This window comes from Vicugna pacos, chromosome 10 (genome assembly GCF_048564905.1).
Source record: "Vicugna pacos chromosome 10, VicPac4, whole genome shotgun sequence".
Classification (NCBI taxonomy): domain Eukaryota; kingdom Metazoa; phylum Chordata; class Mammalia; order Artiodactyla; family Camelidae; genus Vicugna; species Vicugna pacos.
This window is the reverse complement of record NC_132996.1, coordinates 14,196,218-14,257,165: the sequence shown is the minus strand read 5'-3', so window position 1 is coordinate 14,257,165 and position 60,948 is coordinate 14,196,218. Positions and strand designations below refer to the sequence as shown.

General features: G+C 35.9%; 1 protein-coding gene across 1 annotated transcript; it reads right to left on the bottom strand.

The window, feature by feature from the left end:
* Nucleotides 1-5,654: 5,654 nt before the first annotated feature.
* CHORDC1 (cysteine and histidine rich domain containing 1) lies at nucleotides 5,655-28,615 on the bottom strand. The gene is made up of 11 exons (XM_031675368.2): nucleotides 28,245-28,615; nucleotides 24,672-24,721; nucleotides 21,929-21,985; nucleotides 20,500-20,657; nucleotides 18,430-18,533; nucleotides 17,695-17,753; nucleotides 13,942-14,012; nucleotides 12,895-13,000; nucleotides 10,809-10,928; nucleotides 10,314-10,376; nucleotides 5,655-10,019 (listed from the first exon to the last, which is right to left on the bottom strand). Exons 1-11 carry the CDS (start codon nucleotides 28,306-28,308, stop codon nucleotides 9,873-9,875), a joined length of 999 nt encoding a protein of 332 aa, XP_031531228.1. The 5' UTR covers nucleotides 28,309-28,615; the 3' UTR covers nucleotides 5,655-9,872.
* Nucleotides 28,616-60,948: the final 32,333 nt, after the last annotated feature.

Sequence of the window (60,948 nt, the reverse complement as noted above, 5' to 3'; positions counted from 1 at the left end):
ATGCTAATTATTACTGCAATGGCAATCATATTACAATATATAAATTATCAAATTAACATGTTACATGTCAAGTATATTAAAAAAAAAAAACACCAGTCTACAAGAGGGATGAAGACTGATTTGTATCTTGAGTCCTTTCACCCAACACAGGACCTCCTTAAGTCTCATTAAGTATCATACTTACACAAATGCGGAGGGAACGTAACAATAAACTCCCATTTATCCAGCACCCAGCTCAAAGAATCATCCCTCAAAAAAAGACAGAAACAAAACAAAACTTTCTTCCTCTAAGCATGTCCCATTCCTTGATCCATATCATGAATGAAAGATTATTTTTCATAAGGCTACTTGTAAAATAGCAAAGAAATGTTTTGCTTGTCACAATGTATATTGCCTGTTTTATTACTGACTTTTCAAATCAAATTTAAATAAGCCATCCATTTCTAATATAATGCAATAATTAACTCATTAAAAAATCTAAACAGGTTGCTTACTTTGTCTAATATAAAACGAAACCAATAAAAAGTATGTGAAATATATGTATGTACTTTAATTTAGAAATTCTAAAGATTTACTCTAAAGAAAATTTGAAAGAATGCCAATGTATGTGACAAGGGTGCTTACTGAAACATTTTTATCACAGAAAACAACTAAATATTCAACAGTGGGGAACTGCTTAACTTAGAATAATAAATAATCATAAAACTGATATAAATATTTTTTATTTTTATAGTAAGTGGTCTGAATTATTGTTGAGTTAGAAAAAAATGTTGATAAAACAATGTACAAATAACACCACAAAATGTCAGCAGTGCTATGTTGGGGTGGTGAACTTACACTCTTTGTATTTTTCTGTACTGATTCAATTTCTTATATTGGAATATATTCCTTTTGTAATGAAAACTACAGTAAGGTGGTTTTCATTTTGATGAGAAACAGTATAGAAAATTCTGAGATGCAATAAGTTCAAAACCAGAAACCTCTTGTTTTTTTGTACTTTACTAGTCTTTCTATTCTGAGGATGTAACACTCATTTACAGATGCATACATGGGCTATTTTAGCATTCTTCTTATTTAGCTCAGAATTTCAAAACTATCAATTGATCTGCAAACTTTCAAGTTTATACACGGAGATGAGATAGAAGAAAATAATCAGTTCGCCAGTCCTAACTGCTGAGGTGTAGAAATGAGTCTGGCAAAACACTTAATGTTAGAAATAATGACAATACTGTAATAGATTTTAGCCTCTGTCTTGTCATTGCTCTTTACCTTTAGTGAGTCATTTGCTCTGTTTCCTTTCTTTTCAGTGACTCCGGTATCCATCCAGTTCTTCCAGTCTCAAGTGCAATTTATTCTAAATTCAGACCAATAATATCCTTCACTTAAATGATGCAAAAATTTCCTTAGAAACCACCCAACTTCCTTTCCCCTATTGCATCACAACTATAGTAACTTCAGCTCATGCGATCATGCTACACTCTATTTAGGGACTCTTCAGTAGGGACTTCCACACTCCCAGGAATGATGTAGTAGAGATTGGCAGGCAATCATTTCAGTTGCCAAGTAGGAAAAAAATAAAAGGATTAAACGCAGAGTATTTTTGGAGATACCAAAAAGTTGCAGAAGCAGTAAAGACTGAATGTACTGAAAGTCCTGCCTGGATACTGAGAGCAACAACTGTTTACTTCCCTGGGGTCATCTGCCAACTCTAGGCCTTGGCAAGGCATGTTTCTGGGGGAAGACCGGCAGAGCTGCTGCTGGCTGGCTGAACTACCATGATGTACTGGAATCTAGACAGGCCTAAAACTGAGGCTGAGACGTCTGCTTAGGACCACTGTAAGACCGAAAGCTTGGGGGCTAAGCAAACTAACAAGAGTTAAGGTCCTTATCAGGCCACTGCCATCTCTCAGTCCAGGCCTTCTCATATCCTTGTCTTTCTTGGTCGAACCTCTCCTCTATTTGTCTGGTTAACTCCCACCCATTTTCCTTCAGGACTCCGGTATCTAACCCTCCAAAACTCCATCTAAAGTCTACCAAACATGCTCTCACAGCAATTCTTTACAGGTTTATCTGTAGTATAGTTTTAATGATCTCGTCTTCCTTGGAAGCAGAGGCCCGTGTGTTTGGTCAGTTATCCCCAGCACACAGGAAGTAATTAAAAAATGTTTTCATGAATGAAATCAAATAATTAAGCAAAGGGATGGCTACCATACTGAAGAGGCTCACAAACCTCTATACCTTATCAAAAACATGAGTACAATCTGAAAATTTCATACCTACCAACTCAGAACAATCCTTTCGGGAGAAAAAAAACACTAAGAAACCTAAAGCTCAACTAGCCTCAAGATTACCTGGTGAAGCATAATAATATGTAAAAAGATCACCATGGTAGGCCACAGATCTCTGGAAGAAGGGTCCTATAACATAATTTAATAATTTTATGTGTGGTTCTTGATTCATTAAAACACTCTAAAGCCCAGGTTTAAAAAAAGCACCTTTCCCTGTAATTTAATGGCGAATCTTCCCTCACTTTTCAGAATGAAAACTACTGTTACACAACTACTTTTCACCTGCCTGAAAAATGAGACTAGAATTCCATCTAATTAAATACCTCTCATTTCTGACTTTCACTATCCCCCAGTTCTGAGGCTGACCACAAAAGGCCGAAAAGTGGGCGGTGGCCCAATTCCTGGGAACCGCTGCCCCCTCCCCCAGTTGGAATAATCCTCCCACTTGTTAGCGTATGAAATTACTGAGTCCATGTAAACGAAACCCCCCCACAGCCCAGGGCCACTCTCTCTTTCCCAGACCACCCCACGCCCTGGGACCACTCGCCCTCCTGCGATGGACCACGTTCTGCCTGTGTAATGTCTATCCCTGAACAAATCTACTTCCACTTTACTATGGCTTGCTCTTGAAGTCTTTCCTGTACGAAGCCAAGGACCCTCACTGGGTGGGGCCCGTCCCAGGACTTGCCCAAAACCTGACCCATGACCATCCTCTCAGCCCTACTTTCCTGCAACAGTTGCAGGTGGTGTAGGTGAGCACACTCAGCGTGTGAGTCAGAACGGTCCCTGTCAGTCCTAACCTCAATGCTCGCGCACTCCTACTGCATGAGGCAAAGAACAGGGATTGTCACCGTTTTGGAATTGAAGATGCCCTCAGAAGTTCGGAACACCATCAACTTTGCATCCTCAAAGTTAGTCAAGTGGTGTATTTACATTACTGCCTATTCACTTCTGATTTCCGAATCCTGAGAGCCAGGTAAGGCCTCACCATAAGCATCAAAACTTACCAACAGCTTGGTCTACTTCACCTGGATATTAAAGATTCCTCGGACTTACAGTCCTTTGTGAAAAATTACTTCCTCCAACACCCTTTTCTTTAATATATTCCCTATCTTGCTTAGGTGCGCCTTCTGTCTCAAAGCGTAGACCTGACCCTTGAAATCTCACCCTCTAATCCCTAATGCCTTTCAGTTCAAAGCACATTTACCTCCCTCTCTTCCGACTGCTTGTTATATTCTATGCTCTTATCCTAACTGGTCTTGCTTTTACATCATGTCTAATCGCAACTTTCATTAAACTGACCTTTCTAAAAATAAATGCAAGCCTTATTACAAATATATGGAACAATCTTAACGAAACAAGTGAGGGGGAAAAGGTGTTAACTAACTCTAAGTCTGTAGTCTAGAAATGAGTAAGACTAAAGGCCACTCCAGGTGACAGACCTATCTGTCAATGGGACATTAGCTTAGTAATTCTGACACTGCTGCACATGCGTACTAAAACTGAGCAAGCCGGTGGACAGCAGATTTTTTTGTGTGTGTAACTGTTAAGAGTGGGAAGTTACAGATTAGCAAGGAAAGGAGGCTGGAGTGACCTGTGTGGTAATAAATTAGTACTGGAGACGTAAGTATGAACTCATGTTTACCTTACTATATATACAAATAGTTACTTACAGAAATGTTTATAGATGCGTGTATAGACAGGTGAGCACATACACATGTATTTCCTTGCTATCAGCTTGAGCCTACCCAGACACAAAGATACGCTAGCAACATGCACACCCAACATCCAGATACTAGTACCTTTCTCTAATAGAAAGAACCAAGGAGAAATGACTGAAGCTCCTGGAAGTGCCAGAAAGTCAGAAAGTGCTAAAAAACAAACAAAAAACCCCAAAGCAAACCCACAGTGACAGGCCAGGGGTATGACAAAGGAATGCACAGGAGCAAACCAAAAGGCCATAATAACCAAAGCTGGACAAATCTGAGAAGCAAAATAAAGTAACACAGGATTGTATTTCAAAGTACAAAAAAGAGTCTACATCAGTATAAACAAGTAAACAAATAAATAAATCAGGACAAGAGGCAAATCTCCCATGCGCAAAAATTCTCAACAATTTATGTAGATACTCCACCCTTCGGAGGTGGAACGTAACTTCCCACTCCTTTTTAAGTGTGGGCTGCACACAGAAGGAAACAAAGGCTAGAAAGCAGGACAAAAGAGTAACTTTACAGTTAAAAACTGACATAAACACTACCTTAGCCGGGTGACCAAAATGGTAGGCCATGTTAGCTGCACATCCCCTTAATGCCACCAATGAGAATGGCATTGTACCTCTGTGGTTTTCTTTCTCAAAACATGCTAAGTTTAATTCTAGGAAAAACACCAGACAAATCCCAATTGGGAGACATTCTACAAAATACCTGACCGGTCCTTCTCAAAATTCAGGGTTTTGAAGAAAGTCTAAGAAAAACTGTCAAAACCAAGAAGGAACCAAGGACATATGACTAAATGCAATGTGGTATCCTAGAGGGATCCTGGAACAGAAAACAGACATTAGGTAAAAACTAAGGAAATCAGAATAAAGTATGGACTTCAGATAATAACATGTATCAGTGCCGGTTCATTACCTGTAACAAGTGTACCTCACTACTGAATAGTGGAAACGGGGAGGAATATACGGCAACTCTCTATACTATCTTCACAATTTTTCTTCAAGTCCAAAACTGTTCTGAAACAAAGTTAATTAATTCAAAAAAAGTGATAAAAAAGACAACAAAATGCAAGCCTAATTAATTAGACTTACATGCTGCTAGTGTTTTTCAGTTTATTGTACAACCGAATAAAATGGAAATTCTTCTGCAAACTTCTGACCTCCACTCTCAAGAATTTCTGATTTAGTAGGTCCCATAGGTTGGGGACAAAGAATTTGCAACAGATTCAAAGATGCTTGTAGTGTTGGTCTAAAAGTGGTATTTCGATAACCAAGGACCTGGCTTAGAAGCGAAAGCCAAACTTCAAATGATCCTTTGGCTCTCTGTCCCCATGTTTACAATCTTACCTGTCTTTCCTATGCAGGTATCTTATGCTGCAGACTTAAGATTGTTTTAACCATGTCTCATATTAATGGGGGAAAAAAGATAAGTTTGATGCTGTTTCATTACAGTTAATCTAACACAGATATGAATTCTTATCTATGAAGTCACTGTCAGAGTGGCAATGGGCAACTTCTTTTTGACCTGGGGATTCTGCAACTTCTTTGGAAGCTGTTTAAAGAAACCAGAGACCCTAAGAGCTGTCAAATTACAAATAGTGAAGTTTTAAATCCAGCTATTATTATAAGCAAAATCATACAGACAAAAGAACTACACACTTTTACAAATTTATTTTCTAACAAAACATATGAAAGTAAAACTTGTTCCTGATAACTAAACACAGTGTTACTAGTTTTCCATGCTATGTGACAATGTTTTTTGGAACCCATTAATTCAACTGACAGACATAAGCAGCATATAGTTAAGAGCACAGAACACAGGGCCAGAGTGCCTGAGTTTAAAATCTCTACTCTGTACTCAATAGTTTAGATGAGAGGCAAGTTCCTTAACCTGTGCCATTACTCGGTTTCTTCCTTGTAATATAAAAACAGAACCTACCTCAAAGGGTTGTCATGAGGATCATGTCCATATTCATAAAAGTCCCTAGAACAGTGACTGGCCCATAAACAAGTGCCACGTCTTGATATTTACAAGAGCCAACCAACATGCCAAGTGCTGTACTAGAAAATAGGGATGTAACAGTCGACCAAAACACAGTCAAGGTTACACGCCATCTTTAAGAGGACAAAGACGTTAACAAATTAATTATACAAATAAAATATTAATAAATATGGAACTGCAAATTCAAATGAGCATTACGAAGAAAAGGACCACAGTATTTTTTTTTTTTTTAAAGTTAATACACTCACCTAGTCTCACTTTTACAGGAAGGGAAGGTACTGTGAGTTCAGGGAGATTTCCCTCTCCCAGGCTTAATCAGTTATCTTACTTCTATTAGCAGTCTTAAAAAAATAATTTCACAATCCAATCATTTGGATACTGTATTTGCTTAGTCAAAAAGGAATGGCAAATTAAATTATTTTGACACATACTCTTTAAGCAACATAAAAATGTCTTCAATAGACATTAAAGGTGGCCTACTAACTTGGAAAACTAAGTCATTAATTAGTATTTAATAAAAACATGTTCTTCAGAAAAACTGTTTCTGAAGGAATTCTTCACAACTAAGAACTCTATAAATAGTTAAAATTAAAAACTATGCAAAAGAGAAACCTTTGCAAGCTCAGTATTTTAGGAATACCAAATGTATATAGCTCCAGGCATCTACACTTAAATAAAAAAGCAAGCCATGCAACAACTCCAGATGAGTTTCAGCTGTAAAATACTTAGGCAGTAAGTAAGAAGGAAGTCAAGTAAAACACCAGCTTCCTACTCACCCAACAAACAATTAAAAGAAATGAAAGGAAACACCTATTAATAAAACTTAAAAACAAGCTGGACTTAGCTGACATTTTAGAACTGAGGCTATGGAATTATGACATAGGTAAAAGAATCAAATAATTACCAAATATGAATGCCAGATCAAAATAATCTGCAATGAAACAAACCAAAAAAAAAAAATCTGTTAATCTTCTAACAGATAACTTAAAAGTACCTGGCCTCTTAAAAAAAAAAAAGTTGAGTCCACACCTAAACACTCTAAAATTGACACCAGACCTCATACCTCAAAAGGGAGCTTTTCGTAATTTATTTAATATGGACGGATGTATGACATGCGTTTTCAGGCTGGGGAATGACTGGCGTTTTTTAAAAACAAGGGTGGTAGAGCAGTAACCCAGAGACACCTTAGAGTATCTGCAAGAACTCTTTAAGGTTCACTTCACCCGCGGATGGGTGAAGAACTGTCTAAAGAAAACCAAAGTTTTACTTAGTAAGAATTAAAATCTCTGGCATGAAATATAAATTTAAATAAAATAGATCATTACAGTACTTTGCCAGTATATGTTAAGTTACAACAAGAAGTTACATTATTGACCTGTAAACATTTATCTATGATAGGTTGACTTCAAGTTCTATTTTTAATGGTTTATAAATTACTGGCTTTATTATCAAAACACTAGGGTAGGTCTCAAGAACTACTCTTAAATACTGTTCCACTAAAAATAGATGGTCAAAATTAATGTTCTACTTTAGTTAACAGTATTGTACCAAGGCTAATTCCTACCTCTGCAAATGTTCTATGGTTATGTAAGATTTTATCATAAGGTGAAAATTAATACAGGATATAAAAAAGCTCTACTTTTTTGGTTACTCTTTTGTAAATCTAAACTTGTCTCAAAATAAGAGGTTAAAAAAATAAAAGTTCAACTTTTTAGGACTTTTCCTTCTCCTTTACACTAGCAAATGTGCTAGGCAAGAAAAATCGTATTTTGTTTCCCATGTTGCGTTAGCTGTCAGGTTAGTTACCAAGTATACAATAACTCTAGCTTTGACTGCTTTGCTATAGCACTTTGAAAGCTCAGAAAGACAAAGCATTTATAGAGAAACAGCCTAATAAATGTAACAAGCATTTTTTATTTTTTTGATAGATTTGATAAAGTAAGACTTACTCTACTTAATTGTAACTGTGTCCCTGTATGTAGGACTCTAAGATAATTGTCATATAGATTTTTACTTGGGCAACAAATTCAGAGGTTTATAGGAATAAGAAAGCAAATAGGATGGTCACTAGTGTAACCAGACTGAACACTTAAGGGGTGTGTGTGTATAAATAAAGGTCAGTGCTTTGTAACTAACTCTTAGATGAATGACACACTTGCTTTAAATAATAGTTCAAGGGCACATAACATGAAGATCTTGTTTAGGGGAAAACAAGCCACACGAAGGAATCATCAAAAAAGGGTCTGTTCATCATTACCGCAAATCAAATCAAAGTATTAATCTTTCTCCTAAATAAAAAACAAGATTTCATGTCTTCAAATGCACCCAGGTCCCAAACTACGAAAGACAACTTAAAACACCAACCACAACCCCAAGCACTAGAAACTTACATACTCTGTTTGGCTCCAATTTTCACTGCAGAAATTTCTTGCCATGGTATTTTAGTGTTATGAAAGCTGGCTGCCAATTTTTCTGTCTTTGTTACAGAGCTAAACAATTAAATAATTACATGAGCACATCTAACAGTTAACTGCTAAACACAGTAGACTGAGATTAACTAACACTGTACTTCTGCAAACTTGTCTTTGTAAGAAATCCATTAATACCAAGAAAAAAAAAACACTCAAGGAGTTTTAAGAAATAATCATTTTAATCTATATAAACATAATTCATACCCAAATGTATTAAGTTCTTTTGCCAGAGTTCTGGCCTTCATAACACGTCTTAATTTTAGTTTTCTTTGCGAGCTCTGCACTGCCTCAAAAAGTAACCATCCTTTAATGGGTTCAGTGAGCATAAGCCATCAATTCTGTGATACCTACATTTAATCATGTACAATAAATAATCACTGTATCACCTAGAACTGTCAAGCTGTTCATGAAGGTCTAAAAACAAACAAACAAAAACCCCAAAAGACTAAGCTATTTTGTTCATTTAACATGTGATAGCTCTCATAAAGCAAAGCTTAAACATTTGCTTTTCTGATAACCTAATGTATTTCCATAAGCTTTTAAGCCTACAATTTTACAGATATAATTTTCCATTAGGGAGGCCAAATAACATATAAAATTTCTCTTTGTAACTAATAGATGATTCTAAGAGGGTGTAGGCTATAAACTAGATACAATTCAGCCCACTGTACAAAGTCCTTATAATCAAGAAAGAGATGTTTCACATTATTGCTTAGTCTTATAAAATGGTGACTTTTAACCAAATTGTTACCTTTATAGTCTTAATTATAATGTTTACTATACTCTTAAATCATACTGCTTAGTAGTATCAGTACTGCTGTAATTTTTAATCCAATTAAGTTGTAAATGAATTCTAATTTGTTAATCAATGCGCATATTCCCCTTTAACTACTTACTACACTACCTCACGTTAATACCCCCACAAAACGTAGTTGTCCCGAGCGGAAAAGGCAATGCAGAGCTTCATCTCTCCCGTAAAGATTTTCAAGTATTATAGGAACACAAACTCATGAAAATACAAATTCGAAACTCGATGTTCCATCTTTAGTAATTATGGAATAAAAGAGATGTAAAAACACATGTTCCTTTACATTTCTCTGCTTAATGTTACACTACGAAATACTGTAACTGTTACGAGCTATTTTCTAGCTTCTTCAAGTATAAGACACAACTACAGTTCTATTAATGAGGAGAAACGAATAATCAATCCTAGGTAACTCAAAAGGAAGGTGGGAGGCACAAAAAGATAAACTGACTTTGGCTTTTAAGAACCTACTGTAGACCCTGAAATGCCAGATTCAACAACAACAACAAGAAAGCAAGAGCACAGCAGCAAGCCACCACTTCCCCGCGTGTTAACGATTCTGAAGGCGGCAAGAACTTTGTTCCTTCTCAACTCATTCTGTTGTATCTTCTTTCTGTTTTTCCTGCTTTTTGGCTGCAGGCAGTTCCAGGCTCGCCCACTGCATAGGTTCAGCTTTTCTCATGGTGATCTCAATCTTTGTTGCAGTCATAGTCACATAACTTCGCTTCACATCGATCACCTGCAGCATATGGAAGGGAATTACAGTACGCCAGGTGGACTTCCAGCGCGCAGAGGCGAGTATGCCCAAACAACAAACAAGACCTCACGTCTCTGCCTGTGCTCACTGCCTCTGCTAACAGGCAAAACCCAAGCTTCTTAGGCCATTTCTATCCCGAGATTTAAACTTTTTTGTAGGAAATAATGGTAAATTATGTATTTATGTTGCATCAATGCTTACTAAAGTACTGCCTTTTATTGTACAAATGGTATTTTAAATTTAAAAAAAAAATTCTGCTGGATTCTTAATACTTACACCCCATAATTTCACACTGTGATGAAATTCCTTCTCTCCTTCAAATACAATGTGTACATTCAGCTAAAAAAGAGAAAGTTCATTAATTGATTAAAACCGAAGTAAACATTTTATGATATAAAACACTGATAAAAATAAGGAGATACTGATAAAAAATCATTTAAGCCGTTTTAAGGAACTCTCAATACTGAACCACTTTTATTTGAGAAAACCATTAGGAGTAAAGAAAAATTAACTTGGCATTTCATAGTGAGAACTAAGCACCATTATTCTTTGATAAATCGTCTAAGCTACTATACAATCTCCATAATGCTTCAGAAATTACTACATAGAAATTTTCTTTAAAATAGTTTCTGTGAAGTAATTTCAAACTATTTTTTCAAATGGGAAAGATGAAAAGATCTTAAAAACAGCTCAGATAAGATCAATATTATATAATACATTAAGAATAATGTATAAGGATAATTTTTACTCAAAGACATCTGGTATACTTACCAAGGTACTATTTGCTACAACTTGACTAAGTTCTGGAAGTGAATTTTTAGCATATACTGAAATGGTGACTTCACCCCCAGTCTGATGCCAGTCATGTCTACATGGAACAACCTTTTTTCCCTGTAATAAAAAAGAAACTTTACGAATTTACAAAGTACCACATAATTAATTTCTTAAAAAAGAGGAATTCGACCCATCTAAATTGAAGAAAAAATTATCATGCACAACTGAGCTCTCAATGTTTTTAAGCACAAACAACTTCTAAAACTCCCATCAAGAAGTTTAAACAATAAAATAAATCACAATACAAAGAATCTTTACAGTTTTATGATCTGGGAACATTTTTTTTTCCACCAACTTTTTTTTTTTAGGGCCACATATTAATACACCTTGAAAAAAAACAACTTAAGAACTACTATCCAATTCTGACATTCTGCAATCCACTAAGTAGGGTCATAAAAACATTCTCTCAAGACTGAAGTGAGAAATCCATTTGCTTAGCAGGATAAGCTAGACTACATCTTAACCCCATGCAAAGGAACCTTCTATTTATTTTCTACAATTTGAAATATGGGGGGAAAAAACTGACTAGTTATAACTATCTTCTGTTGCTACTGATTACTTTCCTCTTATAATAATATACTAAAAAAGGTGAGAATTTGTGGAAGCAATTTTTTGATTACCATTATAGAAATAATTATTATCTATGAGCGGTATACTGCTATATCGATAACTATTTTAAAGAGGTGAATTGTGATTTATTCTACAACTGAGAGTAATTTAATGCAGGAAACTGTGAGATACTGTTTTAAAAAGCATTATTTGTATTTTCATAGTTATACTAAATTTAAATTACTTCTATCACTTACATTTTTTGCCCTTAGCTACTAGCTTAGACTCTCAATATTTGATAACTACATGCATTAAAAACTTTTTAAAAAAGTTTCATCAAGGGTCATACTCTAAAAACTTTTTGCAAATAAAATAACATTTTATTTTTTCGAAGCAAAACTTTCAAACTTTTGGAGAAAATACAAAGAGATTTTATTTTTACTAACACAACATTCCTAGAAGTTTTGTGGTAGATAAATCATTGTAACTTAATGGATATATTTATACTTTATTTATTTATTACTGTATTATTTAATTATTTTGTTTTGGCAGTGGTGGGGAGAGAGGTAATTAGGTTTACTTATTTTTAGAGGAGATACTGGTGATAGAACCCAGGACCTCATGCATGCAAGGCATGCATTCTACCACTTGAGCTATACCCTCCCCCTGGATATATTTATAATACCCAACCCATGTGTTATTAAAAAGCAGAAACTATAAAATATGCAAATGTAGACTAAATGAATTCCTAAAGTAATTTAAATATAAAGACACAAACTGAAAAAGTTCATTGTCCTGGGGTTATTAGCATCAATACAGCACATACAACTAATTTAACGTAAGATACATTAACAACAGCTAGCAAACACTTACTTAGCGATAAATTGCTTGCCTTCTTAGAACTAACTGAGATTTTGGGGGATTATTTGCATAGTTACAAGGCTTTTAAAAATGCTGTCAGGGAGGTAGGAAGGGATGCTTTCCCTTTTCTTTTGATAAATTTCCTGGTAGCTAGCAGAGGCTTTCAAAACAATTCCAACGAAAGAAGTCTGCAACCCTCCTCTTTGGCCACTAGGTGGAGTATTTGTGCATCTGTAAATAGTTGAATGATATTAAGTAGCCAAAAGAGAATCCGAGGTCTAGATTAATCAAATGAGTTTAAAGAGACTTCTAAAAAACAAAAAGGGGGAAAAGGCTATGGAATTACAGAAAAATACGCTTCAATTTTGGCAGGCTTAGATATTCCACGAAACCCTACATACTTGCATCAACATACACAATGGCGATTTTGATCAAAGAGCAGTGTGCTTTGTGAGCTTGACTCAGATAAATTTAAGTTTTCAGGCCCATGAAATTTTACCATGTGAGGGACAGAAAAACTGTTTTTAAAATCTTAAGACAGAATAATCTCAAATCTCTTCAAAATGACTCATATATATACACTCCAATGCGCTACTTTAAAAAGGCTACTTACAGCATCCTTTTTAGTCCACATGTGTTTTCCTGTTGTACAACCCTCTTGGGCTAAGAATGTATTAAAATCAGACGTTTTTCTTCTACAACAGCTCCAGTATTTCATCCTTTAAATTATAGAAAAGTTTGAGAAATAAAATCTCACCTTAAATTAAGTCCAAAGTATTATAGTGATAAGTGACTTAAGAAAAAATCAGTAAGTGTGCAACTTGAGAATTCTTACAAGTATCTAAGTTACTATACAGTTAAAACTACAAGACTAAAAGCTTTAACACCAGAATGCCATTTATTACAGCAATTTTGGAATTCCTGAGGAAGATGCCTATAACCATCACAAAATCCAAAGGAGGCTTTTCACTGACAGTTCACATTAGTTTCCACATGAAGCTACCATTGTTATGACCAAAGATAGAAAACCTGCATATTTTAATAACCCAGGAAAGAGAAAACATGCAAACAAACTAAAAACTGATGTTTACATAACCTGTGATGGTCAGTAGGTGAAACCCACTATTATTTACTTGAAAAAAATCTAATATTGGAAGACAAAAATTACAGTAAAATTTTGAGTTTGAGTCCTGAAGAATATGGAAACAGAGGACGATTTTAACACAGCACTGTGGTTCTATAAGCTACAGTGTAATATACTGAGAGGCTCTCAACTGGGAGCTGTGGAAAAGTATGACTTTTCTCAAATGACACAATGTTGGTAGCTTAGTGCCCCAGGGCCCCAAATTCTAGATGTCCTACAATGCCCTGGACAGTTCTTCAAATAAAAACCTATTCAGCTCAAACAGAAAGGGTATGACACTGTTAGTAATTTAAAGGAATAAGGAAAAACATGAGGTTTGAATCAAAATGACCACTTAATTGTAATCTTGTTTGTTTTCCCATGTGTAATAAAAGACAACACCCACATTTTGAGGTTAAAGATTATATGACCATGTAAGTAAAATACTTAATATTGCTGCATGACAAGTAATGTTTAAAGGCAAATTAATATTTCTAACTTCTACCATAAAGTTTTAATTAGTCATGAATAAGTTACCCTTCATGGAAAATAGGCACTCCAGCATGATATACACAGACTTCTTCTAGACTCTGTGGACCCTGATACGTCTAAAGAGAAAAAGGAGGAAATAAATTAGTCTCACATCTCAATGTTATCTTTCACACATATGTGTAGTATTGGTGACCTCTATGAACTATGAAAATGCCAATGAGATAATTAACAATTTCCTAGAACATTCACATATTTAGCCCAGGCCATTCCAATAAGGAATGAAAAATGATTCCTTTTTGGACATACTTAAGTTTCAGTTCCCTGTGAAAAAGGCAAACAGAAAAGTAGGCAATAGCATATATTAAGACACTTTCAGGCTTCTGGTTATGAGGACACATCTGAACATACTCAGGTATATTCTATAAACTTACAGAATACTGAAACCAGAGTAGCTCTCTAAACAGATATACAGTTATAGCATGACTTATATGCACAGTAAACTCTGTGTGAACATTATGAATTAATACTGAAAATCTAATATGCAATTCTGAAAGCTCTACAGTGGTCATTTCTTATCCCTACGAAGGGAAAAATGAGCTGCAGACCTATATATATATCCAGGGTTTGTCTGGAAGATCCGGGCCCCATTGCTGCTGTAGATGAAGGCTCTACAGATGAATTCACAAAAAGTTATGTTAATAAAACACAGATGCAGCCAGTAGTATATTTTCTGTCTATTTTGGCATTTATAGCAACCACCTAAAAGTACAGAAAATAAAAACTCTGCATGTTTACTTGTTGTAAGTTCAAACTACTGAGTATGTATATCTCTTAAAGGTATTTCATAAGCACACAAAACTCAGTATGTTAAATTCTGAACTTATCATTATTGCCCCCAAACCTTCTACTCTTCTTCCCATCTTATTTGATGGCACCATATCCACTGTCTAAGCAAAAATTCTCTAAGTCCTCTTCAGTTTCTCTTTACCCTCTACCCATATGTACTTATCACAAAATCCTGTCAATTTGACTTAAAAATGTCAGCTAAACTTCCTCATGATCACTAGCAGATAGGCAATGAAACTATGCTAACTGGTTCTAATTAATTTCTCTGCCTTCAATTTCTGTACTCTACTAGCTAATTAAAATATGTATCACTCTCTTGTTTAAAGTCTTTTAATTACATCTACCTCACATCATATACAGTTATACAATAAGCAGTTCCAGGTAGTTTGCACCTTTAAATGTGCCTCTATTATGAGAAAATATGCATGGTTCTGAAATAAACAGATTTCTTACATAGGACACAGAAATCCCTAGTCATAAAGGAAAAGCTGGACAAATTGAATTTCATTAAAATTAAAGAGCCTCTGTTTATCAAAAGCCATTATTAAGACAGTGAAAAGGTACAGCGTATCTCTGACAAAAGACTTGTAGCTAAAATGTATAAAGAATTCCTAAAATTAAAAAGTCAATAGAAAAACAGATAAAAAAAGATCTTGGACTTTCACAAAAGAGGATATCCAAATGGCTAATAAACATACAAAAAGGTAGTCAACATCATCATCAGGAAAGTGAAAATTAAAACCACAATGGGAACACTTCACCAGAATGGCTACAATATAAATGACTGATATTACGAAGTGTTACCATGGCGCAGAACAGATGGAATCAGCCTCATTCACTGCCGGTGAGAGTGTGTAAATACAATTACTTTGTACAACTGTGTGGGACTACGTGCTAAGCTGAGCTCAGACATACACAGTGAACCACCAACTTCATTTCTAGTCACATGCCTAAAAGAAATATGTGTATGTATCCCAAAAGTCATGCACAAAAATGTTCATAGTAGCATTAATCAAAAAAAAAATTAAAGAACAGTACAAAGGAAAACTGACACATTCAAGCAATGGCATGTTTTAAAGTAGTGAACATAAATTACAGCTACATGCAACCAAGATAACCAACAAACATTTTATTAAGCAAAGGAAAACAAAAACAAGAGTATCTATTCTATTATTTACTCTATTCGCATTAAGTTCAAAAGTAGGCAAAACTAAGCTATGTTGAATGAGAGGAGGCAAAAGGAGGGCTCTGCTTTGTGAAACCCCCTTAAGCTATAAAAATTAATTGACATATAATGTTATATTTCAATGAAAAACTTTAAATTTCTTCAACAGCCTCCAGGACCTAAGGGAAGTCTAACCTTTGAGCACTATAAAAGCCTTTCAGGATCTAACCCCTACTCATCTCTTTTAATCTCAACTTTACATCAAAAAGCTGTGCACCATCACTACTGCATACTTTTGCCTTCTGTATACTACTGCTGTATTACCTTTGCTTGGGATATCCTTCTCCTTTCTGTCCTTTATAGAACTGACACTTACTTCTCAAAATTCACCTGGGACACCTGCTCTCTGATCTTCCTCCACTAACCTACCACTTGCACCATCTCCCTCACCCCAAGAATTAACGACTCTTTTATCTACTGCTTCGACCTCATACAACTGTGAATACCTGCTTAGTCCATCCCTAAATGAGCAAGGTGATCTCAAATTTAACATGAAGGAAACTACAAACTTGTCCCCACCCCCAACTCCATTTTCTCTTTCTCAGTTAACGCTGTACCGATCACCTCCATGCTTCACCTGCAGTTCATAATTAGCAAGTCCTGCTAATACTGCTGAGTATCATTCATTTTACACGTGTCTGTCATGTGCCAGGAACTGTTCTAAGTGTTCAAGATTTAGCAGAGAGCAAAACAAAATTCTTTCCTTGTAAACCTTACATGAGTGAAGAAAGGAAAGGGATAGTTAGATGGGACAGACTGCAAGCAAAATAAATACGCAGAATAAGAAGTGTGTTGTAAGGTGGTTACTGCTGTGGAGCAAAAACCAGAGTGTGGAAACACTGGAGGGAGTGCAATGTTACACAGAGTAGGTAGAAAGAGGCCTCACAGAGATGTCTGACTACATCCCACATTTACCACTTCTCAAAAACATACCCCACTGCATGGACCTCCACAACAGCATCCCAGCTGGTTTTCCTTCCTGATTCCACTCCTGCCCCATTAAAAGTTCCACTTATCAGCCAAAGGTATCTTTCAAAAATCCCTCCCTCAAACAAATAATGGCTTATTACACTTAGAATAAAGCCCAAACCCCTCACTGTGGCTTGTAAAGACTCCACAGTCTTGCCTATTTCTCTTACCCCTACTTTCACACCCTTGGCCAAGCCCACTGACCTTTCTCATAATTCCCTGAGTAGTCAAGCTCCGAAGCCTCTACACATACTCCCCCCACATCTACCGCAAGGTTTACGTAACTGATCTGCGACAGTACTTACATTCCTGATTTAGTGTCATCACTTCATAAAGGACTTCCCTGACAAGCCTATCTAAATAGCTTTACTCTATCGCCTTGTCTGCTTCATTTTCTTCATGTTTACCTGAATTCTTAGCACTTAATTACCTATTTGTTATCCTTCCCTCGCTTCAAATTACAGCTCCACAAGAAGAGAGATTTTTGCTTTATTAAACACTATAATCCCAGCCCCTAAAACAATGTCTGGCACATAGCCAGTGTTCCATAAATGCTGACTAAATTAGAATTACTTATTCCCATGATATGGTGCTCGTCACAGAGTGTCTTATCCATCCACACTCAGAGCCTTGCTCCACAGCACAGTGTCCAACACATAATAGGCACCAAAATGTTTGTTGAATTGAGTCATTAAATTGTACTCTCTTTTCTCAAAATTGAAATTTTACTTTTATGACACAAATTTTACAATATATACCTTAGAACACCCTCCATTTTTACATGCAGTCCCAATTTTAATTTCATCACTGTCTTCTTCTAAAATGAAGAAAAAAAAATCAAATTAGAAACATTAAAACAGAACACTTTACTGCAGGTGACATTCTTAAAAGGTAACTTTTCCATCAAACAAATATTTAAAAAATAATCTAAACACAAAAAACACTGATATTTTAAAACAATTCAGGTAACTAAGTTTTCCAAGTGACCTTCTGGGTATCATATTTAAATGTTAACAGGAAACCAACTACTGTGAACAGGCCTTCCCTATAGCCTCAGAATGATACATAATATGACACATTTCTATTCTACAATGCAATATTACATCCAATAAATAACCTTGTACAAGAAATCATGAAAGAGGACTTTTCTCCCATGATACCAAATATAGATCAGAGAATACTGAATATATTTTATATTCACACACAATGAAACATACACAACTATCAAAGAAATTTAACTCACTGTTAAAAAGTAATGAGTCAGGAAAGAAAAACAATTTTAATTAACATTTGATTTTCATTTTTAATGAGAACATAATGGAATAAATCACATACATATTCTGTGGTATTACTCGCATTTAATAAACAAACAAAAAAATCTTCACTGTAACATGCTACTTTTTCATATTTATATACAGTGAACTAAACTGCTCCTGTCTCTTTTAGATAATTAATTGAATAGAAAAAATTTTAAAATACAAAACAAATCTTACCTTTCTTACTCTCTTCATTCCCTGATGACAGTTTAAGTTTATCAAGTGCTTGTTTTAGGGAGGCAGATATTTTTAATTCCAAATTTGTCATTGGTTCATCTGGGCTGGAGAATTTGGAAATTTTATAACCATTACTGATGTATCAAAATATTTCTCTGTACTAAAAATAAATATACTTAAGGGCCTACTTATGAAAAAAGCTGAATGCCTCGTGAACCAAGTTTTTCTCATTAAAAAGTATTTTACAAGTAACTGCTATAATGTATCTACATTTCTAAGTTTTAGTGGAAAAAAATATTATCATAATTAAGTCTCAAATAATCATGCTATTGTCACATTAAATTATTAATCAGTAGGGTTAATGGGAAGGAAGTAAAGACTAACAATACAAATTTGTCAAGATAAGTAACTCCAAGGAAGGGTCTATGAAGTACCTCTACATTCCAAGCCTAAGTAAAACACTGAGCATGGAATAAACAGGCAATAAATATGTACTAAGTGAATCTACATTCCCACCGGTGGAGAGCGTTCCCTTTATGCGGACACTAGTATATGCATCTAAAAATTCAGAATCAGTTACTTCACAAGGCAATTTTAGTAGGGTTAAAAAAGCAGTAACAATATCCCCTAACATTTCATAATGGTTAAATATTATGTGCACAATTTGTTTAAGGCCATAAGTACTAAGAATATTAATAAATGCATCAATAAAACTGCATACTCATACTATATCCTTAATGAAAACATAACTACTGACATAAGAGACATTAAAAAAGTACATAAAAACTTATATCCTCATAATCCCTACAACACCGACAAATGAATTTAGGATACAATAATTTCTCATTTTCTCTTTAGTGAAATTGGCTCATTATTTTAAAAAATTTGACTCATACTGTCAATTATAGTAGATTCCACTGTAATATTTAACAGTGAGTCATGCCAGAATTGTTATCTTTTTCTGATAATTTTGTTCCACTGGCAAATAAGCCAGCAAAACACTTGATAAAAGCTCTCATGATTATGATAAGGTGGAAACAATAAAGTCATCTTAAGTAGTTTTGTTAAATAAACATCAGAAAGTTTCTTAGGGTTCTAAGCTTGGTCCAGTAATATTCAATATGCTATAAATTTATTTGAGTAAGCTCAATAAAGAAAAAGCGGGAAAAACCATGAGTCTATAGTGTGAATAGAAATATGAATAAAGCCATACTTGAGGCCAAAAACTATCTGGTTTTTATGTCCTGTATTTTGGTTCTAAAACAATTCAATACTCAAATACAACATGAAGAAAACCTTGTCTAACAGTGGTACCCAACATGCATGTGTGGGGTTGTAAAACAGAGTCTAGTAGATCAGAAGGTGAGTATAAAGAATGTCCAGTTCTGCAAAATGAACAAAAGGTATTTTAAAAGTACTTAAACAGATCTGACATCTAAATCAAATACATTAAAAATTTATCAGTAATGAGATTAACAGTTTTCAAGCAACTGAAAGTAAGAGATGAGTGGACTAAGCTTGTTTTAAGTGGCAAAATATGGACAAAAGACAGAATTTGGCATAATACAAGGAAAAATTATATACTGACCTAGTAAAGATAAAATAAGCTGCTTTAAAATAAAGTTGTCCTTCACTAGAATTATCTGAAAGGAAACTAAATATTTTTCTACCAAGAATGTCCTAAAAAATATTCAAGAAACAGTGGCGGAATGGAAAGAAAAACCTCCAAGTTCTTTTTCAGCTCAAACTCATTCCCTGAATAGGACAATTCCTTTCTCGAATTCCACTGCGCCATGGTTGAAAAAGACACAAACCAAGGCACAGGGAAGAGACGTGGCTGCCCAACCCTGAGCATAACTGTGATGGTACAGTGAACAAATCTGCAGTGAAGTTTTTCTGTGTACAGGCTCTCAAGTTGAGGGGGAATAAAAAGGAAAAGTACTATCTAAGAAAAACCAAATGGTTCAAAAGTTAGCTACAAATGGTATCATGCAAAATCGTAAAAGGAAATACCAGGAACAAATGCTTTTATTCAAGTGTGACAAAAATATACAACTGTATAAAGTATACCTTGGCCTTTTTATTGCTTCTACTGGTTTAGGGGCTTGAATGATGTGCTCCTGAAATCTGGGTTTTAATTCAGATAATTCTTTCTTCTCAGAAGTCTTGACCTCAGGTTTGACAGGCTCCGGTGGCTTCTCACTATTATGCCTCCCCTTCGTACAGCCCTGTTAGTGAAAGGTGTTCATTCACTGAGTTATCCTATCATCTATTTCACATGTCATGACAGACAGTTTTTCAGTTCTTTATTAATAAACTCGGTTGTATGTTTTCTCCACTTTTAACACATTGACTTATTTTAAGAAACTAAACATAGAACTCTAAACTTACTAAGAACTCCAAACTTACTATATATGTAAATGAGTTCTTACATATGAATAATGCTTGAAAAAAAAGCCTTTGAATTACACTTCATAAATATCTACTTTACTCATTCTATTAAACACACAGCATAAACTTGTTTACAGGAAACAAATTCTGGAGATCTCACAAAGAGAATTCTAAGAGGACACTAATGAACTCATCTACAAAAGAAACAGACTTGCAGATGTAGTAAACAATCTTATGGTTACTGGGGAAAAGGGGGTGGAAAGGGATAAATTTAGGAGTTTGAGATTTGCAAATGTTAACCACTATAAAAATAGACAAAAAACAAATTTCTTCTGTACAGCAGAGGGAACTATATTCATTATCTTGTAATAACCTTCAATGAAAAAGAGTATGAAAACGAGTGTGTGTGTGTGTGTGTGTGTGTGTATATACTGACTGGGACATTATGTTGTATACCAGAAATTGACACATTGTAACTGACTATACTTCAAATAAAAAAAAAGAGAGAATTCCACAAATTATTTACACAAAAGGGTCTCAATTTGAGCCTCAGTTCTCCTACTACCTAGCTAGAGAATTAAATAAAACAAGAGTATTTCCCACATCTAGCAGTTGGTAAACATTTAATAAATATTAGCTACCTTTTCCGTATTCCACTGAGTCATACATACATTTTAACTTCCCTGAAATCCTAAGATCAATGGCATGTCATTTAATTAACAACTTTAGTTTTCTTTACTAAGGGTATATAAAATAATGGTGCATCTCAATGGTATCTTAGATACGACAAAATTTGCTATTCCAAACTGAAAATGCTTTAAATTGCTGCATATAGCTTCCTTTTTCTTGATGTTCTTTTAAGACTGACTACTAACACCAAAAACAAACCTAAACTGACAAGTGGTTAATTAGTATCTTGGAACTTTAAATTCTAAAACAGATATTTCTTATTTTAAAGGTCATAGAACAGAGGTTTTAAAAGAAAGTTACTATCTGTAAGTTAACACGGACTAGTCGATAGGTGTCCAAAATCAGTCTCCTCAAATTTGGAGCTCCCCATAATATGTACTTTTTAGGAGACAATCTAGAAAAAAATATTAATACTTACGACAATGCTTAAAAAATCAGAAAAATCAGTTGTTCGTCTCTTACAGCAAGACCAACCCTAAGAAACATAAAAGGGAAAAAAAATGAAAACCATCCACATGAAAACCACAACCCCACTAAACACTGTATTGCACTTATCTCCTTGAATCCCGAAGGGACCTGCATGTATGTAACATCATAGTTTTAAAGTGTTGTAAATAACTCGTCTTATCAAGTGATATGATTTTTAGTCTTTGATTAAAACAAAACAAAATTAACTAATGTTAAAAGTGATTTGTGTTATAGTCTATCATGCAAGGAAGCTCTTGAAAATACGGAAACAAACTACTTATGTTTTCAAGAATAGTATTTAATTCTAGAAGAAAAAGATTTTATAATTTCTAAAAGCATTAGATACTTTAAAGGATCTATGGAGTAAGTAAAGTGCTTTACTTAAAAAATTCAGTAAGTTAGAGACAGTAATCATCATAATTTAGTTTCTAAGCAAACTCAGCATAGCTGTTCCTCAACAATAAGTACTCTATTTTCAGAATAACACAGATTAATTAATGTAGCAGTCTAAGCACAGTTAGAGATAAAGGTTAAATGATCTTCTCAGTTGGAAGCACACAAATGCAGACACTGTACTGCAGTGTGTGGTTTCTGAACAAAGTATCAAGTGGTTAACTAAAACATGGCTTTAAGTTGTTGCCCACAATCTCAATGGAGTACAGAGAAGGAAGTAAAAAGGCAGCAGTCTCAAGGCTTGCAATGTCTCAAATTCAGACTAAGAGCCAGCTTTGGATGAGTCTATCTGGGTTTCACTGTTTTACTCAATACATGCATGAAGAATTTGGTAGGGACTTCTTCACAGTATGTAAATTTTTAAAAGAAAATGTTAAATATTCTGTAATTCAAATTTTCCTTTACTTTAAAATTTAATTTTTTTACTCTGAATAAAGATATAGATGGAAAATTACTATAAACTTAAATAGAAAGTTTAATTGGTGTTGAGAATATAGTCACTAGGAAAATTATTCTATATGGAAAAAAGCTTTATTGTCTTACTCCTATATGAAGAATTACATTAGGTATTCTAGGACTATTGGGATACATACATGATACAGACTAGCTGTTCCCAAATGCCATTCTGGTATCTATGGTAGTTCCCAGTAAAATGTGTAAAGCAAGGATAAATTTAAGTATGTGAGTACAGTGTTGCCAACTGTCTTTTCTTAAGAAGGACTGTCCTCTTCCCTCTGCCTCTTCTAGGTGGAATATTCAAGTGGTTTTTCTTCTGTTAATGTAATGCAACTTCTTACTTGGTTAAACAGAAAACTGGCAACAGTAGACGCTACACTGATTTACACATTTTGCCTGAAATCCACCAGGTTGTGAAATTCAGTGGTCTTGGAAAGTCTAGGTCTTGAAGAAATGTTTATAGAAAACATAAACAGTAGAATTGGAGCAGAGAAACGGAATTACTTCAAAGTGAAATCATCAAGACAAATTAAGTAATTAACATTTGGGTGGTAAGAAGAAGAGCAATGGGCTGAATGACTAGAAAGTCAGTGATACCATTACTAGCAGCAGCAATGTTGGAAGGTAGGCTATTTTTAGAGTAAGTTCATTTCAGAACTCATTTGTGGTTGCCAATGACACACGTAAATGGAAATAGGTTGTTGAAGTCACTGACACAGAAGTGACGAACGAATTAAGGACAAGAACGAATGAACTGAATCAGAGAAAACAGGAAGCCAAACACTGAGAAGTTTAGCAAGCCCATCGTTAGCGGATAGGAGGAAAACGTCATAGGAAAAAAAAAGTACAAGAAAAACAAAGAACAAATGGCAGTCCAAGAAAGATAAAATCCCCTCACCCCAGCAAAAACACATATTCTCATAGAACCACAGCTTCTATCCCCATAAAAGTTTGTAAAGAGGCTAAAAAGATGTTAAGGAGGAGTCAGGTCTCAATTTGCCCCTTTGATCATTTGTTCTGTTTTTCACTTAGAACCAGATTAACGTAAACTTGTTATCTATTTGTACACTATTGTTTACACTTGGCTACCTAACAGTTAAACACCAAAAAGGCCCAACTACTCTATGAAAGGTAAAATTAGAAGTCCAAAGGGCATTAATAACATTTAAACACATAGGGTTATGTTCCTTAGAATACCTAAAACCATGGCAGCCACATTTTCTTTTGATATATACAATGGAAAATGTACCACATTATCATAAATTTTAGGAGATCAATAAACCCAACACAAAAGACCCAGTCAAACAACATGTTATTATTTCTCTAATTCTTCAGGATATCAAGAAGTACAGGCAGAAAACAGGGGCATCTCTCTTTTATACAGAATTTTACTCTAGACTTACATGTCTATCTTGAGAGTGGCACTGTCAAGTGTTCATAACAATCTTTCTTAAAATTCAGATCTGCTCTTATCAGACAGCAGTTTCTTGATATATTGAAAGATTAAGATTAAATACAATTGCTTTTATTCCCCCTCAAAATTAAGAAAATGAAGAAATGAGTGGTATAGAAAATGAGAGTTAAGATAGAACTGAATTTTGTAACTGGAGAAGCCTTTAAGATCACTTTGCCTTTAGTGGAGCACTTGCTTAAAGCACCCCAAAATAGTCATTAAGAAAGCAGAAAGTCACCAGCTGAGAAAAAAAAAAAAAAGACAAAAAAAATTTAGTATTATACCTAGGAATTGACTCTACAAATGAGATTGAAATGTATCAAGTGCCTACCTTTAATGCATCATGAAAGACTGGAACACCTGGGTGGTATGTGCAAGCATCTGGTCAAAAAACAAGAAAGAAAAAATATATACCACTTTATAAGAAAAGTCATTATTTCCTTCAGATGTTTTTTTTTTCCATACACAGGCAATACTTAAAAATTCACTAATGCTCAAGTTTGATGCATGACACACACCACTTAACATTGTATTAAAATAGTAAAGGTTAAAATTCTAATTTTGAGTATGATAGTTATACAAAAACAGAAGAGTTCAAGTATGACAAATTATATTCTGTATTCCGCTAATCTTTGCAGTAAAGTTTGTTTAGTACCATCATCTTCCAATTCTGTTTTTACAAAAATACTATCAAACTTCAGTGTTCTTATGTGCATTGATCCTTAAAGGTTGCCCAAGAGATCACCTAAAAAGGTATTTTGGAAGAACAGGTTCAAAAATTTTAAAAACTGAAATAATATCTAATTGCTAATTTAACCTTCTTAAACAGGTGTCAACTCCTGAATATAAATCTCATTAAAAATAAGTTTAAATCCTATGATGTATTTTCAGGCTTGTCACTGATGTTATTCTGTATTTCTCTACCCCGTCCACACTACACCATAAATTTTCCCTTAACCCTCATGAAACTGGGCTTATTACAGTTTGTAATATGGGACATTACATTAAGAAAACAGGTAACAGGCACATATTCCCTAGATAAAACCATGAGCTCAGAAAAAACAGGTCAGCTCCACACCAATGCAATTTTCTTATAAGGTTACTTTGCTCAACCTTTCATATTTGCTTAGCTTTCAACTGTCTACAACCTCTGGTTTGTGGTGTTGCATTAGAATGATTAATTCCTGGGACTTAAGAGAAATCTCCCTATCCTTGCATTAACAGTAAGTATGATTTCATTAGTTAGTAACCAAGTACTAACATACATAACACAGTAACTTAGTAACACAGATACTATGCTAGCCCCCAGATGAGGAAGAAGCTATTAATTCAAGGCAATAGTAGAAATGAGGACTGAAAAAGGAGGTTCAAAGCAGAAATGATTATGCAGAGGAATATGAAGTTGAGAGGGAAATCAAAGTAGAGAACAGAGTATTTTCTAATACCAAATTTACATACAGTCCGAGGCATAAAATGCATAATGTCTGACCCAGGAAGAGGCATAATCACAATGGACAGTTCTGGCAGAACAGCAGCAGGAATGAGTCAGGTCTTATCCATACAACTGGTATAAACAATTTGAAAATCACTGCTTTCAAAAGTAAATAACAAGCAGATGGACATTTTCCTCTCTAGTTTGCCTTTATCATGTTTGCCAGTTTTGCTCAAGGTAGTATTTTATGTCTAAAAAGCTACAACACAATAAGAGCCAAGGGCTTTTTAACACTGGGTCCGACCGGGGCTCAAAGTCTGGCTCTAGGTAGTTGTTTCAGTTTCCCCACACGTGGGGGCTGAATAAAATACTGTTTGCGAAGGTGTGCTTCTTCCAGAATAGCTGTTTAACATATGCAAGTTACCATGTCTCAGTAAAATTCTCAGTTAGCTTTCGTTTCAAACGAAAATGTCCTAACAGCTAGGAAGGGAGTCTAAATTAGTCAATACACAAGGTCAAACCTCTCCCATCTTATAAAACACTGTCCTAACCGACTTCACAGTTTGCTAACAGCTCTTTTTACTCCCTATCCTCATTTTCTTAACTTTCCAGTCAACCAACTTACTTGGAGTATTTATTCTAAGTCTCTAAAATAACACTAATTTTGCTAAAGCAAATAAACTTTCAGCAGTCTTAATGGACCTCCCTGCTGAATTTAGTACCGCTGATGCTCCCATCATTGAGACCGTCTCCTCTGGCTTTCTGGGCTTCCACCATCTCTCTTTTCCCAGGCACAGTACCATTTCCCAGACACCGAACTGACTTAAAAAAAAAAAAAAGAAAAAGAAAAAAAAGGCCGTACGCCCCCCTTTAAAGTTAAGCTGGTACATACATCCTATAAACAAACAAACTGTCCCATTCAACGAAGCCTCAGGCTTTCCCTTTAATATTAAAGTAGACTATGTGCAGACACTGAGGCCATTTACTTTTTTACAATACATTTCCAACATCAAAGGGCTCTGAAACCCCTCATTTCTCGATTTTTTAAATCCATTTAAATCTCAAAGTTTTCTCCCTGAACTTTATATTGTCATAAAAATGTGATTGAACTTATCTTTTTCTCATAATTCTGCCAAAGGTCTTGGCATTTTAAATGATGTCCCCAATTCACCTGTGCACCAGGACAAATATTTCAGACATCTCAGAGGAGAAAAAAAAATTTTAAGTATCAATTTTAATCGCCTACACAATCAGGAGCTATGTCCACCATATTGAACTATGCTTCCCTATTAAACGGGTATAATAACGTGCACTTCACAGGGTTATTGTGAAGATTAAATGGGATAATGTAAAAAAGCAATAGACCAATATGAGTGGCATGCAGAACACACAACAAATACTCGAATTTCACAAAGTGTCGTTATTTCCTACAATAATTAAGGAATCAGCTCACTTCTTTATCCCATTCACCAACCAAAATTCAAATTCATTGGTCATTTTCTATTGTTCACCGAGTCTAGCCACTTTCACTTTACATCCTTAGGTCTACACCTATGTGCTGCAAGAATGCATTCAATCCCTTAATGCTGAAGACCGCATGGTACCAAACTAGGAAGACCGCAGCAAGACCCGACAAATCCGGCTACAAAGTATAACGAATGTACCACCCACCTGGGCGGACGTATCAAAACTTTACACCGTAAAGATACAGAATAATTTTTCTTAACCAAGAACAAATTTAAGTAAGGTTCAAAGAGAGTGGGTCGACTGCACAAAACGACAGCAGGCTTGTATCAGGCAGATAAACTTCTGTATATATTAATACAACAAGGCCGAACTTAAACGCCAGGATAATCCGCCCCCTGTCAACCCTCCTGTTTCTGTCCGCTGCCCTACACACAACACAGAAACGCACACAGCAAATGAACTGCAGAGCGAGCCGGCAGCACCTGGTTAACTTCTTATTCCCCCGACACACACAGCGCCGAGAGCCCAGGAGCACTTCTGATTCCCCCGAGTCAGACAGACGGACACACAGACACCACGACGCGAGCCCAGGAGCACCCGGTTAACTTGACTCCTTCCAGACGCGGGCGGGGGATGGAGCCGAGGATGAAGACGTTCCAGCGTCCAGGCGGACGAGAGCGCGAGCGGACCACCCGGGGAAACACGTGCGCCGGCCCGGAGCCGGCGGGGAAGCGGGCCCGCGGGCTGGGCGGCTGCAGACGGAGGCGTTCGGACGCCGCCGCCCCCAAGCCCGGCGAGCGGCCCCGCGCACACCGCGGGGAGACGGCGGGCGGCCCGGGAGGGGCCCAGGCCGGGGGTGGTGCGGTGACGCCTCGCGGGAGGACCGCGGGAGGACCGCCGGAGGACCGCGGGAGGACCGCGGGAGGACGCCGGCTGCCCTAGGGCCCAAGGGCGTCCCGGGGAAGAGGCGGAGGGGCGGGCGGGCCGGCGGCGCGCTTCTCTTACCGTCGGAATTGGTCTCGGGATCGAAGCGCTGGCCGCAGCCCCGGTTGTAGCACAGCAGGGCCATCGCCTCAGGTTACGGGTCAGGCTCAGGCGCCGGGAACGGCCAGACGCTGCCTTCTCCGCTCCTCCGCCGCAACCACCGGTCTGCCTGCTGGGGCGGCTGCCGGCTTCCGGAAACGGCCAGTTCCGCTTCAGGAACCTTCGCGAATTTTCCGGTCGCGCAGGCGCAGAGGCGATGGGAAGAGGCGGCGGCGGCGGGACGCCGCGCACGAGCGGGGGGCTCCTTCAGGTGGGTCCCCGGCTGGTGGCGGCGGGCGGCGGGCGGCGGGGATGCCACGGGGATGCTAGCGGAAGAGAAATCTCAAAGGCGGGGAAGGAAGGCGTCCGAGGCGCTGGCGCGCGCTCTCCGGTCTCGTCGCTCCTCATTGGCTGTGTGTATCTCGCGCAGCAAATCGGCTGCCCTGCCCTCTCCGGCCCGCAGCCCGTCGTCCTTCTTTTGAGACTATAATTACACACAGGGCATTGTCCATCTGTTTGTTTCTTGGCTGCCTGAGAGTCAGTGTAGAGTCGTACAGTATTTCCGAATCCTCTGCCTAGTAAACGGGGAGAGGAATGGTGGACGCATCTCCCTCTGTCTCCGCTGTCCTGTTCTCAGAAGTATTGAAGAAATGCAGGCGTCGGGAGCGGTTTCAGTAACGGAGTAGCTGAGGTCAAGTCACGTGGAAGATGCAAAGCACTTAAAAATCAGAATATCAAAGAAAAGTGCTGATCAATCACAGTGCTAGAAATGACCGCCCTTGCTGTAAAACGCTGGGGTAATTGTTACTGTTTCTTGTTAGCCTCCATTTAATCAGTTTTCGGTGCTTAATTCTGCAATCCTGGAATCACTAGTAAGATTTTGTCAAGTGCATCGTAAAATGCGTAGTGGTAACACTAACGGGCACTCGCAAACAATCTTAGCTCCAGCTTGTATATTTCCCGAACTTGGTGTATTTGAAATAAAAGCAAATGCTTCTTAATAACAGGTATATCCTGAGCTATCAAAATAGTAATACCAGTATTTCTTAAGTAACAGTATAAAGCTATACAATGTTTCTAGTGAACTCAAGTCTAAATGAGCCTCATTTTTCCATGTTCCCTTCCTCCATACCTAGAAGTGTTACGCTTTTATGCAGTAATCCCAACGTACATATGTACAATGTTGCATTCTCCTTCATTTTACGTAACGAATTTTTCTATTTGGTTTCATAACCACATTATGAATGATGTATTCTTTTGAATAAATACAATATAACTATTCTTCCTTTATTCTCACCAACTTTATTGTACGTAAGCTTCAGTAATCAACCCATTGTATGTTGTTTTTCTTATTTTGGGTTTTTGAGAAGTAGTAGTACTGGAGTGAAGTGTGTGGACTGACAGTGCTGGAGTAAAATTTATGGACTGAAAAAAAATGCATAATGGAAGAGCTGTGAATTGAGTTTTATTCAGGGTCTTACTAAGACCATAGTCCAGGAAACAATTCAAATAGCTCTGAGGAACAGCTCTGACGAGGCAGGAGAAGCAGCCAGTATACATATGATTTTGGCTGGGGAATACATACAGTCAAGCACACATCTCAATAAAAGATTACTTCTAGTTAGGAAGAATAAGTAGCTCAGTTAATGGTTTTAGTGCTTCCCCCTCAACCCCCGCCCCATCCCCATGTATGGAAAGATGCAAGAATTTGCTTTTATTAAAATTCTTCTTGAGATAGCTATCTAAAGGGCGTGTTTTCCCAAAACAGAGTGCCTCATCCTGTCCTTGGTCTTAATTCCTTTCCGGGTGTACTGCTGGCCAGTGACTAGAGTGGCTAATGACTTGATACTTGTAGAACTGGATGGTGGGCAACTTTCTTTGCTTTAGAAAGGCTTAAGCCTTTTAAACTAATTTTAAGATTTTAAAGGTGTGTATTGTCAGCTCTTTCCAAAAGGTGATACCAATTTCCTATTTCATCAGCCATGAATGTGAGGAGGAGAGATGAAGAGGTTTAGAAAGTTTTGGTTGTGGCCAAATCCATTTTCTGAGTGTCCTAGCATCATTGTAACATTAATAGGTTTATTAGTAACCTAACTCATTTAAATGGTTTTAATGTTTATTGTCAGTTTTTTTCAACTATAGCATTTAACAACCCGAAAATAATAACTGCTTATAATAGATAATTTGAAAATACAGAAATGTCTTAAAAACAAATCTACAATACCTCTGCTATTCAGCAATAAGTATTGAAATCACTAAAATAACTGATAAAACTATTTTCAGTGTTTTTTCCCTCCTAGGCAAGTAATGGTATAAATGGTAAAAAAAAAAAAAAAAAAAAGAATTGGAGTCATAGTCTACATGGAAATTTATGTTCCTCTTTTGAGTATTTTAACAAACTATAAAATTAAATTATTCCTAGTAAGAGGAGAAAATACAGAGTACATTCTACCCCACTCCCAATCACACTTCCATCTCCATTCCTACACTCTGGTACTGACATCCAGGAAGTGTTTGAGAAACTTTGTGATGGTAACATGCACAATTTTTATAGCCTTTAAATCTAGCCCCCACCCCCACCCCACCGGCCTCAGCCAACACACACATACTCTTACATTGTATCTTGAGATTCTTCCCATGCTGTGAAAGCAGTAAAAGTGGAGCTTTGGGAGTCAGACCAGGATTCCAATCATAGCTCTGCAATATAGTAGCTAAAAGACTGTAATCATTTCTGGAAATCTCTCTGGGCTTCAGTTTTCTCTTGTGTCAAATGTAAATGATAATAATTCTGTAGAGATCATGTAAATGCTGCTGGTAGTAAAAGCATGGAAATCACTTGTAAAGCCCTCAGGACAGTGCCTTGTGCATGGTAGGTGCTCAGTAAATGAAAACCATTCTTACTTAGAAATGTTCTACAGAAATAGTATGACTGAATGGTACTGAGAAATAAATGTTTGTTGTTTAAGCCATGCGGTCTGTGGTGTTTTTGTTATATTAGCCCAAACAGACTGACATAAACAAAAAGACCTAAATATGTTAACATAATACAATTGTCAATTATGCTTGGTGGGAAATGGATGTGTATTGTCTTACTCTCATTACTTTTCTGCGTTTAAAAATATTCTTCAAAATAAATAATTTTTAGTAAGACATAAAATTGTATCCATCTACAAAAAATGGATTTAACCCATTGTTATTTAAAAATTGTAGCAGTATTTTCTTCAATAGGGAAATGATCACTCTGGAATTTTTCTTTATACTGTTTTATTTTTCTTCAAAGCACATATACCATATAACATGTATTTATATACATTTTTGTGTGTGTTTGTTTCTATGTTTATTATATTCAGACTACAACATCAGCTTCTCGAAGGGTGGACTGTCGGTTCACTTATGTACCTCTAGGCCTAGAACAGAGCTATTCAGTGTCAACATAATAGGAGAAACAAATGTGAAGGCATATATAATTTTAAATTTTCTAATAGCCTCAATAAATTTTTTTTAAAAGGTGAAATCAATTTTAATGGTTTATTTTATTTATCCCAATGTATCAAGGCATTTTCTACGACCCAGTAATTGCTTTCCTTTACACTCATAGTAATGCATACACAAGACATCAAAATCTAGGTATAAGAATGTCCAGAGTAGCACTATTTATGAAAGTCAAAAACTGTAAATAATCAAAGTATTAATTAACTATAAAAAGGTAAGCACAAATTGTGGAATAGCCATTCATTGTAGTAGGACACGAAAATGGGGATGAATGTTACAGATACAATGAAATGGATGAATTTCATAAACACCATGTTGAGGGAAAAAAATCCAAAGGGGAGAAAAATGCAGTGTAATTCTACTGATACAAAGTTTAGGAACAGGTATAAACAAGCTATTATGTTTAAGATGTTTAAGATGATGACTATGAAGAAAAAAATTTAAGAAGTCATAACCACAAATGCCAGGATGATGGTTACTTTTTGGGAGGTGGGAGGGAGTGGTGATCCAGAAAAGGAATGGTTCTGAGGTACTCGTGTATTTCATTTCTTTAGGCAGTGGATGCTCACTTTAAAATGATTCATAAAGCAGTGCATTTATGTTTTATGTAACTTTCTGCTTTACTATTCCCATATCACAAGAATCTGAGGACTAGATATTTAAGTATTTGAAATTTCTAGTGGTAATATAGCTTTTAAATATTGTAGCATACTTTTTTTATACAAAAGATTAATTGCAACGATATGAATACCAATTTTGTTGAAGCACAGCATCATGGCACAGTAAGAAATCTATGAAGCAGAAACAGAATTAGGCTTAGGGATGGTACATGTATAATTTTATTTACTTAGTCTGTGCTGTGATGGTGTCTAATTAAAGTAGAAATCTGATTGTCAGAATTTGCAAATATTTTTTACATGGAATAACAACTGAATTCTTTTTGTGATGAAGCCTATGTTGAATCAAAAACAAAAAGACCTCTTCATAGTAGTACCTGTTTTTCTTTTTGCTTCTGTGCATCAATCAAATTTTTAAAAATGTCCTGAACTTCTCTCACTACTCTGTAAACCAATATAAACATCCTACAAGAGTATATTTTGTAAATGATTCTTCCAAAATTTGGCTACGTTAAAAAAAAGTAAGCTGAACATCTTATCTTTAACTGGAATAGTTTATACGTTTGGATTACTGAAAACCCTTCAGCTTTTGAAGTCCTTAGAAAATTGCAATTTTAAAAAACAAAGATTACAAACAAGAATACATTGAAATTTATCCCAACAAAGCAAGGTAGGAAAGAAAACATGGATAAATAATAAGAAAGACTAGAGATGACAAATTTGTATACTAAAAAACAGGTTTATGTTTATACTCTTTAGCATGTGTGCATGCATGCACAGACACACAGGGTTATTTGAAGAGTACAAGTTTCCATAGTGTTACTCACATTTGAATTTTCATGTAGGCTACAATCCTGATGGAAGTAATCTACTAAATTCTCATATCAAAATTGTGAAGTACTTTTTCTTATAATAAATTCTCAATTATTTGTTTTTACTTATATTTAAATTCCCACCCAAGATGGAGTCCTTACTAGTTTCAATAGCATCACAAAATGAAAGGTGAGAATCCTACACATTTTGTGCCCCACCTCACGTTGTCTTGGCCCACCATTTTACCCCAGTCGTGGGTGTAACCAGATGACATCTCATTTCAGCTGCATCACAGAGCTTTCGCGCTCTATTCCCAGACTTCTATGGGGCCGACACGTCAAATACCCGAGAGAAACCAGTCAGCCCTTCCAATGCTTACCAAACCCGAAAGCGGGAGGAGTACGCATGTAATGGCGCAGCCCTTGACCAGTTTTCCAATGGAGACTAATGGATAAAGTGCACCCGATTCTGCATCGCAGGTGGACAGTTCTGAAATGTATTCTACCAGGCTTTTTAGAGGAATTCAGCCCAACTACTTACCGCAATATTCCTGTGATAATATATCCTAGGATTCTCCTCCCCTTCTCTTCACAGCTTTCCACTCCTCTTCTTTGGAGAAACTTGCTAATAAACACTTTACCAGCTTTTGTCTCCAGCTCTGCTTTTGCAGAGGACCCAGGCTGAAACAAATTGAAATATGTTGAAATGTGTACATTCTTATTGGATGTCTTTTTTTTAAAAACTAAAACCTTCAGAAATGAAATTCATCTTATCTCAGAATTTTATGGACTAAATACTCTATTAATAGGAAAAGAAAAGACAACTTTACAGGCTGAAAGTTTGAGGTTGTCAATCAGGAAGAATGATTTCCTTGTGCAATAATTGCTGGCATTTCCATCAGCTTACATTTTCTTTATTGTCTAAAATGCAAGCCTTTCTAAACAATTTTAATTTTCATTAAACAACGGCTCTTTTAGATGGTGCATGTGAGTGCTAAATGATTTATTTTGCTCAGATTTGAATAAACTAAAATTTTAAATATTTGTTGCTAATTCATTTATTTGTAGCCCACTTTTCTGTAAGCTTATAAATACAGAAATAATCACTGACTTCTGGTTTCTAAATTCCTAATTCTACATTTTTTCTGAAAAGAAAGCCCATTTTGGATTATTTTATCTAAAAAAAAGATAAAAAGTCCTTGTAAACTGAAAAATCAGTTTACATGAAAGCAGCAGAAGGAATACTTTTAAATGTTAGGAAAAATTTTTTTTAAGACAAAGAAACTTAATCATGGATAATAACAGATTCAGTAAGTCTTGTGAAGCTTAAACATTTTTATAAAATACATTTTTCCCCCACGAGGTGGCAGCAAAGATTTACTTTAGAATCACTGGACAGTCTCATACCAAATGATGTGCAGCTTTAAAAGCTATAATGTATAAGGAATAAGGGGGACATTTGTTACTATTCCTTGGAGATACCACTTCATCAGAAAGGTTCTATCATTGGTGGCTGCGGTTTCTGTGACTCCTTATACTAGTGGCCTCTCTTTTAAACACTCCACTTCCGTTTCATCTTTTAATATACTTATGGATTAATCTTAAATTACAAGTCTGAATATGTCACTCCTTAACTAAAGAAATCTTCAATAATTCCCTAAGTCATATGGAATAAAGAATAATCCTTTTAGTTTATTCACTCAATTCAGGAATGATATTCTATTTACGAAGCACTATGATGGGCACTAGGAATAGAAACAAGATAATGCATCGCAAGTATGTAGAGATATAGACCCAGCAAAGCATTTACCTAGAGAAAAGTATGGTTTGGGGCTGTTGAGGGACAAAGGAAGGATAACGGAGACAAGTGAATGTGACAATAGTCACTCGGGTCTGTAAATCAGGGGAAAAAACTGGGCTAGACAGAGCAGTGTTGGGATCATACTGAAGAGCACAGAAATATAATTGGTGACTTTTTAAATGACCTTCCAACTTTAAAATTTATACATGACAATTGCAAAATATTTTTTAAAAACTATAGAAATAATTGATGCGAAATTCACCAAGAATATCTGCCTGCTAACATCTAGGTATATATTTTTAGATTTAGCTGACACAGACACAACTTTCATGTGCATACTTTTAAGTGTCTGTCTCTCTATATAACAGATCTTAGGTGGGTCATCATACACATCCTGTTGTAACTGCAAGTCACTTAACAATAATTCACAAAGGGGGAGGAGGAGGGGAGAGCAAATGAGACTGAAACAAAAGGTCAAGGAAGCAGCCATAAGAATCAGGAGAATAGTGCCGTGGATGACAAGAATTGAACGACCTCCAGAAATGGAATAATTTAGTGTCGAATTCTGCGAAGTGATTAAATGAGAAGAGGACTAAGAACAAATTTGGCAGTTGGTATCCTGCTGGTGACCTCTGCTAGAACAGTGTTAGCCTGACTGCTGCGGGACAAATGGGATGAGATGCGAAGGGGTGAACTACTCCTGTGAGAAGTCTCCTTTCAAAAGACAGGATGGTTGCTCCATGGAAAGTCTGAACAGAGGAAGTGTTTAATGATTAGTTTGTTTATTTTAAACGGAGGAGATTAAACATGAATATCATTTGTGAAGAAACAACCTGGTAGACAAAGAGAGGGCTAAAATATAAGAAAAATAGGGAATAGTTAATAAAACAGGATTCTGGAAATGGTCAGATGTGATCAAAAACTAGGTGAAGCATCTGTTTATATATGGAGAGAGTATTGCTTTTTTATTTCTCTTAAGACGTAACTCAATTTGCTGCTTTTTTGAAAATACAAACTTCAGTCTTATTCAATGTAGAATATATATTAGATTTGATTTGCTGAAAAGGAAATGTATTTAATTTTTGTTTTGTTTCTCTTTAAGTCTTCCAAAGGTAATTCTAAAATTTTGTTAAATTGTTTGTTTAACCTGTGATTTTTTATCAATACATAAGAAAAATAAAATTAAGGAATATAATAGAGAACAGTTGGATACCAATGTAATAATCAAAAATAATAAGAAGAGCCAAGATTTGGAGCAATAAGACCTGACATTGAGTCTAATATATAATGTTGGGCATGCTGCCTTACTTCTCTGGTTCATATACTTTCTAACCTAAAAATAGGTCACTGGGAGTGTCAGTTGAAAAAAAAATTTGTGAAAATGTGTTGTGAACCACAAAGTCTTGTAAAAATATTAATAAACTTTTTTAGAAACATTCATGTAAAAGTATATCACAATTTTTATTTAAGAAGCTTTACTGTAATTACAGTATACAATTCTAAGTTTCACAGATTTTGATATCCAATTCTACAGCAATTTGCTTCTTATAACTAAGCACATGTTGACACAAAAAAGTACCCCAGCGAATGTTTATTAAATGAATTAATAGTGAATAGTCAGTTTTATCCTGAGTCTTATCAAAATAATTTATTTTTATTTTTAAAAATCAGAAGGTCTTCACATTTTAAATATAGATACAGAGTATTTTGATATCTGTTATCAGCTAATAAGTATTTAACTTTAGATTTTCATGCTAAGGTCATTTTACCTTTTGTTCATAGATATAAAATATTTTAATTAGAGTTACAACAAAAAATAGATTTTTTTGTGTGAACATATTTTAGGGAAAATAAAAATATATTTGGGTGGATAGATGTCATTATGTCAGTTTAATCTGTTGACCAATTTTCTTTACATAACTAGCCATTCACAATTTTGCCACTTTATTTTAAATTTACTGAAATTATTTTATTAATAATCTTTTTAAGCAATAAAAATTTTAAACCAAGAGTTGATCCATTTATTGTTTTTTATCTGTATAAAATGTGATCATTTATATCTCATACTATTGGGAATTTTCTTTGGTCACCATTTTTTCTATCAAATACAATGTCCTTGCATCAGATTTTATATATCATAATGTTGTACTTGGAGTTTTATCTATTTAAAAATTTATTTGTCTTTCTTACTTGTAAGAGTCATAGTCATCAAAATTTCAAAGAATGAAAGTGTATATTTATTTTTTGTCTAACCTTAGAAACAGTATAAAGGACAATTCCCTTCAGATAACTTTTTTTTAAATGGAAGTACTGGGGATTGAACCCAGGACCTTGTGCATGCTAAGCACACACTTTACCACTAAGCTATACCCTCCCCACCTTCAGATAATTTAAAATTAAGCTAACGTACAGGGCTGGTTTATTGTATGGACAAGCCAGTTCTTTAGTTTTTTAAGTCATCTGTGTTCTAGCAATGTTACTAATTCAATGTTTCACATATATAACATACCTTTTCTTTTCTTAAAGTCTGCAAAGTGAGTCAGTTTAATAGATATCATTTAAGTAGACATTTGAAAATTATATATTTGGTCAATTATCTGTGGTTCTGAATAATATATGCTTTTGCTTTTCTCCATTTCTTTGAATTGGTGAGAATTTCAATTATTTTATGGCAAATATTAGTGTAACACTACTCAGTTGGTCATGAGATAGTTGAATAAGGAGTTCATAAAAATCAAAGCAGAATATGTTTAGAGGACTCAAGAAAAATAATATAATATTGTAACATAAGAACAGAAAGTTTAAATAAATATAGTTTCAGGAAAAATGTCCTAATATTAAATCATGCTATGAAATACCTTCCCATGGGAAGTGTGAACACTTCAGTTATTCAAAACCAGCCTGGAAATAGCATTAAAAAATCCACCCTAGGGAGTAATTTTATACAGTGGTTGAGGTGACTAGGAGCCTAATAGGCCTTTACCTTATCTACTTGGTATGAGAAGTAAATAGCAACTTTTATAGAGTACTTGCCATTGCAAAGTAGAAATTAAAAAATAACGTGACCAGCAGAAGTAATGTGATTCTTTCAAAAAAATGCAGTCACATTTTACTAACCTATAAAATACTAAGAGTAATGATGATTTTCAAAGAATTTGGAAAATAAAAAATGTTATGAAGTATTGTGAGGCTCTATTACATATTTTATTCACACATATTACTTCTCTGGAAAAATAATTCTATAAGCTAGAAAGTGGAAAAGAAAGGGAACTACTATAATGAAGAGGAAAAAATAAATGAGAAGGAAAGCAGAAAACCTCTGTTAGTCCCCCTGAAGGGCTTCAGGCTGTAATGGGACCAGTTCGAGGAGTATTTATTCATCCTAAAATAAAAAAGGAATCCAGATGTTTCTGTTTCAAACGTGTTAAAGAAGTTGTGGGAGTTTGAGATTTGCAAATGATAACCTCTCTATATAAAAATAGATAAAAACAAATTTCTCCTGTATAGCACAGGGAACTATATTCAATATCTTGTAATAACCTTTAATGAAAACAAATATGAAAACGAATATATGTATGTATATGCGTGACTGGGACATTGTGCTGTACACCAGAAATTGACTGACATTGTAACTGACTATACTTCAATTAAAAAAAAAGTTAATACTCTCTATTTTTTGTGAATATTGATTTTCTTTACTGGTGACATTATCTTTTTGAGATCTCAAGGAAAGGATATTTGGTTGGTTAAACTTTTGAATCTCTGTTTCATAATATTTCAGTTCATTTTTTATCATTCAAAATAAGAATGTCTGGAAGACAATGATGTAAACTACAACTCCAGAAGTTAAGGGTACAGTTGACTGTTGAACAACATGGGATTGAACTTTGTGGGTCCATTTAGTGGATTTTTCAACAGTAAATACTACGCTACTACACTATCTGAGGGTGGCTGAAGCCACTGTAGATATGGAGGGACCATGATACAGAGGTGCCTACCATAAGTTATACTCGGACTTTTGACTGTGCAGAGGGTGGGCACCCCTACCCACCCCCACCACATTGTTCAGGGGTCAACTGTAGTTCAATCAACATATATTTCCGTAATATTTATAATATTCCATATTTACTTAAAAATTCAGGGCTCTTTAAAAATAATTAAAAACCAACTAAATAATGCCTAAACATGTGCATGTTTATGCTTCAGTTGAGCCATCTAAATACGATTTCTTAATTTTTAATAATAGCTGAGAACATGGGATTGTTTTGCTCTTTTATGTTCATTACTACATATGGCAACAAGAACAATTTACTTTGTATCTTCCAGGCTCTTTACATTAAATAATGGTCACAAAAACTGAGATGAATATTCTCCCAAGTTTTCAGATTAGGAAAATCTTACTTACTTACCTAAGTTATCACAGCTGGTAGGTTGCAAAGATGTAACGTAATGAACAATTTTATGTAAGGAACAATTTTTTTTCCCTCCAAATTCCAATCTTTATTATAAATCACCCAACATAATGACATACAGGTGTCATTTTTTTTTTCTTCTACAGAAAACACATACTTGAGGCTTATCTTGTAGTTTTATCTTCTAGATTCCAGGCCCTGAGGCTCTCAGCTATAGGAACTCTGGAACCACCATGGATCTCTAGACAGTCTGTCATGGGCTGAATGACCCTCATGAGGTCAACTTGACAGCTTGACCACTGAGCCTTACAAGCTAGCATGGACTTCGGCAGACAGACTTACAGATACCTGGGCAAAGACCACCTCTCCACTAAGGAGATCAAAAGTCTTCTTGGCAGCCACTAAAATCGCTGAATTCTCATGTTAAGAGAGATCTTGATTATTTGGGGATTCTCCCACCTTTCCTTCTAACCCACCTCCATTTCAGGACTCACCAAGACAGAAGAGGGTAGTGTCTCTGGGGGCCATGATTCTGACATGGTCAGCCTCAGCCCAGTTAGACTCTTGGTGCACGTTAGCAGATGATAGATTCTCACTAGACAGTAAGATCCACAGGAAGTGTGAGATCAAGGCTCCTCGGCAGAGAATTTCTACATCTATTGCTCCACGGGAATGGTTCTGTAAGGAACAATTTTAAAGGGAAATCACTCTTGTATATTGCTAATGATAATTTAAATTACTCCTTACTATGGTATTACTTAAATATATAAAAACACAGAACTAAGTATATATATATTTTTTTTGTTTAAAGCTCTCATGTATTTGTCTAAGCAAAACAAAATGAAGCAAATAAAAGTAACATTACTAAAAATTAATTTAATGTCATAAATGAATGTCTTGTTCAAAATAAATAATTTCCTTAGGTTGAAAATGGTACTGACTCTTATAAACAAGGACTAATTTTAGTTTGCAATGACTGTGTGTGATTGTGATAACGCAGTTCTCTGTAACTTTTTTCTATTGAACTACTTTGAATACCTTGTTCATTCAATACACTGACGTAGTTGGCCTTACTTGGTACAACTCGCTAATTATATGTAAATGGTCATATATATATGGTCACTTTCTTATTAGACTCTGATGATGAAAAGCTCTTCCTTGTTATATCATTATCATAAACACAAACTGGGGACTGAGTTTATGAAGCTGTTTATTCTTAGGTTTAAGATGATCTTCAGGTGATCCGGAATACACTTATGTTAAATATCTTGTCATATAAATTAAACCATAAAATTAAAACAACTCTTATATACAACAACCCCTATAAATACATAAAACACCATAAAACATAATTTGGGAAATGCTGATCTTGAATCTTTCTATTTAAAGCTGGCAGCATAGTCTTTTGTGAAAATATCTGCCTAAATGTATCTATAGCCTTTTGAAGAAATGGGTAGAAATGGGTATATATAATTTACCTACAGGTATTGGCTTTTGTATAATTAATTTATTCTGAAGGATTTATATGAAATCCTTGTCATCAGATTCTGAATTCTAGTTAGTACTATAACGTTCATGTAAGATAGAACATAATGCATTTTGTATTATTATTTAACCAGAATTCATGGAATATCTACTGCATGCTAGTTTTGGAGGTGAAAATAAAGTTAACACTTGGTCCTTGGCCTGGGGCAGTTTATTAATCAGTTTAGAAAACAAGACATTCACATTAAATTTTTAATATCAGTAGCTAACATTTATCAAAAGCTTACTGTTTTCCAGGATCTATTCTAGTTCTTTACATGTATTAAATTATTTATTCATACAAATAACTTTGTAAGGTGGGTGCTATTTATTATTTCCCTCCTTTACAGAAGTAACTAAAGGGCAGGAAGTTCAAGTAACTTGCTCAAGATCCCACAGCTAATAATTGGTGAGGGGAGCATTCAGACCAGGCAATCTCACCCAATAGCCTGTGTCTTTAATCCTTATTCAGCACTGTTTCCTCCATTCTATAATTGGAGGAATTACTTGGTCATTATAGTGGCCAAATTCGATTACATTTTAAGGAAAAAGTTCTACTACCTAAACATTTTCAACTTTATTTTGGGAGGACAACTGACCCTTTTTTGGACTGCCCTGGGTTGGGCTGGTAAAAGCATTGCATTTAATAAGGAGATTTTATTTCTTGTCTGGCCACGCTGAAACATAAAAAAGAAGCAGGAGAACAATGTATTACAATCAAATAAACCTACTAGAGTTGGAAATTATTTGGCTTATATTTATATATTTTAAAGGTGGTTTCTATATTCAAGTCAAATTTGACTGTTGACACTTTTACATTCATAAATTAGTCCACTGAGGGATAAAAGTAGTTTTTTGTTTTGTTTTAGTAATGTCAATAATAACAACAGTAGAACTTAAAATTTGATGAAATCTTTTCCACTAAGTGCATTTTTACTATTGAGTAAAAAATTCCAAATACAAAATTTAGTTGACACTTTTCTGGGGGGGCTTTTTCTTCCTCTGAGTCTGAGCCATTTAATTAACAGCATATACTATAATTTTATAATTGCTTGTCCTCATAGCAACTAAACCACAGAAACCAAATGCTTGCAGAGTAATATCTTACTTACTCTAATAAAAGTTTCATATTCTTATTGTTTTTTGTATCTATTTAATTGTTAATATAACAGTGATGGTATACAAATGTGATTTGTTTGGTTATGATCCTCAGAGAAGAAATGGCATAGATTTGATCTTTTAAAAGATCTTTTAAAGGAATTACTTATTTCAGTCATTTTAAAACCAGAAGAAAAGCAGCCTGAAGGCAGAAGGAATAATCAGAGTGATGAAATTACAGGAGAAATAGAATGAGTTTCAATAAAATGTGAACATTTATTAACTGATCTATGTATGTTTGCAGCCTGACGCTATATATCAGAGTTTTAGTTACACATATGCATAATATGTAAATGTTTATGAAATGATTTTAAGTTACATAGCTTAAGCAAGCAATTGTTCAATATGTTTACCGATTCTTTGAAATTTTAGTAATTTAATCAGCAACATTTGATTAGGGGCATTTTTAGTTCATTGAGAGATGTACTGTCTCCACATTTTAACATTTGGAAGTTGAGGTACATTGTATGATCCTTGCTACATTTGTAGCCTCATTGCCAAAACTTGGTAAAGCAATAAGTTGCCATGTGGCCCTCCCCCTGCCTATGAACTTACCTATATAGGTGCATATTTATTTAATTGTCTACTCAGGCAGGTTATTTACAAATTGGTAACCAAACAGAAGATTGAATTTGAGCTTAATCTGGAACCATATCCCCAAATTCATAAAAATTACTACAATGGGATGCAACATTAAATGAAAAATATTCGGTTCAGAAAAGCATAACATAGATCTGTAGTATGAAAATTTATTATAAATTAGGCAAATATTTGTTGCTAGAGCATTATCTGCATATTTTTAAAGCATCAACCAAGTGATTTACAGGACTAATTAGAGAAAAAAATACACAAGAAGATAAAGCTACATTTTATTTTGTCATTGAAACATTTAAAAAAAGGATTTCTGGTTACATTCCAGGCAATGCAATTAAAGTTAGGAGAAATTGCCAAATCTCTTGGAACAGATCACAGAATTTTCAAAGCTAGCAAAGGTTGGTGTGATGACTCATACATCACGAAAATCTATCGCTCAGATACTGAGCATGCAAAGTTCAAAGGCTTCCAGCTGACTTCCAAGAGAAGCTGTTAACTTCCAGGGATACAGAAATCCTATAGAGAAAAGGAAATCTTGAATTTAACTAAATAGGAAATACAGAGGAAATCTTGATATCCTTTGATATGCCGAAAATTATAGTCAATCCTAAATGTGCTAAAGCAGGCAGGTTCATGAGCATAGAATACAAAAAGCAGTATTTCTCTGTTATGTAACTGCATATGCCTGGAAGTGACTCAAGAGAAGCTTTGAATTCAGAATTATTATGAATATCCTCATACTCCCCAGGGGTAGGAAGACTTATTTTACAGTGCATGTCCAAAGACCTCTAGCCTCTAAAGAGGACGTCTATCTTGTCTCCGAAATCCAGATTCCAACAATGAAAGTGAGACCTAGAGCAAGAGCTAGGGTGAGAGTGAGAAGGAGATGCTGAGAGAAGAGTGAAATAATACTTGAGAGTCTGATAGAGGAGCCAGCGAGAAGAGGCTGAAAGGAGGCAGGCAGAGAGAAGGGAGGAAAACCAATGGAATGCAGTGTCGTGGAAGCAAAGCAACGTGAACATTTCAAGGAGGGAGGAATCCACCATTAAATGCTGCTGAGATACTGAGTGGTGTGAAGGCAGAAACGTGTCCATGGAACTTAGTTCTAGGGAGCGAACTGAAACTTAAAGAAAGTGGTTTTCTTGGAGTAGTGGGGTAGAAGACAGATTAGCTTGGTCTGAGAAGTTAATGGGCCAAAAAAGTGGAGACTAAAATAACTTCTCTGATAAGTTTAAATGTGTGAAGGAATGAGCTCAAAGAACACTGGAGATGAAAGTTTTTTTAAATTTATAAATGAAAGAATTTAAAGATAAATTAGTAGATAAATGAATAGATTAATTCATTGTGGTTTAAATTGCAGGTTAGGACTCATTAGTGTGTTGCAGCATTAATTCAGTGAGTGATGACCAGCATTAATAAAAGAAGGAAAAAGAAAAGAAGAAAAAAATACCAGGCTCAAGCATAGGAAATAAGATTAATCTTATTTTATAAAATCTTGGGGTTTTTTGGTACAAATTGTCAGCTACAAACCACAAGAGATGTATTTTGTATATTTATATGTGAGACTTACATATTGTGTATATATTACATAAAGTAAGCACATAATAGTCTGTATGTATCGTGTGCATACATTGGGTTGCAATGCAATGCATATATTCATTGCTGTGGGTCATAGTAAAGAGGAAAAAAAATACTCTGAAAGTGAAAGCATTAAATGTCACCATAGATTCTGAAGAACACAGGAGGAACTGGGACTTCGATTACATATAGAGGAATTGTCCTTCAAGAAGAGGAGAAATGTGCACTTTTTTTGTGTCAGGAAGGCAGGAGGAGAAGATGGGTGCACATGCAGGTTAATGACAGATTTGGCAGCATAATGCTGAAGGAACTCCTGCCTGATGGCTCCCATCACTTGACTTAGTATGATGTAATAACTGCTAAGAGTGAAGGATACAGACAGGATATCACAGCTGGTAAAGAATAAGGAAATTCACAATATTTGTTATAGAAATTAGATCAAGAGGATTAGAGAAGTATATGAAGACTGTGTAGGTGAGGTTGTTGGTGGAATTTATAGGAATGTCAGTCCATTTACGAGTGTTTAGCTATCTGAGGGTGACACAGACACAGGTAACAAAGGCTGTTGGATTCAAGGTTGGGGTTTTTCTCGTTGAGGCTTTAGAAGAGCAAATGGACAAGGGAGGTTAGTGCATTGGTACCAAGATGATTGAAGTGAAAGGTTGTAGAATCAATCGAAAGCATAAGAAGTTTGATATTTTGGAACAAGTGGAGAGGTCAATGGAGCTGAAGGCTCAGAGATTCAAGAACAGTGAGAGTTGGGGCTTCTGAGCAAGCAAAAGGGAATTTTCATAAAAGGATGAAATGTCTGTGACTTTTGAAGTGGAAAGTTTTTCAATGATACATTGAAAGGAATTATACTATTGAAACGAAATATGCTATTAATGAAAGGACGTCAGGGCACTATTACAATGTGATGTTGGATGGATTGTCCATGTAGACATTTCCTGAGACGATGGCAGGAATAGAGAAGGAAAGGAATACCCTGAGCTGTGTACCGAAATCTTGAATGAGATGAGTTGGTCAGGAGGTTGGTAGACGAAAACAACAAAGAACAGGCATTTTTGCAAATGGCTGGAAGAGCTTCTGTGGAGCAGGGCAACAATGAGAATGCAAGCCCCTCTTCTAACCCATGAGAGGAAGATATTGCCTGTGAGTCCCAGCTCTGGACTCAGACAGCCTGGATTCCATTGCTGGGTAAAGTTACTTAATCTCTCTATGCCTCAGTTTCACATCTCTAAAATATGGATAAAATCCTTACCTCATAGGATTGCTATAATAATTAAATGAAATAAATTTATGAAATTCATGAAATAAATTCATGTGCAGTATACACATACTATACATAGGAAGTATACAACAGATGTTTGCTATTATTATTGGCTATGATTTCCTAGAACATTAAACAGTTTCTACTTGGGAGAACTGTAGATGGTTTCTCAGTAGACATCCATTTTCAGTTAAAGTGATGTTTGGGGAAGCCGGTGGGGCTTAGGGATTTGCTGGTTTTATAGGGAGTGTTTCAGAGAGCCCAATGGAATTGTCTTGGAGGGGAAAGAAGCGTGGGTGGGATGGCAGGTGTGGGAACAGACATACTGAGAGTCACAGAGAACAGAGCTAGGGGTAGCTTAAAGAGCTTACATCTTCACAGGGCCACTGCCATAGTGGTACCCCATCGACAAAGACTCCGCGCGGAAGCTGTGACAGGAGGCAGGACATGAAGCACTGAGTGAATTTAGTATCGATAGTCTTTTGAGGGAGGAATGATAATTTTTGCCTTAACAGAATTCATGCATCTGTGATCTGGGAGGTCTTGTAAGTGTGGGGTCAAATATTTCCTTTCCTCCTGGTGTCATCAGCCACAGTGAGAGCAGCTGTGACTGGGAACTATGGGAGAATGTGCACAAGCCACATAGTCTCTCACTGAAGTACGAGAGATGCGCTTTGGCCGTAACTTCCACACATATTCAGGTGGGATAGCGCCCATCACCCCAGTCACTATTGTTTCCCGATTTCCATCAAGGTCATCATCACGACCTTAGACTACTGCTTACTTGTTTACTTTTTGTTTATGGACTTACATTTGAAGTCCAAGAAAAGCAGTGGTTCTCTCTCTCTTGCTTACCGTAGCATCCACAGTGCCTAGGCTGCCCCTGTTATTTTTAAATGGAGAAGATTCTCCATTCCTCTCAACCCCGAGGACTTATATAATTCTGGGGGTGGTATGCCTTGGTCTGATATGCGAAGTTACTTTGCCTTATAAAAATATCACATTGCCGTTAAGTGCCTACAAGTTGGGGTAATTTACCATTTTGAATTTGTCTTTCTTCTGATACACAAAGTGGAAGGAATCATGATGAATGACTAAGCACCAACTAACGGTTTTGTTGTGCAGTGGTATAAATAATTATATTCTGTCTACATTTAGAACCATTTCTGTGAAACTTGATACATTTTGTTCTTTTTGTCCAGTCCTCAGTGAGGCAGGTCATTTGGTTCATCCAAGCGTTCCCTACTTGAAAAGTGCTGTACTTGAGAAGGGGCAGAGGAAGTACGACCACTAATGGATGGTTTCTTCACTAAACTGGACTCTGCTCTATAACAGCCCTCCTTGGCTTTCTCTCATGGCCCTCAAAATGAATTAAAATTAGCTTCAGGGTTGGAAATATCCAGATGCTTCATGAAGAATTCAGAATCTATACCGTTTTTGGGGGGAGAGAAATGGTTAACTGGAAACCTTTCTTCAGTGTAAGTAAACAAACATTTCAGAAAGCACCATTTTCTGAATAATAATGAAGTGCTACCTTTACTAGATATTTGCTGTGACAGTCCTAAGGAATTGCAGGTGTTTTCTGATAGCAAAGATTATCTTTAGCATTTTTAAATTAAGTATCTGCCAAGATTCTTCTTTCTGATTCATATTTGGCAATAAGATGACAATGAATATTGACAATTCCTATCTTTTATTTTAGACTCTGCTCCACATCAGTCTAGTTGGTTTGGTTCCTTCAGAACTTAACAGGGCCCTGCACTCACTGTTAAGTTCTCTGCATTCACTCCTCCCCTGTTCTAATTTCAGTCTGTATACATATAGTTTGTATCTCTCTCCTCAGATTCAGATTCATATATCCAGTTTTCTTCCTGACATATCCACTCAAAAGGGCCAATGTTGTCTCAAATTTAACAAGCACAAGAACAGATCTATTGATTTCTTTATTCAGCAAATCCAGTTGCAGTCTTTTCCTTACAGTGTTTGGCACTACCATCCATTCACACTCATAAAGCAAAGTCTGAAGTGTTTTTCTTCATTATTCCCATCTGTCCCATTAGGAAGGCCAGTCAACTCCACTTTAAAGACATGTTCACAATGTGCCCACTCCTCTTTCCCCTTCCACCCATCAAACCAAGTCACCATCATCTCCTTGTAGATTACAGTTAACCGTTGCAAAACCTGAGGGTTGGGGCCTCTGACTGTGCACAGTAGAAAATCTGAATATAACTTTACATTTGGCCCTCCATACCCACATTCTGCACTGCAGATTCAACCAACCACAGATCGTGTTGTACTGTGGTGTGTATTTATTGAAAAAAAAATCCACTTCAACTGCCTTTTAACTGCATTGCTTTCAGCTTTTGTCAAGCTCTCCTTGCCAGAGAACGATCGCTTTTCTCTTCCAATTACTTGCTCTAGTAGAAATCTAAGGTATGGCTCTCCTGAGCCTGGCCCAGGTCAGATGGGCATTGCAGATCAGACAACTGCACCAGAGGGAAACATTGCTCTTATCTGTCAGGAGCAGCTTTGCGTTTCAAGTAGGGGCAGCCCCACCCAACCCACAGGGACAGGGAGAAGGAACACCATTCCCTGAAGGAACATCAAGGCACTGTTTCCAAGAGGTGAGGAGATGGACTTTGGGAAGGCTAGGCTAAAGGAATACATGCCCACCACTTCCACTGCTGTCCTCCGACAGTAAATTCTATACATATCAATACGCTTATTTTTAAAACTCAAGTTCTGTTGTTTCATTACCATTTAAAACTCGTTCACAGTTCTCACTGCATTTAGAATACATTTCCAACACCTTTTAATGGCTATAAAGCAATGCAATATCTGGACCCTGTTCATTATGCAGTCTCATCTCGTGCCACTTTCTCCCTCACCCACCTAAACTCTCAGATGAAAGTTCTTTTTAAGGCAGAATTCTTTCCGGGCATGTGCACGTATTGTGCTCTCTTCCTGCGGATGTCTTGTGCCTAGTCTTGCTGTCCTGTTACTACTTATCCTTCATGTCTCAGCTCAAATATCACTTCTCCAGAGAGGTTTTCTGTGCCTACTCATCCCACACTCTTAATTTTCTATCATAGGGTCTTTTTTTTTCTTGTTTATGTTTGCCACAAGCTCTGAACATCAGTTTTTACTGCATATCTTCCTGGATGGAATATAAGCTCCATGAGAAGAAGGACAGTATTTAAAAAATTTTTTTTCAGACTCAGAACTTCCTGCCATCTCTCTGGGTTAACATAGTCTGAATCATTAAATCCCTAAGACTATTTATGCCATGGTTCATTTTGATATTTACTTACACATTCCTGGATACCTGCAAAGTTGTGTGATACCTGTAACATCTAATTGCTCTGACTATTAATGCTTTATAATGCTAATTCTATATCAGCATTAACAAAATTCTCTAGTTAATTACTTAAATAAAACAACTCTTTCTCTGTCTTTAAAAAAAAGACCTTTTTTGAAAAATGTATATTACTTTTTTCTCTCCCTTCCTACATTCCATTCCATTCCCCAACAATGTAGATCTAATTTTATCCACTTCAGAATCAATACATCCTCTAGTTACTGTATCTTGTAAGCTTTACTATTTTGGCTCCTTGACATTTTCAGTAGCTTGCAAGGTCTCAGTAGGTCATATTTAGAGACTAGACCACAACTCATGAAAACATAAGACAAAGTGACAGGATATCTTTCAAAATACCAAATGTAGAAGGAACAGAATACAAACGTTTCCATTTGTGCTTTGGAATAAATTCAACTAAGAAGCACGTAAACTAGCAGTATGCAATGTACAGACAATATCCATAAATGTGTCAGGGAGAAGAGGCTAGTGGTGTTTCCACGGGACTGAACAGCATGCTTATAGTAATGTAAGACTTTTCTATACCCTTTGAGAGGCTTCCGACTTTATTACTTACATTTAGGGTATAGAGAATATAATTTTTGTTACGTGGTATTATAATGTTAGTAAAAATTGAATAATAAAATGTTTTTGAATGAGGATTAAGTAATTCATCTGGCATTAAAAACTTGTAATGATGAATCAGAGTATAAATTACTTTTTAGAAGTGGATATATATGTCAACTTACATTTTTTTGACTTAAAATTTAATGTGAAAACTATTACTATAGTGTAAAATACAGTGCTATTGTTAATATTTGTGTGATATGTATTCCTCAATTGGAAATCAAATTGTTGTTGGGGCTATGCCAACAGATGTGCGGAAACAAGTCTAATGGGATAATCTTGTGAAGGAATGAATAACCTGTATCCTCAACAAGGTACCAAGAATTCTTGCTGGGATGCAGTCAGGCACAAGAATTAAGGGAACAGACAGGCACCGTGAGGAAAAAACGGGTATTCAACTTCACTGATAATAAAAAGCGGTTTTGTATGATAGATTTTGTCCAACTAGTTTTTTAAAGCACCTTTTCATTTCTTCTGAAGTAGCTGTATATTTGCTAGGAGGCAAATCACCTATTTGTGGTCATTATATCTGGATCCTTACAGTTCATAGAAAGTGCTTCGGATGGTCCAGATCTTAACAATAGCTTAGTACTACAGGCCTTCATCTGATGATTTTAAGGGATCTCAAAGATAAAATCATATAATCCTCTAAAAAAATTAATAAGCTTTATCTAATGGAAAAGAATCTGAAAATACATCCCTTATATATGCATGTATAACTGAATCAGTTTGCTATACTTGTAACTAACATTGTAAAACAATTACACTTCAATATTCACATATTTATGTAACTTTTAAATGCTGCCATGTTGATATGAGAAGCCTGAATATTAAATTATGCACTCTGTAAATATCTTGGTCTTTTAAGATTGTTTTCTCAGAGTTTTGCTTTGTTTTGCTTAAGTTTTGTTTTGATTTTTTTTGGTTTTGATTCCACTTACTTGAAAGAACTCTTAGACTTTTGCTGCAGGACATACTAAATAATGGAAGAGTGAGTTATGGAAAGCAGGCAAGCAGGTTATTTTATTTTGTTTTGCTTTTGCTTAAAATGTGAGCTTGGGAGTTTCCCAGGCACTTAAATTATCCTATGGACTGCTTATCCACAGATGTAAAGTGTCTAAGACAGACACCCACAAAAGCATTCACATTATCTTAATATGTCTTCATCTTTACCTGTGATGACCAATGTCATGTGCGGTGACAAATTTATATTTATTATCAGTAGCCTAATTTTTAATTCTATGATCATATTCAAGGATATAACCAGGCAGGTAAGGTATGTGGACCCATAATAGCCCCCTCCTCAAATTCAGCTTTTTTCTTTGTGACCTGGTGAACACTCAATCACTTTTCATATTGGAGCAGGAAATGGTGACATTGTGACATCATTTGTATTTAGGTGGTAACATCACGGTGTATTTGATATGTGATCATATGAAGTTGACAAGTCACTACTTCCTAAAAGCTGTCATGACAAAGGAAGGAGACTTTGGGAAAATTCGAAGCTTCCTTGGAGGACAAATTAAGTCTTCCACAGCCTCCTGCCTCCAAGTATGAGTGCTAGAAGGCAGAAAAAAGTGTATGATTTCACCTTTGGTCACACTCATTGCTGGTTGAGTAGAATATTTTCTTTGGATTGGTTTTAATGACTTTGGAAAGTACTGGCAATGTACATTACAGTTCCAGTGGTCTAGCTTCCATTACTATGGTCTGGAAGGTTGAATGCTTGGAATGCCCATTTAAAAGGACCTAATGACCCTCGAAAGATGGATCACTGTTTCTGGTTGAAATTATATTTTAATGGAATTCCAGCAAAAAACAATATGCATTTTAATAAGCTTCATGAAAGTGACAACATTTTCAAAATGCAAAAGAAATAGCAAAAGTGATGGCAGTGTTTGAACCAGAAGTTGGAAGTTCTGGAATGACGTGACAAGCTTGAATGTTCTGGAATAACACGACAAGCTACAGAATGTGTAAGTCGTATTCTGGCTTTAGCCTGATAAAAACAAAGGAGTTTTCAGGACTTATAGTCAGGGTCTCAGACACACAGGATGTACACTATTAAACAAAGGTTACCCTAACCCTGGGGTGAAGGTGATAGGGAAGCATGTTGGGGACAGACAATGAAGTAGGAGAGAGATGAACTGCATGTGTACTGTAATGGAACACAGATTTGTGGTCTGCGAATAATGTTTTAATTATTCTATTTTTCCTGCTCTATCCCCATTATCTCGGCATGTGTTTAGAACAGGAGTTGGCAAACATTTTCCATAAAGGGACAGATGGTAAATATTTTAGGCTTTGCCACAGGCCATGTAGTCTCTGGTGCAACCACTGCCACTGTAGCCACGGATAAGACATAATAAAACGGGTGTGACTGTGTTTCTACACGATTTTATTTACAAAAATAGGCGATGAGCTGATGTGACCCACTCCTCATCTAGATTCTTACTCACCAAGTTAGATTTTTGCCTGGACCATGACATTAGCCTCCTTCCTATTGGTGAAGAAGAGTCTTTATATCTTCATTCATTTATTCAAGAAATTTCATAGGACATCTAATATGTACCAGACACCATGTCATACATGCGATACAGGAGTGGAAAAGGATAGCTGACTTTCTTTCCACAAGAAATTTTTGTCAAGAAACAGATGATCAATAAACAAAGGAGCAAGTAAGCAAGATAATGAGAAATCGTTTTAGGTATATCAAAAGAAATACACGCTATAATGAGAAAGAAAGTAATTGGAGGTAGAAATTCAACTTTAAATAGGGTCGTCAAGGAACGCTTTCTGAAGAAAGTGACATTTAAGTTAAAGCCTGAATGATGGAGAAAACTAGCTATGTCACGAGCCTAGGGAAAGAGTATTCCAGGAAAGCGGCATAAAAAGTATAAAGGCTCTGAGATGGAAAAGTGTTTGGCATATTCTGAGAACAGAAAGGAAGACCATGCACTTAGAATATTGGGTATAAAAATGAAGTTGTAGATAAAGACAGCAGAAGATCAGGCAGTCCCTTGAAGGCCAAGATAATGTATGTGGAATGGTTTTTAACTGCAATGAGAAGCTGCTGAAAATGTTTTATGAGGGAAGTAACAGGACGTTATGTTTATTTTAAAAAGTATTCTGTCTGCTAGATAATGAATGAAAGGGAAGAGGCACGAGTGGAAGTACGGAGATTAGAAGTATCTGCAATGGTTCAGATGAGCGATTCTGAGAATGGTTGTAGTGCAGAGAGAGACCAGAGGTTGGATTTGACATGCATTCTGAAATACGACAGTAGGAATTGCTGATATATTAGCTGTGGCAGTAGGGGAAGCGAGGAGTCAGAGAACTCTTCGACTTTTGAATAGAACATTTAGGGGGCTGGTGGTGATGTGTACTGAAACTGGAATGAGCAGAAGAGAAGTGGGGGATGGAGGCGGAGGGTGGGAAGGGATAGATGGGATTTCAAAATTGTAGAATAGATAAACAAGATTATACTGTATAGCACAGGGAAATATACACAAGATCTTATGGTAGCTCACAGAGAAAAAAATGTGACAATGAATATATGTATGTTTATGTATAACTGAAAAATTGTGCTCTGCACTGGAATTTGACACAACATTGTAAAATGATTATAAACCAATAAAAATGTAAAAAAAATTCTGCTTTCGCAAATTGTAGATACTAAGTACTATATATAAAATAGATACACAACAAGTTTCTACTGTAGAGCACAGGGAAGTGTATTCAACATCTTGTAGTGACCTATCATGCAAAAGAATATGAAAAGGAGTATATGTGTGTAAATGTATGACTGAAACATTACGCTGTACAACAGACATTGACACAACACTGTAAACTAACTATACTTCAATTAAAAAAAAGAAGATTAATAAAAGAAGAAGATTAAAAAAAATTCTGCCTGGGTAAATTGGGTTTAGAATGTCAATGAGAATTTAAGGAATGTGTACAATGGGAAAATTGAATATGTGTTTGTAATTCAAGGTAGAGTTCCGAACTAAAATTTTAAACTTTTACTGGGATTAGCACGTAAATGGTATTTAATACGCTGGGTTAGGCATCCACTTCTGGGCACAGGGAGTAAAGGCCCAGATTTACCCACACACCTTAAACAAGTAGAAAGTAGGACAAAATACAGGAAACAATGGTTTTTAGAAATTGAACAGCCAGCATCTGAGAGAAGGAAAACAAATGAGGTGAATCCTAACATTGATCCAACTTTCTGCCGTAAGAGGATCTGTAGGATGCAGTACAGGGAGAGGGGACCCAAACGGAGCTGCACGGTTTCCTTGAGCTGAGAAAACAGAGTAGAGCATGCAGAGAGAAATCTATAGGGCAGTGCAGCGCAGAGGAGAGGAGAAATGCGGACAGGAAGGCAGAGCGCAAGAAGCTGGGCGGTTCCCCTCCAGTCTTCAGCTGGGCACCGATCAGCACTTGAGGTGAGAAAACTGCCTGACACTGGGAAAGAGGCGTAAATCCCTTGTTCCCCTCTCCTCCTTCCAGGTGCTAGAGCTTACAGTGGAGAGACCTGGAGACACAACAGTCAAGTGCTTGAAGTGAACACTGTCAGTGGTAAGACAGGCTGGTATCACGTACCCTCCCATATGATGCGCTGAGAACCTCACTTCCCTCTGTGGTATTATTTCCAGATATCTGTAATACCAGTGTAATTATGAGAAGACATCAGGCAAACCTAAAGTGAAGGGCATTTTACGAGGTTCATGACCACAATTCTTCTGAAGTGTCAAGATCATAAATAATAAGAAATGACTAAGGAACTGTCATAGATCCGAGGGGACGAGAGACATAACCACTAAACCCACTGTGCTCTCCTGGAACAAAAACCAGACATCAGTGGAAAAGCTGGGGAAAGCCAAAATAAAATAGTAGTGCTGTAGTGATGTCAAATTCTCACTTTTAATAATTATGCCTTGGTTATGTAAAGTCTTAACATCAAGGAGAAGCTGAATGAAGGGTATAAGAGAAATTTAGGGGGCAAGGAAGGGCATAGGTCAAGTGGTAGAGCGCAACTTAGCATGCATGAGGTCCTGGGTTTAATCCCCAGCACCTCCTCCAAGTATAAATAAATAAATAAACCTAATTACATTCCCCTCATTAAAAAAAAAAAGTGAGAGAAACTTCTCTACTCTTTGCAACTCTCTTGTAAAGTCAAAAATTATTTCACCATCCTTTTTCTTTTTAAAAGAACAAAATTAAGACTTTTCAAATAATAGAGCGCTAACACATTGCTGGTGGGAGCATCTCTGACTACAGACACACACACAAACCACTGAGATTTACTTTGTCCTCTAATATAAACGTACTGGGGATCCAGAGTGGGCCAAGCACAATGGAGTTTATAGAAGCAAATGGAAGATACATGCTTTTAGTCGCCAAAGGGGATTATGAGTGTTATATCCGCGAGTAGAAGATGACTGAGAAAGTTTGAATTTGCAATAATGAAGTCGGCTCAGGCGTAAGTATCTTTGAATCATTTTCAGAGTCTGATTATCTTCAAAGTTGAGGTGTATTGGGAACACCAAGATTTCATAGAAAAATAACAAAACTATAGCTGAAATACTTCTAATCTCTATATATTTGTGCAAGAATTCTCTCTCTCTCTGTTTTTTTTTTTTTTTACTGGTCTTGGATGATCACATGCATTGTAGGCGTCTTCACTGCCTGAGTGAGTTTCTCGTTTGATTCGAGACAGAGGCATAGGTATTAAGGCAGACCTTGGCCAGGTTTCCCAGGTGTCCGCTGAATATTGCTGATGTATTAATCAGTATTAATGCTGTGAAATCAGTATCTGTGTGTATTCTGTACCACTTCCATGTTCCTGTACAGTGCCTCCTATTAAGGAACACGTTCAACAGAGCTACTTTTCTATCTCTTCTCAAGGTATTATTAAATATATTAAAATAAATAGACTGAATTTCAAATGAGTGAAGAAAGAGGTATTTACGAGATTTGTATGCTTCTGGAGACCTCCTGGGATTTTTTGGCAGCGTAGCCTGTAAATATTTAATATTTTCCAGAAATTATCCTCAGAGACTCAATCCATTAACTCAAGTGCATGCTATGAAAATAGACTCATATACTATTGACAGTACGTGAACAGAGGAAGGAAAGAAAATGAAATGATTTTTCTGTCAAGGGCCATGATTTAGTCATCTCTGTGTTCTATAGATTTAGTTCAGTGCTTGACAAAACTGGACGTTCTAAATTAAATTTTGTTGAAATTAGTGAATAAATGAATGAATATATCATCCAGGGTTTTATTTAAAGACCTTAGAGCATCACGACCTTTCCTATTATCTCCTGGAATATCTTTAGTAAAGCCGATTTCTAGTGCTGTTTAACTATTTCAGGAATGTTCCCCACACACCAGTAGATGGCAGTCCGTCTTCACTTCTCCTCTTCCTTTAACAGAAAAAAGGAGGCAAGAGATTGAAAAAGAAAGGGATGGAAATGAAAACAGATAGAGATAGATTTTTAAATTCAGCACATTGTGTTTATTTAATTTTTATGAATGGAGTTTTAAAAGTGAACTGTTAGGCAGGGAAAATTAAAAATATGTCTTAAGTTAATTGGAAATAAGTCATCAAACACAACTGACTTTGTGCTAGCTCATCATATTTCATACCAAATGTGTTACATTTTGATTTAATGACACTGTGTATTTCCTTCCGAAAAATAAGCTCACCATTAGCCAGATGGAATGTATGGTTTTTCCAGGTAGCGGTCACTTAGTTTCTTGCCAAGCTGAGCACTCCAGGTGAGGTAGGCTTCAGTTTTTAACATTTTGGGACTCCACTTTGTTATCAGTCTGGTACCTTGGAGAGTGCTTAGGGAAAGCCTCAAACTGCTTTTGTCTCCAAAATGCTTAAAATTTGTTGAGCAGCTTAGGATGCTGCAGACATCCGGACAAATGCATGCCCTAGTGCTGAAGCATAATACAGAGAACTGCCCCAACAGGACCTCATTATACACTTCCAGTGATTCCCAACATGTGAAACACATTGATGCATCCAAATTGCATCTCTGCTACAGTAGTTGCTAGGGAGCCAACTGAGATCACCAATTTCATTTCCTTTAGAAAATATCTCTACTTGAAACCTAAGTCATGAGTTTCAGAATAATTTCCTCAACTCTTCCCTTCATTACATTCATCATCCCCTCATCTACTTCAGCTCTCTCACAATGACCCCACTCCAATGGGGAAAAAAAACATGACTAAAGCATGGGAACAATTCAGAATTTTAAATATTTCCACTTGAATTTTTGGTATCCTCTTATGTAGTCTATTTTACAATTCGTCAACAGTTAAAAGCACAATCATCTTAAACATCTTTCTAATCTACAGCCATTGTTAACCACAGAACACAGGTCATGGGAAAAATATATTTTTCTTGAAGTGTAGGAGTCTTCTCACATGTTTCTCATGAAATCAATTCCTCGCAAATCGACTGCTGTATGGATAGTCTAATTATATATTGTATCCAGATCTGTATTTTTATTTAGCTGTTAATATTTAGGGGATTTATAAAACTAACTATACAGTTATAGTAGAAATAGAAGATGGAAGGAATAATGTGAACAAATTGCAAAGGACACAGAAAGACACTTGCTGTTCACAATGAACATATGTATTATATGTGTTTTTCCTTGACCTGTCTGTATAAAACAGTCAGAATGCACACAAGACAACCACTGCAGATACACGCTCTATTACAATTTTTGATGTTTGGGTATGTTTCCCCGATAGACTTTGAGAGTTGAGGGCAAGAAATGTTCACATTAATTTATTCATGCAAACATGCTTTTATTACATACTTAATATTGGACATATTAAGTCATATTTATTGCATATTTAATATGTGACAGGTTAGGGATAAAATAATAAATAAGGCATAACCTCTGCCTTTAAGAAGAAAGGATGTAAAGGTAAAGCAGACACAAAAAATAAGGTAAAAAAATCATTAGTGAGGAGGATAATCCATGGTGGTTGTTGTACATGGTGACTATCTTTTTAAAAAACAGATCATTTTGGAATCTTAGGAAACTTAGCAAATAAATTATCTGGAAGGGGAGGGATCCTTTAATATGTGTCTATTCATACATGGATTATAATTAAGAATATTATGAAGCAACACTTAAGCGTATTATAACGTATGAAGTTCTTTGAGGTTTAAATTTAACTTAAGAAAGGCTCACACTCTCATAAATCTTTTATTGACGATTATCGTACAATGGACTGCAGATACAAAGATGAATAAAGACACAGTCTTTGCCCTTAAGAAATTTACAGTGAAAGGGAAATAAAAATTATAGAATAGACTCATAAAAATTAGAGCAACAAAACATCAAAGAAGCTGAACTGAAAGAAGCATGCAATCACGTATAGGCTACAGTGGAGAACAAAAGGAGAACAGCTCTGTCTGTGAGGTTGTGGAAGAGAGTTACTTATATGAAGCTTCCTAGAGGAGGTGACAGTTACACTGTTGTGAAGGATGTGTAGGAGTTCACCAGGTTGACAAACTTGGGGAGAAAACTAGTAGCTGATAAATAATATGTTTAAATGATTGAAAACTTCTCCTACCATTAGATGTAACAATTGCTAAAATTCTTGTCAGAGATACAAAAGTGAGTCAACAAACAATTCTTATATAGTAACCATGACACATATCACAGAGTGATATTATCATATGATATACTATGTATTTACAGTAATATGATGTAGTATGTATTTACTTGTACAAATTACTAGACCATGAAGAAAACATGGACCAAGCAGAAATACCCAAGCATTGACTAGTATTTAATTGTTAAGCTGCCTGAGTGCTTTGGTAGTGTGCTCTGTTCACAAGCAGACATGTACATGCCTGGATTTAAATAAAGGCCAGTGTCATAGTATCAGCTTTAGAGCTAATGACATATTTACAAAATTTCAAACATGTGTAATCATGAAAGCAAGCTAACATTCTCTTCAAGGTTTATACAAAAACACATTATTATACTGGAGATCAGCAACAGGTGAAACTCTGGCTTATAACACAGTTTAATGTTCACTTATTAATTTCTAGTTTAATTTAGGTACTTAAAATATGTAAAAATTTAAAGAGATATTTGCAAACTCATACGCATAGCAGTATTATTTGTGCTAGTCAAAAGGTGGAAGAAACCCAAATGTCCATCAATGGATAAACGGATAAATAAAATGTAGTATATAAATGCAATATATACATACAATGAAATATTATACACCCCAGGGAAGGAAGAAAATTCTGACACATGCCACAACATGGTGAAACCTGAGGACGTGATAAGTGAAATAAGCCAGTCACAAAAGGACAAATACTGTATGATTTCACTCATATGAGGTACTTAGAGCATCATTCTCATAGAAAGAAACAAAAGATACATTGGGGGTGACCAGGGGCTGGAGGAGGAGGACATGGGGAGTTGTTTAATGAGTACAGAGCTGAATTTTGCAAGATAAAAGTGTTCTGGAGATTTATTGCACACCAGTATGTTTATACTCAACACTACTACATTATGCACTTAAAAACGGTTAGGATGGTAAATGTCATATTTTGTGTTATTTTACCACAATTAAATACACACATATATTTAAAAATTAAGCTAGAATAAAAGACTGATGGAACCCCTGCAGCCACTCTGGAACACAAATTAAACACCACTGATTTACTGCATCGGCTCAGAGGTGCAACCCTATGTGGAGAGCCTGACCAAGTGGCCCACGTGTGCCTCGGGTGTTTGTGCTAAAGCAGGTGTAGGGCTCTCTGCACCAGACTCTGAGTTCAGAGTTCTTTCCGTAATAAGACACTTTCTTTAAATCCCACTTTGTCCACAAGAAAGTCTGTTTCTATTACTAGCACTCCTACAAATAAAGGAAATTAGTACCTATTATGTCTGCGTTGATTTTTCCTTTGTTCTGGCAGATGGAAAAAATATTATGTTTGACCCTTCATTTTGAAAAGAATGCTAGAAAAATGCAGATCCCGAAGGAGACATTTCATATTTAAGAAATACATGAATTTATTTCCATATTATTAAACGAGTTGCTTTTTAAACTTGGCTATCTTCGCTTCTTGTGGTATGAGCACTAGTACATTTGCTAGATTTCTTTTAGGTTAAATTGTGCTCATAAACTTCTATTACAAAACAAATGAACAAAAAATGAATTTTATATAGGGCCTGACAGTTATTGTATGAGAGATTTTATGCTGTTTTAGAAATGAATGGTACACACATTCCACAACACTCCATCTTGTAAAACTAAATGGCAGAAAATTAAAAACAGATTGAGAACATGTTTAAATGAAAAAAAAAAACCAACCCTTATACTGCAATACACTTAACCAAATATAGATTAACTCTGGGAAAACCTATAACCACTGCAATTTGCTTAGTTGTGTTCATGTGCCATGATATAACTAGGATGAAGTCTGCAATTATGCAAGTAGTAAATGTAACAGCATTCCTTGAAAATCAATTGTACATGTCATGATATAATAGCATATACTTAATTCATTCCGTAGTTACATCAACAACTATATTTGGATTTGTAAAGAAAAGCACTTCTTTTTTTTTGCCTTAATGGTAAGACTATTATTAAGCACCTGCTAAATGTATTACAATGCCCGAAGTGCTTTGAGGCTTAAAGTTGACTTCATAAAGGCTCTCCCTCAAATGGTTAATGGAGGAGAGAGACCAGAAGTCCTTAACAAAGATTCTGTGGTGACTTGGTGAACAATTTTCTCAGCACCCCTCTTTCATTTACTTTATCTTTTGTATATTTTTTGCTTCTTCTCCCACCCTCCTGCTTTTCCACTTTTCGTATTTGATCTGATGACCTATTGTCGCCTTCCTGTCCATCCTTTCCATTTTTGTATTCATGTACTAATTATAATAGGTTTCCCTTGATTTACAAATGTTTCCTTGTTCTCTGTGACTGAGTGTAGGAGACAATTAAGTATGTGAAGAAATTAAGGGAGAGAAGAGTGACCAGTGGTAGTTAACTGTAACGTTGCTGAAAAGATGGAGGCTTTTGATTTTCGTCGCAAGAAGGTCACTGGTTACCTCTGCTGTCTAAATAACTGCATTTGAATATAACACTGGGAATAGCTGTTTGAGGAATGAATTTGAAAGTCGGAATCAAAAAATAGATATTTACCTTTGCTTAGATAATGTAACAAAGAAATAGGAAAGCGATGCTCTACCAAATGTGAAGAGCAAAACTCAATCTACATTTTTCTAGAAAAATTAATTTCAACGAGAAAAATGTTTGAGACATATATATTTTGGTATGTCTGATTCTAAGATTATTGCATATAGTATATGATTCCCCCAAATTAAACATCTAATTATTTTTAGAATCTAAATCTCCTCAAGGTATGATACATTTCCA

Bases quoted from the DNA above. Each gene is read 5' to 3' on its own strand.
- CHORDC1 (XM_031675368.2), bottom strand. From the start codon at position 28,308: ATGGCCCTGCTGTGCTACAACCGGGGCTGCGGCCAGCGCTTCGATCCC. The intron at 24,722-28,244 runs GTAAGAGAAGCG...TTTTTTGACCAG, and splicing joins TCCCGAGACCAATTCCGACG to ATGCTTGCACATACCACCCA. The intron at 13,001-13,941 runs GTAACTTATTCA...TATAATTTAAAG, and splicing joins GTGCCTATTTTCCATGAAGG to GATGAAATACTGGAGCTGTT.